Source organism: Mytilus californianus, unplaced genomic scaffold, assembly GCF_021869535.1.
Source record: "Mytilus californianus isolate M0D057914Y unplaced genomic scaffold, xbMytCali1.0.p SCAF_7, whole genome shotgun sequence".
NCBI lineage: Eukaryota > Metazoa > Mollusca > Bivalvia > Mytilida > Mytilidae > Mytilus > Mytilus californianus.
In genome coordinates, this window is record NW_026262723.1 from 24,853,348 (window position 1) to 24,925,436 (window position 72,089).

The 72,089-nt window shown below is 32.0% G+C and overlaps 1 long non-coding RNA gene across 4 annotated transcripts; it reads right to left on the bottom strand.

Moving 5' to 3' along the window:
- Nucleotides 1-5,721: 5,721 nt before the first annotated feature.
- Nucleotides 5,722-21,184, bottom strand: LOC127710187 (uncharacterized). 4 transcript variants are annotated; one of them, XR_007986025.1, is made up of 7 exons: nucleotides 21,057-21,184; nucleotides 19,981-20,035; nucleotides 19,230-19,292; nucleotides 10,582-16,742; nucleotides 9,292-9,355; nucleotides 7,152-7,196; nucleotides 5,722-6,802 (listed from the first exon to the last, which is right to left on the bottom strand). It is a non-coding gene; the product is annotated as an uncharacterized LOC127710187 (long non-coding RNA). The 4 variants fall into 4 exon arrangements; XR_007986028.1 differs by having other exon boundaries at nucleotides 21,037-21,073; XR_007986027.1 differs by lacking the exon at nucleotides 21,057-21,184 and adding an exon at nucleotides 21,000-21,052.
- Nucleotides 21,185-72,089: the final 50,905 nt, after the last annotated feature.

A 72,089-nucleotide genomic window follows, 5' to 3' on the forward strand; every position in this document is an offset into this window, starting at 1 on the left:
ATATGACATTTCTTGAGTTGGAACTCACTTTTTTCCTATGCCAGTAAATACAGCAACTGGACGTCATAGGTCAAATGTTAACGTCATTTGATTTATGACGTTACGCCAGGTATGCAATACGGATTTAGCTATGCGATACGGGTTTAGCTATGCGATACGGGGTATGCGATACAGGGTAGGTGATACAGACTAGAAAAAAGAACCTTTATTAGATATACAAAATTGCTGTATTTTGTACTAAATATATGATAAATATATATATCGGATTTATTTACCGTCTGTGTCATATCTACATATTGTTTTTATCTTACTAGATGCACTTCAAAAATAAACAGTGCTAAATATCCATGTTTCAGTATTGCTTTGGTTTAATTAGACGCATTTCCGCTTAACTTTATGTTTATTTATTTTATCATTTTTCTTTAAGAACGCAATATATCTGCTTCAATTTTGTCTAAACATTTTTTGTTATTGTCAAGTTATAAACTTAAAAACTTTCAAAGCCGTTTGCAGTTAAAGAAAAATAATTCCCCTGGGGATAATCATATTTAGATTATTGAAAATAGAAATCGTGCCTCTTGTTTTAATAAAACTCACCATTTTTCACGTTTTTTTGGGGGTTTCTGGTATATACTTCGGTGTGAACTGCCCTTTGATAAATGTAGTTTATTGATCGACATCCCGGAACAAAACTTATGTACAATGTATTACTTAATAGATGTTGAATATTGGGGGCCTCAGGGAAGATTAGTTATATAGCTAACTGTGTAACCCTCTTAAAATAAAGTATTGTTGTTGTTGTTGTTGTTGTTGTTAGACACTTTCACTTGTTTTGATATCTATCAATTATATGTCAAATGTGATAAATAGATTTTTCCCCGTGAAACAAAACTAGAGTGTATAACCAACTGTTTATTATTGTTAAAACTTTCTTTTGTTTTCGATACCCCATCATGAAAAGATTTACATTAAGATACGCATAACAGAGATTTAAATTACATAGCCATGTTTGTAAACATAATGATATTTTTATTTAAAATTGTAACGGTTTACTTTAAAAGGCCAATTTTTTCTACAACAGGCTAACACGTAAGTAAGGAATTGTCGCTAACTAAGAGTAGACAATCATATGTTTGTATATATTTTGTTTATACCCTATAGTTTCTATTTACCCCTCCCTCCCTTTCCCCCACCTCCTTTTTATATTAATTTGATTACTAAATAAATCACACGCTTAGTATTTTTTTAGATCCTGAATTCACCGTTCATAAAAGTCAATCGAAAAAATCCCATTGATTTAAAAATACTTTAATTTGTCAGCTTATGCCGTTTATTGTGTCACGATAATTTATTTTTTGTTTCAAATTTATAGGAATAAACTATTTCCGACTTTAATAAAATACATAAATAAATCTTTATACTCCTGACCAATTGATTGAAACAGATTTATCTGTTGTTACGTATAAGTTTATTTCACAATGATAACAATACAATTTTGAAAGCCTCCTTCGTTAAACTATATACATTGACTAACGGATGAAAGATTTCATTAAATGTACTAGTTTGTACTTTAAGCTTCTTCTTCATAACAACAATTGAAGTTTTAACTGTAATGCATAAAACTGATAGCAGATAGCAGGAATCGCTAAGAACAGCAGACCAGAATCAACTGTCAGCACCCGATTCTTCCAATGAAAAGGGACTCAAAACAAGAACATACAATAATGAACAATATATTGCCAAGATAACCTAGATTAATACATGCACAAACTGTTTTGGGTCAAACAAGTTCCATGCGCACATACAACCTCGTTTTCTACTAAGACGAAATGTTTTGAAAACGAAACACACATTAAAAGACACTCAGACCACAGAAAATAACTAATGGGTAATCATGTCGGATTATTCTTATAAACATGGCTTGTTTAGCATTTGATATATTTAAACTAATTTTTGTAACGTGAATTGTTTTATGAATTAGAAAAAAACAAATGGTTGTTTCATTTACATCTTTTGCTTACCTAAACGGAGTGGTCAATGATTATTTGACTATCACATGTGGCATGTTAGTATGCATGTCTTAAAGCACACTCATAGGCTTTTACCAGTTATTATGAATTTATATTGTGTTACAATATATCTTGGTAGGTTAACAACGTACCATAAAGTTAAAATGACTTGACCAATAATGCATGATTCAGTTGCTTCAACATAGCTTTCGAACTCTCTAAAGTTATACGGCTGAATCCAGTTCTCACATACTTAAATAACCTATCAAATGTACCAGGCTGATAATTTGGGACGCCACATGCACGTATTGTGTTCATTAAACGCACTAGTGAGGATCAAAACAAAACAAAATTATGAAGCCTGGATCAAATTCTGATTTCGAGAGTATTGGATAGAACAATAATCCAAAAATATTGTTCCAGATACAGCTAATTCAATATATTATGGATGTTCATTTTCAAGTCACCGAGAGGAGACTGACACCTTCCTGTTTAGAGTGCTTATTCTAACATATTTTTTATCATTCTAAGTCAGACCAGCTGTATATGAAAGTGATTACACTTAGCGTCTATGCATCATTGCAACTTAGTTCATTGAAATATGCCTTATATTTTATGTTTCAATAACATATATTTATTTTTCTAATTCAATATAAAAATAAGAAGATGTGGTATGATTGCCAATGAGACAACTCTCCACTAGAGACCAACTGACACAGAAATTATCAACTATAGGTCATCGTACGGCCTTCAACAATGAGTAAACCCATACCGCATGGTCAGCAATAAGGGCCCCAAAATGACAAATGTTAAACAATTCAAACGAGAAAACTGACGGTATGATTGATGTACAAAATAGTGAACGTAAAACAAATATGATATACAGCAACAAACGATAACCACTGAATCACAGGCTCCTGAATTAGGACAGGCACATACAGAATGTGGCGGTGTTAATGTAGTTTTAAGGCGCCAACCCTCCCCCTATACTGGGACAGTGATGTAACAGTACAACATAAGAACAAACAATAAGATTCAATTGAAAAGGGCTTAACTCGTCAGATGGATACAAACCAGAAATACATCTAACAAAAACACAGAGTCGACGTGACTGGGTATTTATACATCTCCACTACAAATATAAACTTAGTACACATCTGAAAGTACTCGTAGTTACTGACAGCTAGTTCAAAGCCAATAACATCTAATAAAACAATCATGCATATAAGACTAAAGTTCTTTTTCAGAAAAAAATCGTTGTATGGATACATTTATGAGAATTCAACAACCTCTTCGAAAAAATATGCAAGCCAATTAGTTTACTGACACATCCAAAAACTAAATCAAGTTTTGTGTTGTACAGTAGCCAATGCATAGAATGAAATTAATTTCGATTTTAGTAAATAAATAGGTTAATTCAAACCCCATTGCATTACCGTGAACTATATAATAATTTGATCTTTCAAGACAAAACAAAGATCAAGTACAATTTATTTAGTAATATTAAGTAATATCGAATCCTGTAAAAAACAAAAACCAGCGAAAGCTAAATCCATGTACATGCATAACCTGGAAACTAGTTTATGGTTTTGAAACTGAAATCAATAATATAAAAGTCAAGTATAACCTTTTCAAATAAGACAAATATTAAATATTATCTATAAATCGGTAATTGACCTGTATAAAAGAACTAAACATAAAATTAAAAAAAAAAATAATAATATGGTTTGAAATTAAACTTTAGCTCTTGTGGTCTTCTTGTTCTGAATCATGCGGAGTTAATAATGCCAAACACTACAATGATAACACGGAAGAAATATTTTGCATTCATGACAACAAATACGTAACACTTTGACCAAACTAAAAAAGGAACAGTCTTTCATTTTTGTTCTTCAATTCATGCGAGCTATGCACGTAAGTATATAGTTATTGGTTGACAACAGTATTTAAAGAAAAATTGAGATTGAATGTCAGAAACACCATCAAAAATTAGTTTTAAGAAATTAGTATTATCATGGGAGATGCTATGAGTAATGCTGCCGGGCAAGATGAAGTGCATTTCTGAGAATATGGCAAAGAGCATTTAGAATCTTGCTAAGCGTATCGGTCTAATAGAAAAAAATATCTTAAACTCATATTACATCAATATACTAACATGTTCTTCCCGAAAGTGCAACCAATTTGCTTTTTAAGATCACCCCGGTCTTTGGTTTGGTTCGTGTTGCTTCGTCTTTTAGTTTTATGTGTTGCGTTTTGTAGACTGTTGTCTGTCTTTTAGTCGTTTTTCGTTTTTGCCATGGCATTGTCAATATAAAGATAAGAAGATGTGGTATGATTGCCAATGATACAACTCTCCACAAGAGACCAAATGACACAGAAAATAACAATTATAGGTCACCGTACGGCCTTCAACAATGACCAAAACCCATATCGCATATTCAGCTATAAAAGGCCCCAAAATGACAAATGTGAAACAATTCAAACGAGAAAACTAACAGTTTGTTTTCGACTTATGAGTTTGACTTTCCCTGTGGTATTTTCCGCCTCTCTTGCCATCCGTATTTTTATTCACAAAGATAACAATAATAATTTTTGTACATTGTCAGTTACAAGCATTATCATCGAACCTGAAATGTCTGAAGCAAATACCCGTAAAACACATTTTTCTACTTTTTCGGTCAAAATAACTTTGTCATTAAATCATACAATTGCACGATGTCTTTAAGGTTTTGTTCTGGTGGCGGCTATATCATTAAAATGTACCCTTCGGCTTCTTAGTTAAGATATATCAAACTCATTTCGTTTGGGCACACCAGGTGTTTTTGAAAAAAAAAATCGTCATAGGGCACGCTCAAGACGAAATGGTTATTCGACATGGTTTGAAAAAGGTAATGCAGATATAAAGAATACAAACCCGTACGCGTCCACACACATATACTTATTTACAGATATGTTAAAAGAATAATGATTAATAAAGGCAACTGAAGTATACCGCTGTTCAATTGTCATAAATCGATTTAACTGAAACAAATCTGGGTCACAAACTAAAACTGAGGGAAACACATCAACTATAATAGGAAACAAAACGGAACAACAGAAACACTGAACTGCTACAAAAACAGACGCCAACATACATAGAAACGGACTATGTGATAACAACTGCCATATTCCTGACTTGGTACAGGACATTTTAAAAAAAATGATGGGTTGAACCTGGTTTTATGGCTAGTCAAACCTCCCGCTAATATGGCAATGATAAAAATACCGCTAAAATGACAACATTACGTGACAGGAATACAGAACAATTAAACGCAAGAACATTCAAACAGGGAGAATACATAATATAATGGTACATTTCAACATGTAGACCACAGAATAACAACGAACACCTAAAATTAATTTACGACAGAACACAAATACAGCACAATAGAATAATGAACTATGCGTCACACGAATGTATCAGCGCCACAAAAAGTGACGTCACAGGTAAATTTCTAAAAATAGAATATAAAATATGGATTTAGTTTGTAATGATGCTATTTGGTGTATGTTCTAACCATTACAAGCATATTAATATAGAATTGTGTTAGCAATGGTGTAATTATTTGTATTTTATAACCATGTCGGTTTGTCTTCTAAATCAAACTGTGTAAAAACAAATAAATTCTGTGCATATAGTTGCTTTAAACTAAAAATCATATAAATGAACTACTAGGTGATTAATATCTTTACTTGTACATACATACAGAAAATTAAAAAAAAATTAAAACCACAAACGATAAGACACAAAACAACATCCAACCAGAATTACAAGTGAAAATCGGTACTAAATACATGAATGTTGGATGTACATATACGGAGACACGTCTAATAGCAATGCGAATTTACACTCAGCAAATAAAACAGTCATATTCGGGAATAGGTCACAATCGGTACTTAGAAGACCAGATGACGTAGATGGTAAACCACAATCTAAGTCGTGGTAAAATGTTGTTAGTTAGTTTACACATAGACACATCTTAAAGATCAACCAATTCGTGATGGTGTCCATAAAATTTTAATCTTTCCTCCTCATAATTCTGTTGTAGAAGTTTCTGCGTAAGGAACACACTCCTGTATACGAAGTCCGTATAGTGTGAACATACAAGAGCATAACGTATCAACTTAAATATGTAAACACCATATGATAGGGTAGAGGGTATGTTACTGCTGAGAAATGGGAAATTGATAATTGGGAAGTTGAAATCGTCCCGTTTGTCATAGATTTCAGTGTAAAGTCGTCTATCTGTGTCAATATTGAGGAAAAGATCAAGGTATAAAGCAAGTCTTCTAGATTCAGTATTATCCTTAATTTCAATTTCACTGGGATATATGAGATGTCAGTACTAGCTGAAATATGGGTTATTCAGTGATAGGACATCATCAATATATCTGAAAGTAAAATGAAAGAATTTCGCAAGGTGCTTTTTCTTTTTTTTTCTTTTAAAATAGTAACATAACAATGATAAAGAAACGATTGGTAATATACAGAAATTTTTTGAGATAAAGTATATACTGAAATAAAAACATAATATTTTTTTCTAACTAGTTGTGGAATATATAAACACTATGAATCCATCAAAAAAAACTTGGGATCGTTGGTCTAATACCGTCTATCTACTTCCAAACCGTTTTTGTCATTTCTATGGAAGGTATCATCAATGTCATTTGAGTGAAAATGATACTTGCACAAACGCAAACAACAATCTGTTGTAGACTAGGGATTAATATTGCCCCTGCATTGCCACCAGAACCTGCAAAATAAACATCAACTTAGTTTAATCAGTCTGAATACACGCTTAACACACAATTCCAAAATTCACAAAATAGTGAAGCTTTTCAAAATATGTAATATTATGCCTTGCTTTTTCGTTAAGCATATATATTGTCATGGGAATTTGGCATTCCTAATATTACCCGCGAACAACCTATATGCATATACTCTTAATTAGAAAAAAAAGTTTATTACCTAAGTCGGACATCAACATTGTATATGATGACATGCACACTGAGAAATATGTGCTCGAATTACAGAATAACATTCTCAATATTGAGATACAACTATTTATATAGATGAATAAAGAAATTTAATAAGATATTTACCTGACGCCGTTGTTGCAACAGCTTGCGCTGCTGTTGGTGTTGTGGCTGTTGGTAAAAAATAAATTTAAACATTCTTGTGAAAGATGCAATACATTATTTTAGACTGTAAGGCAAAATCAACACCAGTAAACCAATTTTGATCATCGCCCATCTTAACTCGAACAGGTCATGAAAGACTGAGATATGCAGTGTTTGTGGTCATTTCAGTCTTTCAATTAATTTTCAGACTTATCCACTGCAGCGAGAACTTCAGAACTGTTCAGACAATTCACTTGCTATCAAATAAGATATGTTCAGACTATGATCAGACTGTTCAGTAACTCCTATTTACCTGTACGAAACAACAACATACTGAATATTCTGAAAAGGTACTGTATAGTACTGAATTTACCGCAAGAAAATAACATATAAATTTCTTAAACTCTCAACATTTAGTTTCAGACTTTTCAGATGATGTATATATCAAAATGAACAACTAAAATTCATCTTATAGTGAGTTTTGCTATTATGATTTTAACTCTTGCTTTAAACTATACCACCTCTGTAGTATCGTGGTACCAGTGCGGGTTGCCAGTGATTGGAGCACCGACCGGGTCATATAACAGATTTTAAATTTGTATTTTGCTGCATCTCCGCTAAGCACGCGATATTAAGGATAAAGAGGAAAGAATGATCGGCTAGGAGTCAGAATGTGTCCGGATAGCGTAAAAAAAAATTATCGTGTTGATCAGTACAAAACAGGCTACAAATTCATATCGGATTAAGACGTTCTCGCCCTGAATATGCATTTTATTTTCCACTGGACTTTAAACACCCATCCATCATTATCATCAAGCATTATATTATCAAAATAAAATACTGACGAGAACTGTCTGTGTCAACAGATTTTTATTTGGTTTTGTGTTGCTTTATTCCACTTTCAAAATCTTTGTCATATTTATTTTTTGTTAATCTGATTAGAAAATTTAGAATGAAAACGGGGAATGTGTCAAAGAGACAATCAGACCAAAGAGAAAAAAACAACCCAAGGCCACCAATGGGTTTTCAACACAGCGAGAAAATCCTGCACCCGGAGGCGGCCTTCAGCTTGCCCCTAAACAAAAATGTGTACTAGTTCAGCGAAAATAGACGTCACACTAAACTCCGAAACATATAAATAAACTCTTCTTTATCTGAAATGCGATAACATTTTGCATTTAAGTTTTTTGGTCATATCCTAAAATTAGGAAAATTTACATGTATCAATGTGTTTGGGTGAGTGAGACGATTTTGTAATGATTTTTTTAAATGATTTAGCCTCACCGACACATATGATTCATTACTAAATTGAAACATTAACAATAGTAGTACGACTCGCATATTACTAGATTTGTGTAATTGTGTTTCCCGACGTATGATTTGTCTTTTTTTCAATGAAGTGCCGCAACTTTCTTTCGAGGTTTTTGTTATTCCATCTTTATTGCAATGGATAGTTTTATCTATTGCCATTGGGTGATTTTACATATATATCTATTGTCCATTGTGTTGTATTTTCTTTTTGACATATTTGTATTACTCTCTTTGTATTTCGTTTTAGATGATCGGGTTAGATTACTCACCCTGGTATATTTGTTCTGCATATGTATTTGTTTTCACTCAAAATACTTATCAATTGAGACCAAAGTGCACTATTAAAAATTAAATAACAGGAAATTTACAACCGTACTTCGTGCCCAGTCAAGCCGTTACCAACTGAATTTCTATAGATTGTTCTTGATTTTGTACTGCTTTTCATTGTTCCAGTTGGTATGAGAAAGGTAGAGCACCCAAATGCTAAATCCCGTCATGTTTGATATGTGCTTGTAGTTCAGTCGTTGTAGTTGATTATTGTCTGATATATTTATTTTACGTTTATTGTTTTGTTATACATTTGGTGTTTGAATTGATTCACATTTTGTCATGTTTGGGTCTAACACAGATGATTATATGATATAGGTTTGCTCATTGTTAAAGGCTAAACAGTGAAATAAAATAATTGCTTAAATCCTCGTAATGTGGACACTTTTGGATAGTTGCCTCATTGGCAACTCAAAGACATCTCCTTTGTTTGGTTGAGTGGAGGAAAACTTATACCATTTACAATGAATTAATTACTACTCACTACAATCAACATATAGAACAAGTACAAGGTAAAAGAAGATGCACACGGCTGTCTTTGAATAAATCTGAAAAAACGATGAATGTTTATTATTCAAAACGTAAACTATTTCACTTTGGTTAAATGTAACAAATATACGACTCCGTCAAGTCATCCGAAAATCCATCACTAGTAATAAGTGTAAGTCTGAAACGTTCATTTGGATGTTAACAGAATCTTAAAAGTCTGAACAAAAACTATCAGTCATGTTAATCGTATCAGTCTATTTTCATACATATCCATTGCGGTAAATTCAGCATTGTTTAGACAGTTTCCTTGAAGTCAATTCAGTAATGTTTAGAAACATTTCAGACAATTCAGTATGATGATGATGTGAACAGGTAAATAACATCTACTTAACATTCTGAACATAGACTGAGCATATCTTAATTGACTGCAAGTAAAGTGTAAGATAGCCCTGAAGTTACCGCAGTGGATAAGTCTGAAAATGGACTGAAAAACTGAAAATGACGAAATAACTAATTGTTCAGTCTATGAAGAGATAGTCAGATCAAAATGATCGTTTTAGATCAAAATTGGTTTACTAGTGCAAAAAAAAAAAGAAACGTAGCCAAGGTGCCAATATATTGACTTTAGTATTAACTAAGCCGCCATTATGACTCTTAATGACCGAATTTATAACAAGACACTGCGGCCTTTTATTGTTTTATTCGAGCATCATTGATGAGTCTTCTGAAGAAGAGAGGCGCGTCTGACATAAATATGAAATACATTATAAGCGAGTTATATTTAATGAATGTCTTTTTCATATTGTAAATATATCTCCTTCAGAAATTTTGAAAGGTTAAACATTTTTTATATATATCGCATCCTGTCATTATCTAGGTAAAATTTGAAGTGTTTCCGTAATATTTATTTTCTTTTAAATTTTTGCTTCTCTGAAACAACGAAAAGGTCAATAACACCAAATTTACAACAACTATAACGTATAAAGCATTCAACAATTTTTTTATCTTTTTGATAGTATTCGATTTTTGTTCTGAAATTGCTAATAGTTCAAGCTTTGCAGAATTTGTTAGGTTCTATAAAGTTAATCTTACCATTTTCTTGAAATGTTTGGAAAATTGTATTTTCACACCATGCGTACTGTCCTAATATAAGTTTACAACAACTATAACGTATAAATCATGCAACAAATGTTCATCTTTATGATAGTATTCGATTTTTGTTCTGAAATTGCTAACGGTTCAAGCTTTGCAGAATTTGTTAGGTTCTATCAAAAGTTAATCTTACCATTTTCTTGTAATGTTTGGAAAATTGTATTTACACACCATGCGTACTGTCCTATTATAAATTTATAAACAGGTAAAAATTTATATATATCAACAAATTGTTAATTGGTGTCAAAACTATTATCTAATTGCAAATCCTCTATTGAAAACTAATACAAGTACAATACAAGACCCAGCACGAATCAAATATACAGCTAGTTGATACTGAACTCTAAATATAAAGCCAGTCCACGTTCGAAAAAAAAACATATACAGAAAAAAAAATTTCGTCAGCTTTATAGTTACTCTTTTCCTCACTGAAACCGGCATGCTTTTTGTTATGATGGAGGAAATTCATTTTTCCGTTAGTACTTATTTACATGGTATTGGAACTTATCGCTTAAATTGCAGTATTTTCAATGTGTTTTGCAATCTGACTAAAACACAGATCCTATGTGCATGCGTTGCTTACAATGATCTGAAAACGCTCCGTTCTTCTTTTTGTTTTAAAATTTTCGGGATTCTATGCTTTTGTCGAATAAATAAATGTACACACCTTCAAAAATTTGAAGGCTAAAATTTCATTGGCTGATGTTACAAATTTCAGAACAGAAAGTAGAACGGAGCGTGTTTAGATCCTTGTAAGCAAAGCTTGGACACAAGATATGTATTCTAATCAGAATGTGTGTTTTGTTCTTTTTAACAATTTCAATTTAATTAATTGACTTGTGCTAGTAACAGTCTCTTTATATTGCAGTTTTGATGATTTGTTTGAACCAATTACATGAATAAATGTTTTCTGCCAATCTGTTTTTATCACATTTTGTCGTATAGCTTCTCCATTGTGAATACATTCCAGACTTTCAGAGTTGTAGGTTCTGATTGTTTCTGATGATGGTCAATCCATAAAAGCGCTAAGGATGCATCAAATTTATAACGTGTTATTTTCATTTACTTTTTCAGAACAGAGCATTATGATACAGTGACGGGTGCCACATGTGGAGCAGGATCTGCTTACCCTTCCGGAGCACCTGAGATCACCCCCAGTTTTTGGTGGGGTTCGTGCAGCTTAGTCTTTGATTTTCTATGTTGTGTCATCTGTCCTATTATTTGTCTGTTTGTCTTTTTATTTTTGGCCATGGCGTTGTCAGTTTGTTTTCGATCTATGAGTTTGACTGTCCCTCTGGTATCTTTCGTCCCTCTTTGATAACTAGTTTAGTTTCAATATAATTGATGTCAGTTAAGTTAACTTTGTAATTATAAAAAAGATTGTCATTCGATTGTATTTTTAATTCAAACTTAACAGTGTTGATTTATCTCAATTTTAAAGTTCTTTACTGACAGGTTGCACATGGAATGTAAATAAGCTATTAAAAGGTGCATACATACAGATAGCAAAGTCACAGGTCAAAGAGGTAATCAATTTAATTTACATTTGTTTTAATGCTAGCGTGACAAGTCGTAATAGAGTTTTTATAAAATCTCAAAAAAGACCATATGACAGGTGATTAACTGTTGATAATTAATTCATTCGATATATTTTATTCATTGTTATCACCATATGTAGGGATTAAATATTTTCCATATGACAATTATTTCTTACAAAATCTTTTCGGCCTTAAATCATTTGAACATTTACTCAAACATATTGCAAATTGATTGTAAAGGTCTCAATTCAATGATTGTGACAGAAAGTTTGCATGTCCTGGACACGCGACGTCTCAGAAATATTTGAGAACGGCGTCTTTAAAATTAATCGAATAATGATAAGCAGATTATTCACAGATAAAAGAAATTATAAGACTTTTGCGGCTTAAAAACAAGATACTTACACAAGGCCATGCTGTCTTTCTTTTGAGAAAAGGACGCCATTTTATACCATGTACAGTATCTCTGTATAAGGTCACTATCACCATGGTCACGGAATATCAAAGTATTTATACATGTATATTGTGCAAATACATCCATTTCAATTCCTATTGTGATAATTGACATCTCATAAAGTATATAAAACTTGAAATTATATTGTAAAAAACAAATTAAACCAAGTCTATATTTTCCTCTACGTCTTGTTTTTTGTCTTATTATTTGAGTAAATGTGTGCAAACTAGGCAATATGTATATTAAAACAGATAATACATTTAATAGTGAGAATAAAGTTTTATTGATTTTCAAATTCTAAAACAATTTACAATATCATTGGTATACGTTAATATTATAATGGTAAACAGATTTCCAAGTGTCATTATAGACTTACGGACTTACAAAACGCAACAATAGATTATTCTTTTTTATTTTATATTTTCAAATATGAAATTCTTGAGCAATAAATATATCAACATAAAATTCATCCAGTACCTCATTGTCTATTGTCTAAATACAGTTTGTAGTTCGAAAGTTGAATTGATCAGCCACATTTTATGTTTAAACCATGTGGTTTGCACTGAAACCCTGGTTTTCACCTTATAACCAACGCCTAAACGATTGACAGACAAGTCAACCAGTTCTTTTATGCATGTTTTGAGTTCTGTTTTGTCTTTTCGGTTTTGGCCTCTATCATACCCGTTACAACAATTATACGGATAAACACGTAGGTCATAAAATGTTTTTCTGCAGTCGATTCTTTAGTATTTAAGTATATTGAAAAAAAATTGTGTGCATCTGTCTGCCATGACATCCAAAAAAGTGGTTAACAGTTAACATTGTAGTCGTAAACCCTTCTCGCTGATAGCGCTTCGTAATTTCATTTGATTGACATGGCGTTGTTCTGATCATATGTGGTCATTAACAAGTCTCGTCTGTCTGTACCGTTGTTGTATGGACTGTAAGAAGAGATTCCGACTCGAAATTTCTAGCCGCACCACGTTGACGTCTTCCTTCTTGCAATATTCTTATGGCCTGATTCAGATTTTCTTTGCTCAGTCTCGACAATATGGATTTGCAATATTTTTTTTACTGATTTAAGTAGGGTATTGATTCATAGAAATGTTTTACGAAAAAAAATGAAATAAGAAAAACATGGTTTTAAATTTCACTTTTAGAAACTCATGCAACATCAATGATCCGGTATGTTCAATTACCTCAGGTAAGTCAAGTTTTGCACTGTTCTAAACGAAAGAAGTTAGAACATGAAAACAAGAAAAACATTTATGTGAAGATTAATCATGATTTGAAAAACAAATCACCGAACTTTACCTTGCATCTGTATAGTCTATTAGTATATTTCAATTAAAACTCAATAAGGCTGAATTGTATCAACTGCAAAAACTTTTAAACTGACTATGCATTGATTGTGAATAAACCAATTACACATGCATATAAATAGACAGCTGTGTCATAGGTTAAAAGCCTAAATGATATAATTTGCATTTCTTTCAAAGGCTGAATGACAAATCATAATGAACGTCTATAAACACGACCAGATAACGGATGAATAACCAATTATTTGTTATTGGGATCTTTATATTCCATCAATACTTCAAGATCTTGTTTGTATATTAAATTTTACCGAATCACATTTTTGGTGTGTCAATCTAAACACAGATAAGTAATAAAGTAATTACATTTATTTCTCAATGACAGTCATTTCCTTTATAAAATCTTCTAATTAAAAATTGAAAATATATTTGAACATTTACGCACACGTATTGCAAATTTACAAATTATAATTAGTTATCGGTCCAGTGGTGGTGTTTGCAGAGGTTTGATAAACTACTAATGTAGTTCACAATTAGTACGTGATTGGAATGCAGACTCCTTTTTAGACCAAATGCTGATTAAATCATAACTCATTCACAATTAATCAGAAGTTAAGAATTGATTCATCATTAAACTTTGGTGTTTATTCATTTCCCAAATGTATATCTGCACGGCAAGTTTTGTGTAAGGTTTTGGATTTTCAAATAATAAAGAGACATCAATTATTAAGGTCTTCGATACCTGATGTTAAGTTTTCAATTGCTCTAGAGCCTAGAGAATATGTGTACTACATAATAAATAGATTCATTCAAACATTGATATTGTTAAAATGTTTGTATAACCCAAAATACTAAGAAATTAAAGACAATTACGATTAAAGAGGTAAACAAATATTTGCTGCAGACACATACAAATGTATTAAACGAGTAATTCATTGCGAGGATTGATATATGGTAGTGAATGGACACAGAAGGAATATGCACCAACATGTAAAACGAAGCGCTCATTGAATTACGTGAATGTAAACATGATCGGCACACATTGATCATGTATTTCTTGTATTGAGCACTCTTCATTTATTTATATATCATATATTCGTACATTGGTTTATTTGTTTAATTTATTTATCAATTTTTTTCAATTGTTTTCTTATGGGTGAAGTTAACACATACAATATAATGCATTGCAATATTTCCAGAACAAACAAACTCTTGAAAGACGTTAATGAGTACAACTGTTTAATTATTCGAACCACTAAAGTTTTATAACAAGTATATATTGCCACGGAGATACTTGATACAAATGTTTTGAATTTGTGGTTTTGAATGCTCTTCAAGTTAGTTTTTTATTTGTCTTTTCAACTGTTTTGATTCGAGCGCCACTGATGAGACCAAATGGGATGACACGAGCATTTGGTGAACCAAATTATTAGCCTGGTATATTTGGTGATTTTTTGGCGGATGTGGGCCCTGTTCTGGGAATGTTAACGGTTCAAAAAATAGAATGAGAGAAGTCACATGTTCCGATTATATATCTGTTTGACTATTATTTAGGATTCGAAAAGAAACATTCATCATTTCGCTTTAGAATTACACGTTAATAAAATAATAATAATAGAAAAGCGAGAACAACTGACCCTTCATGCTCACCCGAATTAGTCCACAATCATTGAGAAGTGTTACATTCGTTAACAGTACAAAATATACCATAATCCCCCCCCCCCAACAAATCGCAATAACTTACTACGGCAGTCAAATTCCAGGGTAGTAAAAACCTTGATGTTTCTATAGAATAATTTAACACGGTATAAACAGTAAGTATCTAAAAATGACAGGAACATTATGTTTCACGTCAGCACCATCGAAAACATCGATATAAATGAATCGTAACTTTTCGGCGCATTTTATTGATTTACATATATTTGTCGATTGAAACTTTGATGTGCAGCAATAATGAGTTAAACAAGGGTTACATTAAGAACACGTTTGTATATTATCCACTTTTGAAGAATGAATGCATATTTTATGCAGTATTCCTATATATAAACATTTGTTTAGTCTTGGGCGTTGGTATACATAGATATATTAAACAATTCTATAGTCATGCACTTAAACAATTTTGTCAATATAACGGAACTATCAATAACTGTCACATGTGTAACGTTAAACTTGATTGTTGTATAACCAAATTGAACTCAACATATTCGTCGGGAATAATCTCTGTACAATGTCATACATATGATAGTTGTTTTCCAATAGTTGGTTGTTATATAAGAGCGTTTGGTTAACGTTTGGTCACGTTTTAGGAACTTCCGTCTTTTTGAATTTACATTTGGAGGTCGGTAGTTGTGTTTGTACTTTTCTAAACGTGCAAGGAAACAGACAATCGAATGCAATTCCCTCATTCCCTAAATGTTTCTCTTCATGGTATATCAAACATATATTTACGGTTTTGAACATCCGTAAATGAACGTAGCAATTCAAATATTTACTAAGAAAAAATTTAAAAAAGTGTTTGGAATGAACTGGGTTTGAAGAGTATACTGCTGTGGCATTTAATTTACAACGAATTCAACAGGAAACTTCAAATTGCGATTACAGAATATAAATTAATTTGAATTTCTTCTCATAAACGCATTAAACATTTCTAAATTGTAGCCTTTTATTAAAATCCTTTGGTACTCAAATGTATCAATCACTTTTATAATTAATTATATTAAAAGCAAATGCAGAAATGTATGGAATAAAAACATATGAAGCAAAAAAAAAACAAAAAAAAAACATGTAAAGTAAAAAAAAAAAAATTATTATTGACAAAGAAAAAATCTATCCAATAATGATGATCATACGATTTCCCGTCATTTTTGTGAAAACACTCCAGATGGTATGCTATAGGTTCTTTCAGGTGACATTATGCTTGTTAAAACGCATAAAACCATCTGACGAAAACTAGGAAATAATGTTGCGCCTGCACTGTCATCGGAACCTGCAAAAAAATGCATTTGTTTTTATTAAGTAAGAATGCGTCCGCCTTTGCCTATGGTTAAACATCCATTCCACTTCTTTTCACAGTAATAGAGAACACATAATTATCATCGTTAGACCTTGACATAGTCCACTCATTGAATAGATGGTTAACACTATATAGGAGGAATTGCGGATCATACTATCTAATATAAAGACACCACCTATTACTCGTAATTTCCAAATGTACAGCACTAATCTGAAGGAGCAATGTATTTCAAACTTGATTAAAGTTTTCAAAAATAGTTATACAATAGTTCTGATCTCACTTTTTCCCAAACTAGTAAAATACTTTTTTTTGATGAGCCAGTACCATTTCTAATGAGAATATAATTCAATTTAGATTAGTTGGATTTATTTTTTTTGTGATATCATTTTAATTCTTCTTCCCTACAATATCGACATAATATGTTTGTTCCCACGGTGTCTATAAAATCATGTGATGATTTCCCTTTAAAACGATTTTTTTTTCTATCAGATCATCAACAACGTCCACTTCAATGGTATTCTAAGTAACAGTGGAAATTATTGTGTTTGGAGAAAACAAAGAATGGTTTTAAATCGATATACACGCTATGTTGAAATCATAACTGAATGACAGTTAATGTAAAAATAAGAAAATGTGGTATATTTCCAATGAGACATTTCTCCACCAGATACCAAATGACGTAAAACTTAAATAAATCAACTGTAGGTCACCATTCAGCCTTCGACAATGAAGAAAACATATACAGCAAGACTCGATCGACAAATAAGTTACTTTAAGATGAAATATTGATGGATAAGTGCTGATATTTAAATTGATACATGTACTATTACGCATTTTCTTTTCTTTGATGTGGATGGCACGATTTTTTTTCATTCACATTATTTCCTATGTATGATGTGTATGGTGTTGATATCATATCAACAGTCATTAAATGTTATATACGAAGATGATAGCTCTGTTAACTGATGCGTTTACCTGATGATGAACAATATGCCATGTTAGATATTTATTTGTTAAATTGTCAAATTATACAAATTAGAAGTAAGGGCATTATAAACTTAAAACAAAATAACCAACACAAAAGTAAATAACGTGAACGAAACATTGTGAATTTAAAGCATCACTTAATGGGTTACACTCGCTGTGGACTTAAGATGATGATGAATTCGAGACTAGGTAACAATTTACTAGTACCCGAGAAAAATAATATAATTTATCAGAGAGAGAGAAATATTTAGTCAGAATAACACTAAACATGTATGACCCTGCAAGACTACTGCTGTAAATATACATCACATATAGAAAATAGCATGAACAAAAATGTATTGTACTTGTCAATGTGACAGCAGCTCAACAACACGAATAAATTAAAGATGTTTAAAGGAAAACAATAGACAGATATCTATACAATATGTCAAGCTCAAAAGCGTCTTTGGTCTATAAAAGTTAAGAATAAGTTTAACAAAGACAATGAAAAAAAATCTTTCCTCAACACTACCTAAGCAGGCACTGGTTTAACAATACTTTCTTTTCTTGGAGATGTGTTAGAAATACATGAATAATATTTCGAATTCTTAGATTGGTGCATGTAGTACATATGTTTCAATTTACAACATCAATCTTGTCTATATTACCAAATCTTGTGTCAATTGAGTCACATTCTACTGTATATTCAGATTTGTTTTATTATTGCAAGAAAGGCGACGGAATAGATTTCGCAAAAATGAAAAATCGCATTCAAAAATTTTGATATCATTGTGTGTACGCAGCATTATCTGAAAACGAAATATTTAGTTTCTATTAAACCACTTCCGTATAATCATGATGATAAATGCGCGCAAAAGCTTTTGAATTAACAGTATCCCTTTGCTGCATTTGTTGTCATAAGACACTGAAATATAAGCTACATGTACATCGTTAAGAATTTAACCTTAAAACAATAACTGAGTTCGTCTTTTTCCATTTCGGAAATGTAGCACTTGTCTGCTCATCATGAAACAAAGACCAATATGTTTTATTGTTTCGTGTTGTTAAATTGCAATCAATGGTAAACTGTTAACAAATAAATTTAATTCAAACTAATTAATAGAAGATGTTCGCTCCTCTGTTTCAACATAACAAGCTTTTTTAAAATACTGTCATAAATTGAAAGTATATATTAAATAAGTGAACTTAAATAGTACAAAAAATGACAGGTGCACGTCCTTGTTTTTTAAGATATAATCAATTGAAAATTTAGCGGGAAATAATTCACTCTAGATTGTTCATACATTTAACATTGGCACCTTTTTGCAAAGAAGAACTATTACAAAATAACAGGGAATTTATAAGATTTTTAAATACCTATATGAAATAAAATTATGAAAAGAAAAGTGGGGATTAGAAGGCAAAATTGTGATTGGCACTACATGGATAAAACAAGAGTAGCGAATATCCTTAGATAAGAGAAACACTTTATACCTGACAAATCAGTTGTAGCCGGATCTGTAGGTTCAACAGTTGTGTCATTTTCATCTCCAGTTACTGTGAAGAAATGGAATATACAACAAAATTTAAGAAATTTTTTGACCTATTCATCACATAGCAAATACTATGGATTCATTATAATTCGTGGATTACCGATTATTGTGGATTTTGTGGGTATAGGTAAACCATGAATTTAAATATTCAACGAAATTCAAATTGTATATAGGCTTTCATGTAAGAAGAATTTGGCATAACCACGAAATCTAATATCCATGAAGATACACTTTTCTTCTCAATCCATGAAAATTGGTACCCATGAAAATAGATGAAAATTGAGATGATAATTGCCAAAGAACTTATAGTATAAACTAAATTAGTAAATAACAACATGATCAGGCGCATAAAACAATCCGTAGAATTTATAATTAGAACATTACGGCCGTCCAAACAATCTGAGATGATGGAAATAGGTGCTTCAGGGTGAATCCATTTTTGATAACTATTCGTTATTTTTCTTTTGTTGTGTTTTAATTTCTCTTTTGCTCCGTTCACATGGTTCTGAATAGTTTGAAAATTCTGCTACACATTATTTGACGTGAATTTTCTAAATGCGAACAAAAAATATTAATGAAATAATCATAAGCAAATACATCAGTTACAACGTCAATGAAATAAAAATAACAATAACAATGTAAATGAGAGGGGAAAAAATGTGTCAGTATAGAGGCAAAACAGCAAAACTTACCACAATTAATCAGTAGGAAGACAAAGCAAAAACAAATTATTGCTTTAAAGTAATGCTGAAAAAGAATATTATACGTAAATAAACAAATGTGTTTCATCTTATGTCAAATTGCACGAATAAACAGCCGCTTCAACAAATATATCAGAACAACGTACACAAAATGTCAAAATATTGCCTCGCAAATTTTACTAACTCTATCTGCATGAGTTGTTAAAATTTAATAGATATATACATATACAAACCTTATTATTTCGTTGTCGACAAATACATATTCTGTTATATGGTATTTATTACAATTTTTCCATTTCTCTCAAAGAACAAATGACAGTATTTACTTTTATTTATAATGTTTGTCGATTTTCCTTTGAGCTGAGTTCACACAAGATCTCTGTTAAGAATGTTTTTTTTTTATACTTTGAATAGAATTCAGAGTATGACAGCTTCATGTATGTTCTTTAAGTTTTTTTTTGTCTCTCAAAATAATGGATCAAAACTGCAAATAATGTATTATAAATTGACCTGTTCTCAATAGTTTCATAAAAAGCAATAAGAAGTCATGTATTTTCAAAAAACCAACTTTGTCGGATGAAACACAAAGTGTTTTCGTCCAGATATGAATTAAATCATTTTTGATTGACGTGGCTCTCTGATGCATTTAAAAAAATATTAAATTTGAGATATTAAATAAATATTGTTTCCAGCATCAATTGACAGTGTCGAATGACTTGTAGTTTTCAAAATCAGGTTTTTTTTTAAATCTTTTAAATTTGGAGACTGTAAATATAACATAGACTGGAAAAATTTGCTCTGCTACTTTTTTATTTTAATTTGTGTGGATAACTTTTCCCCAGTTGACACTGTATAGCTCTTCCCGTATTCTGTTATTTATGCATACTTAACTTTTCAATATTCGAAATTTAGTGTTCCTGAAGAAGTTAGTTCCAGAAAAGCACTAAGACGAATCAAATTTATGAATTTTTATTTCTTATATTGCAGTGAGGTATCGATATTTGACCTACTTCTAGAAGAAACAATTCATTAGAAGAACATTCATACTTTGATAGAGTACAACTCACCATTTTGTCTGTATGTTTTGCAAATTTTGATTTACATTATCGTCTTGCATTAATGTATTCAACACATTAACACCCAAAACAATACCCGTATCTATAGCAAATTGTTTATTGTTGTCATAACATGTCTTTGTTCTTTTAAAATATAAATGCATATGATAACTTTGATCAATATTTAAATATATGCAACTGCAGTCTTTGTATGTTAATTAGTACAGACGATCGATAACATGTCTTTTTTGCAGTCATCACATTTGTAAAGCCCGATTATTGTCTACAACTGGTTTGTATTGAGCTTTCAAATTTTTAACATCTTAAGCTTTTTTAAACCTAAGTCTCAACTGAAATCAGTTTAGTATCAATTTGATATTATATGATAATAAAATATAAGGAATGGTTGTGAATTCTACAATTATCGAGCCCATAAAACACGCAGATAGAACGATAAAAGTGCCATAGTGTAGATAACCCTTTGTATGATTCAATATATTAAAATATCTGTTACTTGAGTTTGAGACTGCTAAATTCCACCTGCTCAATATATGTCAGATTAATATCATATTTTGATTTGTAATATTATTTGTAACAAATAATATAGTATGTACTGTAAGTTTTATCTTTAAACATGGACACTAGCGGTTATGTAATTTGCATATGTTTGTAAATAATTAATCAAAAATATATAGAAAGTAAATGCACAAATAAATAAATTAATAGATGAATATATTTATAAATCTTATATCAATATATATATACAAATAGGTAAATCATTTTGGAATTTGCAGTGGCACTTTTATTACCAAAGTATGATAAAGTATAACCTCAAAAGTATTCGAAGAAAAATATCTAGAATAAATTATCTTGACTTCGTTATCAGTCGTTTAAAAATTTTAACGAAATTTCATTCAAATCACACTAATTTTCAAAAATTCATAACATGATATTCACAATATATACATACTATAGAATCGACCATAATGATTTGATCCTTATATTTAAATACTTTAATTATTGATTAAAGTGGCTTGAAAGATTTATATAATGGATACCAAAAACTAGAATCCGGTCGAAAAAAAGTTCTATCGGAAACGATACCCGGCTTTTCATAAATTGCATTATTGCGTTAATTTCACATTTTTAACTATGCGCTTCATAACCAATTTAAATCACTGGATTGCTGGATCTGCCCACACAACCGGAAACGGAGCAGCCACCTGCCATCAACCTCATATATGATGGGATTCTGAGTGCTCAGTCTTTAGTTTTTTGAATGTCGAGAATAGATAAATATCCTATTACACGAAATTATGTGGTGGAATATACTTCTCTAACGATTTTTAAACGATATGCAGACAAATTCAATCCTTCTGATTTAATGATCTGCAAAATTAAGCCTTTTGTGAATGTGACGTGAATGGTCGCATTTTTTTGTGACGTCACAATAGAAAATTCAGAGGAAAACAAGAAAATTGGACGTCATAATTGAATGTTGACCAATGAAAAATTGAGATCAAACAAACCACAAATTGATTGAATGAAATTAATCAACAGGTCATGAAAAGGATAAGTCGGTTAATACATGTAATAAGTGTAATACTGTTAAATATGGGTCAAGGACATATGCTGATAATGTATTGAATAAAACAGCACCAAATGAATATCCTAATGGTTATAGAAATGATAATATTCTAGTAGTGCGAATGAGAGTATAAAAATGGGAATCTTAGATACAAATTTCTTGTTTTGGGTTATAATAATTCTTATTTTGTGAAAAACCACTCTGAATCTACCAGAAAATATACTGAAGATGTTATTATCAAAATGCTGGACTTTTTGATCGACAATATATTTGTTGAGATTTGAGGATTGATATTTCAACAGACAGTCGGTATTCCAATGGGTACTAATTGTGCACCCCTACTGGCCGATTTGTTTTTGTACTCGTATGAAGCAGAATTCATTCAGAACCTTCTAAAAGACAAAAAGAAAAAGCACCTTGCGAAATTCTTTAATTTTACTTTCAGATATATTGATGATGTCCTATCATTGAATAACCCATATGTCAGCCAATACTTACATCTCATATATCCCAGTGAACTTGACATTAAGGATACTACTGATACTAGAAGGACTGATTCATACCTTGATCTTTTCCTCAATATTGACACAGATGGACGACTTCACACTAAAATCTATGACAAACGGGACGATTTCAACTTCCCAATTATCAATTTCCCATTTCTCAGCAGTAACATACCCTCTGCCCCTTCGTATGATGTTTACATATCTCAGTTGATACGTTATGCTCGTGCATGTTCACACTATACGGACTTCATATACAGGAGTGTGCTTCTTACGCAGAAACTGCTCCAACAAAGTTATGAGGAGGAAAGATTAAAAATGAGACTCCGTAAATTTTGTGGACACCATCACGAATTGGTTGATCCATACGATGTGTCTTTGTCCATACTAACTAAGGACATTTTTACCACGTCTTAGATTGTGGTTTGCCATTACGTAGTCTGGTCTTTTAAGTACCGAACGTGACCTATTCCCGATTGTGACTGTTTTGCTGAGTGTGAATTCGCATTGCTATAAGACGTGTCACGGTATTTTGCTATCCAAAATTCATGTATTTAGTTTTATTTTATATTTGTTATTGTCAAATGTCTTATCGTTTGTAGTAGTAATTCTTTCTTTTTTTTCTGTTCTATTCGTGTGTGAGGGTAAAGATAATTTATCACCCAGTTCATTTATAAGATTTTAGTTTGGGTCAACTAAACTTACACTATGTATTTAGTTTTCAGTTTGATTTAGAAGAAACACCGACAAAGCTAGATACAACAATTAATTATCTAATTACTAACACAATTTTATATCAATAAGTATTGTAATTTTTATTGTTATTAAATACATGTAATATCAGTATTACAAATCTAATCTTGAACTCTATCGTATTTTTTGGAAATGTTTAGAAATTTACCTGTGACGTCATTTTCGTGCGTCGATCTATTCGGCTGACATACAATGCGTTGTTCGGCTGTGCTGTTTTTATGTGCTGATCTAGGTTGTTTTACGTATTCGTTTTTATTCTGTAGTTAGTCACCACTTCGGTGTTAACATGTATATCAATTATATGGTCATTTTTATATTTTATAAATTTACTGTTTGCAAAAATATGAATTATTCTAAATACTAAATATTTTCTTATCCCAGGCAGATAACCTAGCCGTATTTGGCACAATTTTTTTGAATTTTGGGTCATCAATGCTCTTCATCTTTAGGCCTGACACCTTTAATAACTATTAGCTTGTCGTAATGTTCTATTGTATTGTTTATTTGTGTGTCATTCTGTCCTGTATGTTCTTCCATTTATTTGTATTGTAGTCCTGTCATGTAAGTGTTATATTTAACATTGCCCTTAAAGCGGGAGGTTTGGCTAGCCACAAAACCAGGTTCAACCCACCATTTTTTCTTAAAATGTCCTGTACCAAGTACCAGGAAAATGGCTATTGTTATCTTATAGTTCGTTTCTGTGTGTGTTGCATTTTAGTGTTTCTGTTGTGTCTTTGTTCTCCTCTTATATTTGATGTGTTTCCCTCAGTTTTAGTTTGTAACCCCGATTTATTTTTTCTCAATCGATTTATGAATTTCGAATAGCGGTATACTACTGTTGCAATAATTTATGTGAATTTAATATAGAGAATTTCAATATAGTTTTTAATTGAAATCATTAAACCCAAAAATAGATAATGAGGTTTAGAGTTAGATACTTGCATTGCACTTTCTCTGTCTGTTAAATTGTCTGATTCTTGATAATGATTAAGGCCTGCTTGAATATCTGCTTCGCAGGTGACCACGAGAACCCAATCGGCCCAGTTTTGTAAAAAACAATGGGTAAAACACAATTATAATAGACAGCGACCAACGACAACCACCAAACTCCTGACTTGGGAAAGCATATACAGCTCAACTTTCCTCCTGATCAAGCACAACAAACGAACACTAAAATCTGTGTAAAGCTTAACTCATCCGATCGACACCACGTAAACAATTCAACTAACAAAAAGACGACAAAAGAAACAAAGAACCGATCTACTGGTATTCGCAGTTATAAAAATCAAACTCAATGCCAATAATAACTAATTCAAATATAATGTTTCCTAGACTTAAATATCAATTAGTACACACCAAATGAAGCTAGGATCGTGTAAAATAAGCAGCCTGAGAAAAACATGGCGATGTTCAATGCCAAAATATAAGTATCAATAGGAAATAGGACCGTAAGTGTTTACTGCTGCATAGGAACACATTTTTATTTATCTTTAGCTTTAGCAGCATCAATGTTAGTAGATATCCTATTATGATAAGTTACTTCAAATTATCGACGCTTCCTCGAACAGGGGTTATATAGTGATTCACATGGTTGTCCACTATCAATTGCAATGTTTGCTTTTAAATGAGGTTTAATTATCAATTGACCAAACTATCGAAATTTAAACACAATGTCATCTACAATAAAATGCAAGTCTACCTCCATTTTGACTTTTAAAATATTTCCAAGTTCGCAATTTGTGCTCTTAGTAACCTTAAGATTAAGTAAAAGTATTTTATCGATGTTCAAATCTCATACATCGATAAAGAAAACATATCAAGGCAACAGGCACACTGAGGGAATCGCAGGACATGTAAAAGGAGATCGGGTACATGGACAGGATAAGCGTCTATCATGTCTATGCATCTTCCACCATGCGTATCCACACTTAGTCAAATGTCACAATCAGGAATACATGGAATAGGCCACTATTTACCCTTTACTGTTTAGTCCATTTTTGGTATTACCATTTTGGCTTGGCTCGGTACTTATACATCCCGCCATTGTGTTAGTGGTCTATGGTAATTTTTTGTATTCTTGCCTTTCATTTTTGCTTATGAGCTTTGTCTATATGCTATTTTGTTTTATCTATGTTGACATATTTGTTTGTTTTTATAGTGATTAGGATTATAACACAATCTTGACTGCTGTACCCCTATTTTTGACATTTTTTACCTATTATGTCTGTTTGTTTTGTTCACACATTGTTGTCATGATAATTGAATTTTTTTATGCGACTGTCATATAAGTGAGAGGTTCAGCTAGCTATAAAACCAGATCCACCATTTTCTACATAATGAAATACCTGTACCAAGTCAGGAATATGACAGTTGTTGTCGATTCTTTTGATGTGTTTGAGCTTTTGATTTTGCCATTTGATAATGGACTTTTCGTTTTGAATTTTCATTGGAGTTCTGTATTTCTGCTGTTTGACTTTTTGGCGTCCTATATCCTTTTGGCGTGGCTCGGTATTTATACATCCCGCCTTTGTATTATTGTGCTATGGTCATTTTTTGTATTATTGTCTTTAATTTTGCTTATGTGCTTTGTCAACAGAGTGTCTATTTTGCTTTTCTTTGTTGAAATAGTGATTTGTTTGTATAGTGATTAAGATTATAACACAATATTGACTGCTGTACCCCAATTTATGACATTTTGACATATTATGTCTGTTTGTTTTGCTCACACATTGTTCTCAATATAATGGAATTCTATGCGACTGTCATACAAATGAGAGGTTTACCTAGCTATACAAACAAGTTTAAATCCACCATTTTCTACATAAGGAAATACCTGTACCAAGTCAAGAATATGACAGTTGTTTTCCATTCGTTTGATGTGTTTGAGCTTTTGATTTTGCCATTTGATAAAGGACTTTCCGTTTTGAATCTTCGTTGGATTTCGGTATTTTTGTTATTTCGCTTTTTATAAATTAAAGATTAGACAATAATTAAAGTATCGAAAGATTTAAGACTGTCAATAGTGAGTTTGAGATACAGACTTATGGTGTCAGTGAACCAATTCAGTGAACCAATTCGGGATGGCGATACTAAAAGATGTCAATTTCAGTATTCGTCTCTGTAAATAATAGTGCGTAAAATGTGATCATGTACGTAAACCTTGAGACATGTAAAAGGCATACGATTGGGCAAAGGTCCGATATGTTACTTCTGAGAAATGGGAAGATGACAATTGAAAGGTTGAAATCATCACGTTTGTCATTGATTCTAGTTTGAAGTCTTGCATTTGTGTCATTAAAGAAGAAGTTATCAAGTTATGAAGCACACTTTCTACTTTCAGTACTATCCCGAATATCATGTTCACTGGAATATATCAGATTCAAGCATTCACAGGAATGTCTGTTAATGAAAGACAGAACTTTATCAGTATATCTGAAAGTGAAATTACAGAATTTTGTTAGATATAGTTTTTTTTCTTTTTGTCTTTTTGAATATGTCGCATGAATTCTACATCTTATGAGTACAAAAACAAGTCCACCAGAAGGGTTGCACAGTTAATACCTAATTAAATACCGACTGTCTGTTGAAATATCAATCCATCAAACCGATTGGAAAAATTAAAACAATACAATCAAAGCCGAATATTAGAACGCCAAGGCTGTTTAAGAACAGAAACCGTTGAAGTGGTATACATATATGAGAAAGAAAAGACATTAAAATGATAGCTAAACCGATCTTAGGTCAAAACTGAGATGTATTCGTTGTCAGAATGAAAATTAACGTATCGCTTGACCGGTTCTTTTGAAATTAGAACACAATGTCACCAACCATTTAAAAAAGGACAGTTAAAATTTTGATGGTGTTGACTTTACGGTTCAAAAGGCATTCCTTGAGTTACCTTACAAATTAGAATCTCGTCGGTTTTCGGATAAAATTATAACATGTTTTTAATCTCTTAAAGAAAGAGAACAGAATATCAAGGTGCATAAAATTCAGATCAAGTTCGGTTGAAAAATTAACGGCGATGGGTTAATCAATACTTAGGTTCTTTCGTTATCTTGTACATTTAGATTTCTTTAATTTTCCAATAATTATTAAAGTCCATCTTGACAACATTTTAAAATTATTTACCGCGTTAACTGTAGATTTAGTGCGAAAAATGTTGACGGGATCGATATTCATATAATGTTAATCATTTTAGTCATTAACTATGCTTAACCTACTGTTAATCACTAACTATGCCTAACCTACTGTTAGTCACTTACTATGCTTAACCTACTGATTAGTCCCATTACGTATGATCACATTTTATATAAATAGATAATTGATAATCGGGGAAAAGTCGCAAGGTCAAGCAGTCTTTGATTCAATTAATTTTAATGAAAAGTATTTAATATATTGTTTGTTTTGCATCAGTTTTTTATTCTATATATGCATACTGGTTTGCAATATTTTTTGTCTTTGGAGTGGATTTTTTATTGTCTACAGCACAATCAAACACCGAATGCAATTTACTAAAACACTTAGCTTTTTCTACCCACAGATATAAATTAACTTAGCCAATTTGGAACAACCTTTTCGAATTTTCGGTTTTTAATCTCTTAAACTTCCTATTTCATTAGGCTTTCTTACTGTCTTAATTTGAGCGTTACGGATGAGTCTTTTAAAAACAAAACACGCGTCTAACGTACATCTTTTTAAGCTTGCTATCTTTTTTTGTGCGATGTCATTAGTGAATATTTCCACTTTTCTCTGAAAAGTAATCCTTCATTACTATTGTTTTGTGCCTTCCATTAAAATCAGTGGCCACATTATTTCACTTGGCAACACAAGTCCGTAACAACACTACTTATAAAATTATAAACCATCTTGATGATCATTTGATCTTCTCATCGGTGTGAGAAATATTTGCGTTTTGAACATTCGTGTTCATCTGTTTACCAAAACTTGAAACAATATCGTTTTATCTGTATATCCTATTACTAGGAGTGTATTATCGAAGGATTAGGAATAAATGATCACTCGGGTAGTTCCACTAACAGAAACGTAGCTTTTGATAAGTATGAGATCTCGGAAAACCATAAGCTCTTCATTGCCTTATGAAATATTTCAATGATCAACAAATCTGGGGACTAACTTTATTTGTATTAGATACCCAAACTTCACAAAGTTCCGTACAAACAACGGTAAATTGCCGGTTCATCTGCATGTTCTTACAATGAAATTTCCTATTGATTTACCACAATTTTGTCCGCAGTGTAAGGGATTACAGAAATACTGTGATACTGTTTACTCGCGTATTGGCATTTTCAATATGTGGATTCTTGAGAACTCAAGTGAACTTCGGGAAAATTCTCTGAAAAAAATTCTATTAAAACATTCGATTGTCCTCACTTTACATCACCATACCACCGGAAAAATTGAAAAACAGTCTAGAAGAAATAATACACAATGCTTTCCTCAATAAAAATGGTACCATACGCTACAAATTTATTTTTTTGGGATAAAATTTGGTATATTTGGTTAAAAATGAGCCCGAAAATAAAACATGTTAAACCGAAAAACAAAAGATCAGTATGCTGGAGTTTCTCATTGACAAAATATTTATTAAATTAAGAGGTAGAATTTGACAGAAGGTTGTCAACATTCAAATGGAAACCAACTGTGCTCCTCTTATGGCAGACCTTTTCTTAGTTTCGTATGAGTCAAAATTACTTCAAAAACAAGTTGATCAAAGAAGTTAGATCATTAATTTGACATACAGGTATAATGATGATGTTCTTTTCATTTATAATCAAAACTTTTCTGATTTGGTCCAATTTATATATCATCCTTAAAAGGGATTTAAGAAACAACAAATACAGCCTTATTTCCATACATATTCCTCGAATTTTACTACAGCGGTCTATTCTTTTTTTTCCTCTAATGTTATAACCTATATACCATTTTAATCTTCATGGATAACTCATTTTTGATGCGCTGAGATAATGAATATGCAATTAATTTTGTATCAATATTTAATAATTTGTACTATTTTAGCATATTTACAAAACACAATTCACTAAGAAAACATTTGATCCAAATTATATGTGGGCTATTTTTGCGGCGGATAACACATGTAACAGTTGAATAAGAGAAAACCAAGAACAATGTCGTAAATTTGATCCATATTACGGTCATATACAAATATAACCTTGACTGAAATGGAAATAAAATAAAAATTGGTGATCAGGCGATACAAATGAATCCACAGAAGCGCATGCATGAAGGATACTTAATATATAGATAGGTCATCAAGAATATAAAAAAGGTCTCGGATGCAATTGTTGTATTTTATGCACATTTCTGTACTTCAACATCAAATATGTTTTTTATGAATTTAAATCACAGACGATTTGTAATAAACTGGGGCATAAATGGACCTTTATAGCTGTTAGTGTCTAAGAACTCGTTACATTCATCTTGAGCACCACTTTTATTTTCTTTTTTTTGGCAAAATTTTTTTTGCATACTCTCTTTTAATTTTTAAAAAAAAATTCATATTCTATCTCAAAATATGTAATACTGTCGTACTACCTATCACATTGTATAGTTCTAGCTTGTTAGATAATACTTAACGTTTAAAGCTTAACTATCTAGGCTTTTGTGTATCACCTTTTGAGGTTCAGGGTTACACTAAAGGTTTGTTTTTGGACAACTTGTCATATTAAAAGGGCAATCAAGAGATGATATGATGAGTATAAGTAACATGACATGTGGTATGCATAGTGTTACTAAATGAATTGTAAAAAAATAAATCACCAGTTAATAGAGCTTTCTTACATTTTGACGAAAAGTACGAACGAACGCAAAGGGAGCATGTATTACATTTTCATGATGACACTTAGAGTCTTTGTTTTATCCGATATGACAGCATTCTTTTCTGAATCAAACGTATCTTTTAAAATTTAAGCATATCGCAAAAAAAAAAAAAAAAGCTTTTAATATCGGAAAATAAAGAAAAATAGTTAAATACACTCGTCCGATACGTTATATACTTATGTTAACCACGATTACACACATTTGCGCGTGAATTGTTCAAGCATGCGTTTCACCATTAACATTTGAATGAAATTATTGAAGTATGATACTCCAAATTAAACGACAAGATTCACAATTATTTTTACTTTTAATGAGTATGCTATCATCAACTTGTCAACGTAGATAATCAAGATTTGCAATACAAGTGAAAAAAATCTGACAAAAATATTTTCCGATGAACGGAACAAATATTAAAGCCCCCTTGAAAGTTAATGGTCGTTGCCTTAGTATTCCAAAGATGATTTTCATGGTCTGTTTTTCAAGTTGTAATATCTTCAGTTAATGCTAAAAACGCAACTGATTTCGGATCATTCTTTTACACGTCGTTAATTTGTTTTAATCATCTAATAATTATGGACCAATCAGTGGTCCATTTAGCATTTACAGAAGATGTTAACACGAGGATAAATGTCGTCGAGACAACAGCCAACCAACAAAAAGATGATCATCGACATCAATGCAAATAAAGTTGAATATGAGAGACATCAGCCAACTAACAAAAAGATGATCATCGACATCAATGCAAATAAAGTAGAATATGAACTTTACATAGTTCACACTGTATAGCAAGCATTAAATGGTCAAAAAAGAAAAAAACAAAACAAACAAGTTACATCCAAAGAAAAAAAAATGGAAAACTTGTGTGTTTTGGAAAATTAAACCGTCTCTGTCTCTGACTTAGTTGTATATAATATACCAAGGCGAATATCTGGAATAGCAGGCTAGAAATGTATCTAATGAGTACAGGCACTCGGGTGCGCCCCACTTCTTATCCGCCCTTGAGCTCTAATTATAGATCAACTAATTACAGCTAAATGTATATCAAGAAAATAAATCTACAATCTTGCACTATGTATATGTAAGAGAATGATAATCCCTTTCTTCATGATTGATTACGAGCATTAGCGATTACTTATCATGAAGTAAGAGATTATCATTCTCTTACAAATATAGAATATTTAAGTGCTCAAGGCTCAAATGATCTCTTGATTGGTTGTTTTCAAGAATTAGTTCTATTGTCAGTGCAATGTTTATAATTGATGCATGACTTCCTTTTTCGGCATGTCATTTATGGATTAGTTTTAGTGATGTAAGGGCTTTCTTATCATTTGGGAAATATTTAAAAAAAAAAATGCGTTATAGATATTACGTGACACAACTACAAAGAAAAGGTAGGATTATATATGTTTCCTGATTGTGAGTATGAATGTAAATCATGTAATATTAAGTGAAGAATTATCTTTTTTTTATTTACAGTTTAAATCAATTAATACATTTAATACCTAAATGTATATCAAGAAAATAAATCTACAATCTTGCAGTATGTATATGTAACAGAATGATAATTCCTTTCTTCATGACTGAGTACGAGCATTAGCGAGTACTATCATGAAATAAGAAATAAGAAATTATTATAGACCCATTGGTGGCCTTCGGCTGTTTTCTGCTCTTTGGTCGGGTTGTTATCTCTTTGACACATTCCCTATTTCCATTCTCAATTTTATTTGAATTACAACTAAATTTTATTTCACAGCCAATATTCTGGTCCGGCTTTTTACATCAAATACTATTTCATTATGTCAAGGAAATGTTCAAATAAAATGCCTTTAAAAGTTTTTAATATGTTCAAAACTTAAATTAAATTCCTGTTTTTTTTATTTTATTTTATCGGAAAATAGGAAAGAACTGTTCTTCCCAACCGCTGATCCAGCAGTCAAAGTTTTGGAAAGCTAAAGATTTCGGTTATTTTTTATCTTAAAACTTTTTTTTCTTTTTTGCATTGCTTTGATATTGTTTAATTTTCTTTGATTTGAAGTTATTAATATTTTCATAATAAGATTCACGGTACCAATTCTACTGCACCAGTAAACTTCAACTTATTTTAAATGTTTTGTTTGTTTCACAATTCAACTTTTTGTCAGTTTCAATTACTGTGTGATAAATCCTTTCAATCTGATAAATGTGCTTCGGGGCATTTGTAACTCATTTATATAAACTCTTTGTTTTGAACTGTAAATAGATCCAAACAATAGGATAATCCCCATTGAGAACAAGATTTACATTAATTCTTCACAATTAAGAGGCAACAAATCCTACAATTTCATTGGTCGAGAGCACATTGCTATATTCTAAATATATTCTGGATTTAAAAATGACGATTAAACAGTAAACATGCTTGGACGATTGATGACTATTGGTCGTTTAACGCCCAGTGGCACATCCTTTTTAAGATTTTTTTTCTTTTGACGAACCTATATTTAGGAAATTTTGTAGAGTTATCTCCTTCTCTCAGGTGGTATTATTTTTCTACCTCTCGTACATCCAGAAATTTTTATATTGCACGAAAAATCAAGTGTACCACGTGTCGTTGCATGCAGTGTATTGGTCCTTTATATGCAAACATTAAGGCGAAACGCAATCGAAGTTCCATGACATTCGATTAAGATTACATAACTTTGTCAAAATAAAGAATCCCTAAAACGAGACTTACGTATGATTTGTCAAGCGTACGTACCTTTCGTCAAATTGTAAGAAAGCTCTAATTAGAGAAAAATGACGAAGAAAATAACTTTGATGTATCTGTAAAGGAACAAAAGTTAATTAATCGTCCAGATGTTATCTTTACCGTTAATTTTATAAAATACTAGAAGTGCTGTCACTTGAATAGAATATAATACTGTATTGTTCTTTATTATTTTAATTTTATATCTTTACAATATTTATAGAGTTAAGTTGTTATTACTGACATCGTAATCTTGTGCAGTCATTTTTGCATATACATTTATTTAGTTTTAAAGCCCATGCGTTGTGTTTGATGTCATTTGATTTTTATGCCTTGGGTTGCTGGTTCAAAAACACGATCAATAACCGCTCTTCAAAAAAAAATATTCCTTTTCAATTTAAGTTAAAGTTAAGTCATTTTTTTCTGTATTTTTTGAATTCATGCTAAAGAAAATTTTTCTGAACTGAATAACCCGTAAGAAAAAAATCTTTTTCAAACTGTCGGAAGAAATGCTAAAATGAGTCATGACAAATAAGGAACACTAGTAATTTACCGTTGTTTAAATTTCATAAATTCTTCATGAATATACAAATCAAAGTATAAAACAAACCTTAGGGATTACATTGCATCATCTTTTAAAGAAACGAGACAGGCTGAGTTGACAGGATAATCATCTTTTGCTATATATGCATCACCCACTGTGCGAATCCACACTCAGTCGAGATGTCACACTCGAGATATGACAGTTTTGTTACGTTTCAGGCGATTATTCTATTATCTAAGATTTAAGAATGCGAAAAGATGTCGTTAGTGAGTTGAGACACAAACACATCATATTGGTCAACCAATTCATGAGAAAGAACGATTGATATCGACACTTCATAAGTCACCACATTTTACATATATTCAAATGATCCACAATCGTAATGTATAAATGAAGAAATGATAAGACCATAATAAAAGATGGGACAGAGAGTAGGTTAATGCTGATAAATGACGTTGACAGTGGGAAAGCTGAAATCAACACGTTTGTCAGATTAAAGATTGAATAGTCCATCTGTTTCAATATCAAGGAAGAGATCAAGATGTGAAGCAGATCTTCTAGTGTCGGTAGCAGCCTTAATCACAAGTTAACTGGGAAATATGCGCGTTTTATTTTTGTTTTTTAACATGTTTTGAATTTTTAGGAGCCATGTAATGGTTCTTGTCATAATTCTTCCTTTACCACGAATATCAAGTTCCTGAAGATGTACGCGTTATATGATATGTCTGTTTTGAAAAAAAGACGGACGTACGTAGGGTAAATTTTTTTTCGTCAGCTTGCTGATTAGGTAACAGTGTCTAGACTATAATTAGATCATATCAAAACATACCATTCTGGGTCATTGCTTCTACTCCAAACGCTGATCTCATAAAAGAACATATTTCTATTCAAAGGTCTTTATTTTGACACTAAAGATGACAGGATTTATTTCTTCTAACACTTCTTCTGTCTCCTCAGATATTAACACACATGCTTTACTATTGATAAGTCACTTAATTGATAATGTAGTGTAATTAATTTGGTATCGAGATGTCCAATTAAAAACTATATTCAATACCGATTTCTTTTTACGGCAAACTTTGCTTCAATAATATGAAATAGAAATAACGCTTTATTAAATTTGTGCGTACGAAGCAATTTTTTGGATTAACAGACTACCGAAAAATGAAACCAGATATTTATTTTTTGACAATAAACAATGATATATAATAAACATTACGTGATTACAATGACAAAAGTAAAACAATTCAAACAAGAAAATTTACGGCCTGATTTATGTACAAAACAATTAACAAAAATATAATATGATATACAACATCGAACGATAACCACCGAATAGTAGTTTATTTTTCTAATCATTTCAAAACCACATGTTCAATTGAATTGAAATAAAGTGTGATCCAAATAAATTGAAGAATTGGTTCACTCAACACATCTAACGCAAAATATTGTTTTTGCTGATTCTCTGAATGATTGGATACTCAAATTGTACAAAAGAAGTACTGTTGGATACAAAGAGTTAATTGAATGCAGTACAAGATAGCCGAGTGAACTAACATAGTTATATCTTTCGATGTCTTTAAAGTCACTTTCTTCAACTTCAGGAACGAGGAGGTAGATAGATATAACTACCAATGGTAAGTTTAACATAGTGTATATTATCGTCATGATGAACACAGAACGTAGGAAACGTATATTCCTAGTAGTGTCGACTGAGTTTGAACTATTCTGTCTCCTCCAACGAATCATTTGTAGCATTTTTACGATCAAACACACGTCCATTACACCCATTGAAACATACAAAAATAAAGTCATAACTGGTCGTGCAATAATAACCAGCCACTTTCTAGCAATGGGCATGTGTATCCATATCTTTGGCACACATCCCTGAACAACTTTATTATCGTCTATATACGAATGAACAGATATTAAATCTATCTTTAAATAAAGTACATTTATTGTTAAAACGCTGAAAACCACAGACAATATCAATGCTAGAAAAGGCATCCATACTCGTTTTCGGAGCATCTTCTTTGCTATCAATGGGAATGATACAAGGATGAACCGATGGAACGCTATAAGAGAAAGTGACAGCGACTTAAAGGTAATGACATAATCATGAGCAACTAAAAATGAATGAAGCATCAGACAGGACATATGGTCCAAATATTCATTACTGTCATCTAGAAAAAACAGTTGTATTAAAGTTGGTATTGAAAAAACAGATAAAACTAAATCCAGAACTGAAATAACATACATGAATATGTCTCCAGAATTAACAGTTCGTTCTCCTTTACATCGAATTTTAAAAAAAAGTATGCTTGTCAATAAAGCAAAAATAACTATCGGTAATATGAAGTATTTATACACAGGAAAAAAATCTTTTTCAATAACCTCTGCTAGATGCAAAGGAATCCAATTCATCTGTGACATTTTCATACCCCTGGAGAATCAGGGAAAAACACGTTTATATATGTGTTTATACAGCCTGTTTTATTTCTTTTGATCAATTAATCTAGTAATCAATAACTCATTAATATGACCATAATGACGATATAGCTTCATTGTATTAGAGAAAAGGACGTTATTTTTTTCATTAATCTGTGCTTTCAATATTTTTATTGACGTCGTTACCATGAAATTAATTTCGACCATCGACCCTCGACTAACAGACCACAACGCAATATATAAGCGCAGTGGCAAAAATAACCAAAGACATATAGAAGTCAACATACAGATTTTAATATCTGTACAATACTACCCGTACTTAAGGTTGTGAAAAATAGAACGATTAAAAATCTTCCATTAAAAGAAAGTATATAAACAAAACAATCGAAACGCATTAATGAATGACATTGAATAACAACTAATGACATTTGTTTGACGTTTAACTAATTCAAAACATACTTTTATTTGAAAAATCTTTGAGATGCAGCAAAATTTGACCAATGTCAAATTTTCAATTGATTCAGACCTAGCTGCACAACCGTAGCTCTTATGGTCCTTATTTTATTTTTTGACAATTTGTACAAATGTTATTCAGACCACAAGTATGACATGGCAGGGAAATACCACCTTAGCAGTTGTCATGCACAAATGCTTTGAAAAATAACAAAAAGATAAAGATGCTTGGAAAATTTGATTTTTAAAAAGTATTAACGCGATCTTCAATTTTCCCTGAAGTCTCCCTGTTGGGGCTTCACTTCTCCCAGAAGTCTGCCTGTTTGGCTGCCAGGGAGAAGTCACTTCTCCCTAAAATTAGGAAGTGTGGTGACCTCTGAACTATGGACATGCACATGCATATGTTGCAAGATAAAGTTATGTCTATGATTTAACTGACGTACTTTTTGAACAATAAACAATTATTACAGCATAATAACAAAGACATCTACTTGAAAAAAAGAAAACTGTCAAATTATCAAAATTATATAAAATAATTCACCAAAGGCAAGTAGCTGTATAATTATAGTCTTCACTAGTAATTCTTAATCTTTTAAGGATAGTGGAAGGGGGAGAAGATACCCCAAAAAGCATAATTGAAAAAGGTGATAACTGCAATGGCCCTCTTCCTTTAAACAAAAGACATAAACAGTCCTCACGATACTGCGAAAAGTGAATATGAATTTTGTAGCAGAAACCGACAAAAAATGGAAAGAGGGTCTCGACAACAGATATTATGTAACTGCAAGCTCATGTTGAGTTGAACATTTATACAGATTTGTATGAGGTGATTAAACATTTCATTGGATTCTAACTCTTCCCAACTGTTCAATGTAGATAATCATTTATATTTGCTTGAAATCTGCAAAAATGATCAAATACAAAAAAAAAATTACATGAACATCCTGTTTGTACTTGTCTATTATATTAATATATAATTATAGTCGCTGTTTTCGATTTTAAGGATATTCATTTTTATTGGTGATAACGTCGCATCTGTTCATGCTCATAAGAACAGTTTGTTTATACATTTAATCACAATGAAAAAAAGATTTTTACAACTCATATCACACGACACACTATATTAATGCTGCAAGGTTCATTTAATCATCTGTTTCAAACACGATGTTTTATAATTAAATTGGCGTTTGGAAAATCCCGAAAAGTAAGAAAACATTTATAGTTAATTATCTCCGAAACAATTGAGATAAAACTATCACAAATAACCAATACATGTGTGTATAAAGGAATAGTTTTAATAATCAACCACGTGACAGGATAAAGAAAATTTATTAAAGAAGACAACAATTGATAACTGTTATTTTAACTGCGATAATATTGTTCACTATTTGTTCCACGATTTTGTTTAAAGGAATGATGATTGCAAGAAACATATTGCATTTACAGACTTTTGAGAGGAGATATCATATGTCTAACTCTTCCTTTTTTCTTATTTTTATTCTCTCGTTCAGGTAATCAATTGTTTACTATTTGTCGCTGTTGTCAAAACTCGAAAGCAGTGTTCTTAATTCTGAGGATGCTTCAGCGTCTAAATCTTATATTGGAAAACAGATTGTATGTATTTATTCATGGCAGAATTTTCCTAGTCAAACATTTGACAAAAGGTGTCCGAAACAGAATCAAGCAAAATTATTGTGAAAAGTTCTATCCTTAAAAGTAGCGCGGTAACTAGTAGTTTTTGTTCAATGCTGACATATATTTTTTTTTCAATTTTTCAAGACTGAGCCAAATAAACCCAAACAAAAACCAGGGGTGATTTTTGGTGCAACTGAAAGGTAAGCATATCCTGCTTGATATATGGCACCATGTCATCTATTCTGCGGAACGTGAACTCAACGCATCATGCTACATTTGTAGTTTCTTTTTATTCTTCCAGACAAGCTCCGTTTCCCTCATATGAATAATGGAACAATCGGCAATTAGAGGAACACTATGTTCCCCTAGGAATGATAATAATTATTGTGAATTAATAAACACGTCCTCCATTTGTTATATATGTTGTCAATAAAACAATCAACAATCTTAATTTTTAGTTTGAATCAGAGTGTGTTTTTTTTTAAATTTATATGATTAATGGTTAATCGTTTTACTTGAACAAGATATTTTTATTTACGTTACTTTTGTCATTCTCGTCTTATGAACCACATCGTTGGACTTTTCTTTCAATCTGTTTTTTAAAGATTAGAATTAGGCATACTTAGTCTAGTGTAAACATGGTAAAGGGCAGAGAAACCAAATGGTTTTGTACTATTACAGAGAAAAAAACAACAACACGAGATTGTACGTGCTCTAACACATCCTTTTAAGCATCCAGATCTGATTGACATCTCCTCTTGCGTGAGTAGTTTCACATTAATTTAAAACCCGGCATGAACTGCTGATAGAAATTGTGTTTTTCGTATGAAAAGAGATTTCATAGAGTACTAGACAGACCAAGCAATACAATGTTGAAGGGAAAATTGAAGTATCCAGTGAAGGAAGATACAGCCTTCATCTTTGGTTAAAATTGCAAAGAAACATAGACATACCTATAATTAATCAGGATTTCCTCTTTTGTAAGTGTCGTGGAAGTAAATGTTGAGTTTCAAAGTACATATATATACTACTTCCTTTATCAAACAGTTTATGTTATGTGATTTACAAACAAAAACGATGATGATAGGGGATTTGTCTGCGGAGACAACAACATGTTTGTCATAAACATGATAAAGGTAAAACAGAAGCACCATCAATATAGAAAAGTTTCCCATGCATTGAATCCCGCACGTGGCAGGTACGGGCGAATCCAATCTTAATTGACTAGGATTCTCAGTTTTCCTTCCGACGGTTGGTGGTTCTCTCCGGACACTCAGGCTTCCTCCACCAATAAAAACTAACCGCCACGAAATAGCACAATAGTGCTGAAAGTGGTGTTTATCACAAATCAATCAATCAATCAATCAATCAATCTAAAGAGACGAGGGTATTAATGCTGGTTTTGTACTGGCAAACTGTGTAACGATTGGCTTAAGTCTAGTCTAATTTTTTTCTTATATCACCTTCCAAAACATTGTTTATAATAACATTTTTTCTCAATACATTTTGAACATTCTTTTCATATCTTTTCGATGTGGTTAAACGGAAATTAGTCGTTTCAGAATCTTGTGACTGAAGTGCTGACCACCTGTCTTACTTTTAGTTGAAGAGCGTTCGACCAAAGTTGAAGCAACGATAAACAAATAAAATTAGCACCGATGTTATATATTTGTTGCCTTCGAGTTCAGTAGGTCGTATGTACGTTCATTTGATTATTTAGTCACAACACACACTCCAGTGGTGACATTTACGTCTCTTACTCTAAGCAAGAAGTCAGAAAAGGAAACACTAACTGGGTCATTGTTATTCTAACATGCAAGGTTAGGATATTAAATCTTAATTTGACCTTTAGATGTCACATATGGAAAATCAAAATGGAAATGTCGGTATTGTGTACAAGTTAGGCAAAACTCGAACCATATCGTATCATGCAATGTATTATCTAATATTTCACGGACGCTATATTGCCCTATGTAATAAGGAGATGATTACCGACTATCCGTCAATGATATTGTGGCATATGTCGTTTACAAGCTAAAATAGAGAAGACAGCAAGAAGATCACCAATCATAAGAATAATAAAAACAAAAGAAAAACGAAAAAACAAACAAAAAACAAAAAAACAAACATAAATTGCAAAACGTTACACAGAAAGATATAACAAGATTCAGCAACATAAATCCCATAAAAAACCGTGATAGATCTTAGAGATCTTAGATGCACATGAAAGGTCAGCAATTTCAGCTCTGCATGTGACACTAGTATAGTATGCATAGTACTGAAGAGTATTTTAGTCTTGTATAATGTTCCAAATGTATGTCCAATATATGGTGCCCACTGCAAATGTATTTAAATGGCGATTATATGGAATTCCGGGAACAAAAAGGGACCTTGATTTTAGTGGATTTTTTTAAACTGGTTCGAGATCTCTTGCATACTGCTGTTTGATGTTTTTCAAACTATCTACATTGATAACGAAAGTAAGAGGACATTCATAAAATTTCAGTTTTATTCCAATTATAGTTACTAGTAGTTCATTTCAATGTCATTGTCTACAAATTAACTCGATTTGTCTTGGTCTGATTTGTCTAATGTCCATATTCTCACAGTTTTATGATAATGTATATAATTTTGTCAAGTATAAAAAATAAATTAGGCGTATATTCAAAACCATTTACCTTACATGTCTCAGGTGACCTGTATTATCTAAACATGCATAATGCTTTACTTGATACAAACATAACATTCAACACGACTTATATACATATTAATGTAAACAAACTAAATAGAAAATCTCGGTTATTTTTGTCTCATGCATAGATAATAGGCAACGTAGACCAGAGGAAGTGTTCTTCAGTCCGTTTGTATATAGTTTATCTTTCCATCAGTTACACATTTATTCTTTGAAACCATTTGGCCGAAACTTACAATTTATAGTTGCCATTTGGTTTTAATCATTATGATTTATATTTGCAATTGACTGTTAATACCAACATTAACTGTTGACCTTTTTGGGAGTTATGGGACTATGACCAATGTTGACCTATTGTATCATGATGTCATCTTTTGAATACTTAACAACTATTAACCCGACGTCTCGTATTCTAGATATAATTGTATGTCTTGATGTGTAGTTGATACAACTATACGATATATTGATTTCACAAATTGTCAGGTTTGTTTAGGCTAGTAAAAGTGTGAGTCTCGTGTTGTATAGTGACAAGTTGAAATGTTTACTTTTATGGAACCATATGTCCGACATTAACGCACACTGAATGAGACATTTCGTAAGAGTGTGCATTTGTTAATACAACACCGTAATATCTTACATGTATTAGATACAATACAAAGGTAACAAAGAAACAGGCCGGTAACAAGCGTTGACGGATAGTTTTTCTGCACGAGTAGTCAGGTGAAGGTCCGAAGCGATAGCCGAGGACCTTGACCTGACTACGAGTGCAGAAAAACTATTCGGCAGTTTGTTTCCGGTCTGTTTTTTGTTACCTTTGTTTTGTATCTGACTTGTACGACGTTTCAAGAAAGAAGTAGTACATTTTGCATGCAGAAGAGGTAGCAAAATTTAACAGATTCGAAACTTAAATGGCCATATACCAGTTAATGTAAGTTACAGTAAGACAGTTTAAACAAACTTTTTTTTTCACTTTCCTTCATCCTATAGTTTTTTTCTAAAGAAATTCAAGAATCTAATAATTTCATAAAAAAAGAACCATGTGAAGTAAAAGATGAATGTCGTACACATTTGAGACTTTTAAAAATGCATCTTCGCAAGTAAGTAATGTATGAAAAAGATTTCAGAGGTAAGCAAGTTAACATTTGATTTTTATTTGGGGGAAAACGGAAAGGGGGGCTGGGGGTTAAAATAAATTTAAAATAAACAGGCTTGATTCTTTTTTGTTGAAAACATGCAGGATGTGTCATTCCATTCCGAATTAAAAAATAATAAAAATCGTAAGTTTGCTCCCAAATATACAAATTCAATAACAATATAAAAAGAATGAATTTCCTATTTCATTAGTGAATGAAATGGTACGAAAAAATCGATTTTGTCTTGTTAAAATCACCAATATAGGCATATATTTTGGATTTTTTTTTTTAAATTATGCTTATAGGTTTTTATATATGTCTCTAATAGTGTTGTCAGGATCAAACACTTGTCACAATATGATCCAATCGCAGCTTACCGTCCAAAATTGGTGACATAAGTTGAATGATTTACTTCAAGATTTGCTGCCTATTTGAACATGTATTACACGGACACTTTTTATTTAAAGGATCAATCGTGCATTGGTGAGTTGAAAGGGATTTTATCTTTTGATTAGATTTGATTTTTTAATATATATTTCCTGTCTTTTTTATTGAAATATAAACGTCGGTACCAGCATTTCTTTACTTTCAGCATTGTCCAGAATACTATTCATGTCCATATATTGAAAAAATAAATACATTTACGGACCGACCATTTAGCTACAAAAAGGGGGTATGGTTTTTTTCTGAGTAAGAAAATGATTTAGTTTATCAACGCTATCACCCAAATATTTTTTTTTCGAAATTAGCACTTTTATATACGGTATTCGGAAAATCAGGAATCAGAACATTATTTTGTCATCTGATTGACCACAATATATTTTTTTCTCATAAAATTGGGAATCAGAATATTTTTTTAGGAAAAAACATAACCCCCCTTTTGAAGTTAAATGGTCAATCCCTTAGTGTACTGATATGAATAGTGATATACTGGAATTGTTTGAAAAAAAATATAGTTATTGAAGCCAACGTAAATATTTTGATGAAAAAGACAAGAAATATGTCGGTGAAACAAAAAGTTCAAATCTAATTGAAATATAAAGTGCCCATAAACTCACTGATCATGCACGAGTGATTCTATTCATAAAAAGTGTCCGTGTAACCACTAAAAAGTGTCCGTGTATAATCTAAAAAATGTCCGTGTAACACCCGTTAATGTACTGTTTTTCTATAGCTCTGCTGGGGGCAAAGTCGTACAAGCAATCGTTAATTGTAAAATATATATTCTTGACATACAACAAACAGATTTAAAGGTATCCCTGTAAGAAAAGTACATTTAAATACATTCTCAGCTTTAGATTTGTAAAGGGTCATTTAGTATAAGCAGGTAACGAAATATTACCTTGCCTTCAGTTACAGTTTCTTTGCATTGCTATTGTTAGTTATTGTTGAACTTGCACGTGGGTTTGTTTTTTTATCTGTTTATCGTTTTAATATAATTAAGATATTTACCCAGATTTGTGTTAAACGTTTATTCATGCTATTCCTCAAATCGACATTAAAACAAAACTTGCTAACGGAGACGGCGAAATCTATAAATAAACAATTTAACCAAATAGTTTAACCCCGCCGCATGTGCGTGTGTCATTCAGACACCTCGACAGTATATGTCTTTTCGGATGGTTTTGTCCTTGTTCTCGACTCGTTTAAATACTGTATCTATTATCGGTGTAAATCAGATGTTGATAATGAGAAATTTCAAAAATCTATTAAAGTACATATAATTAAGTTTCTTTTCGCGTTCAATAGCAGAAAACATTGTATTTTTCTAATCTTACATATATATGAGTAGTATTTCTCATTCTAAGCTTAACACAAGTAAGAAAGAACAATTCCAACTGTGTTTAATAGAAATAAAGGGGCCAACGTAGATGGAAAGAACCTAAACATTTTGAGAGGAGAAAATCATATTTAGTAAAAAAAAAAAAAAAAAACAACACTGATTCAAACAAAACATTTTGTGTAACTGATAGCATCCAAATAATAGAAAAGAAAGGATATAGTTTGTCCATTCATGACATGAAATCAATAAATGCACAGCAAAAAAAAAAAAACAGCAAAATAACAGCGCTTGTATTGCTGTTCTTCATCTCAAAGTCACAGTGAGGCATTAAACACGGATCACAAACTCTCACCTCACTGCAAGTTTAAGACGGCACCAAGCATCGGTTTAAGCGGATTTTGTTGCAAACTGACGATCACGCCACAACTGTGATTTGAAGAACAAAGCCATGGAGTAATATCAATAAAATAAATTTTGCAAAGAAAGCGAATATTTTTGCTTGTTTTTTGTTATTAGCAGCATGTTTGTTAAGTTGTAATGACGTTTTATTCATTCCAATGCTGTTCCGATCAACAACGAAACAAGTAACAACTACAAATTCATTGATCAACATGAGAATTCCAACATATGAGCTAAACACCATTGGAAATTATTTTTTAATAAAACCTTTAGTGTAAATATTTACACGACATCTTATCTGGATTTTTTTTTTATTAACATTATATATATTATATGAATTTTATAAACCCCAATTAACTAATTTAAAAATTTATACAACTGTTATCCCTTTTTCATTAATATTTTAATTTTCCATTTTTGAAACGGTATAAATGTGAACTGGGGAGATGTAAGATTGTACAACTTAAATACGGGACATTTTGTAAGAATTGTAGTTGAAACGTTTATATTGATAATACAATAATGAATATAGAAATCTGCATTTAGTTTTTTTAATGTCCATCCATATTGTTTAATAGCAGCGTATGTGTTAAGTTTTAAGGACGAGTTTTCATCTAAATGCTGTTCTGGTCAATGAAAAAGCAAGTGCCAAATAAAAAGCCTTCAAACCCTTAATTCCCAAATACAAGTAATATACTTTTTTGCATTCAACATGCAGATAAAAACAAAATACATCTTCATTACTTTTAGGATAGATATTGCTAATATAACAATAATAAAGGAATACAAATATTTATTTTTTCTTCGTCATAAAACGATACATAAAATCACAAACATATTTATCATACCACGCGTTTTATCGTGAATAACGTGTTCATGAAATTTGAAAACATGTATCTCACATAAACCTGAAAATCTGAAACAAAGTTCTACTGATCACATCTACAAAAGAATATCTGCTTTGCTGATTTTCTGAATGATTGGATACTAAAATTGTACATCAAGATTAATGTTGAATATAAAAGGTTAATTGATTGTTGTAAAAGGAGATCAAGTGACTTAAAATAGTCAAATTTTTTTAACTCATTAATATCAACGCTTGCTCTGTCAATACTCATGAAGTAGATATCAATACATGCCACTGGCAATACTAATATTGTGTATATTATCGTCATGATAAAAACAGAACGTAGGAAGCGTATATTCCTAGTGGTGTCTGCTGTGTGCGAACTATTTTCTCTTCTCCAACGAATCATGCGTAGCATTTTCACGATCAAACATACGTCCATGACCACCATTGCAGAATACATAATTAGATTTAATGCTGGTTTCGCAGCAATGGACAGCGACTCTCTAGAAATAGGTAAGTATAGCCATTCTGTAAGCACACATGTCTGAACTTGTTTACTGTGGTCTGTGTACGAATGGAAATATATGAAATTCATCTTGAAAAAAAGTAAATTCAAAGTCATTGCACCAACGACCACTAGAAGCAATAGAACTATGAAAGGCGTCCATATTCGTTTTCGAAGCAATTTCTTCGCAGCTAATGGAAATGATACAATGATGAATCGTTGAAATGCCATAAGAGTTAGTAAAATTGCCTTAAACGAGAAAACAAAATCGTGAGCCATAAACAAGCTGACCTGCATAACACATGACACATGGTCCAAATATTCAATACCATCATCTACGAAGAACAATTTTATAAAAATCGGTACGGAACAGACCGATACAACTAAATCCAAAACACACAAAGCGTACATGATTGTATCTCCAGTACGAACAGAACGTTCCCCTTTACATCGGATTACGAAGAACACAGTAATCGACATTACAGCTAAAATAGCAATCGGAAATGTGAAGTATCTATAAACCACAAAAAAATCCTTTATTATGAAATATACAAGACGCAAGGAGTTCGTCCCTTCTTGTGGCATTTTGTTTTCCTCTGAAAAAGAAGCAACACGTTTATTTATATATCAAGTGTTCAGTATAAACTATCATTTAATAGTTAAATCGTGTTTTGTAAAAAAGAAAAGGTGTGGTTTCATTTTATTACTCCTGACATACGTTGAGTGTTTTATTAATTCATTAATTATTTCGAACTATGCATTAACATAATTGTCATTGATACCTATGTGAAACATCGACAACAGTTTAATTATCATAGATTATTATAAGAATACAAATGAATGTGTGTACGGTTCATTGAAACAACAAACCAATAACCAAAATAAAAAGAACTACATTTTGATGGCAACATATACTCTACAGTAATAGTTAAGTGTCTATGCAATAATACAAGCTCTGAACGGTCCGAGTGTGTAATAAGTTGAATTAAGCTGAAACTATCTACAAAAATGATCAATCAACACCAAATGTTTCAAATAAAAAAAGCAAAACATTCAGATATGACATAAGACAACCACTGACGTATTCCTGAATTGGTTAAGGCACATAATATTTTGGCGGGGTTAAACAATTTCCTTTAGATTTCAACCGTTATTTGTAAGTATATTCGATACTAGGACAAGGAAAATGGGGTATATAAATGTGTAGAAAGATCAATGATCAATATTGAAATTAAATACATGGATACTGTAAACAGAACTTTTTATCATAAAAACTCAGCAAAGATACCAGGCGCTTAATTTGTGACGTTTGATACGCGTTCCCCTACTTGAAATTTATCAGTTGCGTTATTTTGTAAATGATTTATGTTCGTCTGAATTTATGATTTGTTCTTGCTAAATGATTGGCTACGTTGTAAATCAGATTTAATGTTTAATATTCAAAAAATAGTTGAATAGCTAAACTAAACCAAGTGAACTAACAAAGGATAATTTGTATACATTTGATTCCACCTCTTATACCATTAGGATTGATTAGATAGATAATATACGAATAAAACATAGCTGTGAGGGTGATGGAGCAGATTGTTACCCAGAGAAAACATTGTCAAACGAGGCGAAGCCAAAGTTGACAATGTTTTTCAAGGGGTAACAATTTGCTCCATCACCCTCTCAGTTTTGTGTTTTTTAATTTATTAATCTGAATATTCTATCATTATTGTCTTTAAAATTTTAAATTGAAAGTTCTTTACTATGACGTCATGAACATAACAACGATACAGTTATTGGAAAAACAACAAAAGTGCAGCAAGATGTATTTTTTTTAAGAGTCTATGAAAATGTTCTGAGACCAAAACGTAGAACATGAGCATTCTCTTTAAAATCATTTTCCTATGAATTATCGATTTTTGATTTTTCTGCACGATAGAGTGATATTCAAAAAATTGTCTCCCGCTGAGCAATGGGATAGAGTAAACTATCTCCCTCGTATTTGCTAATCCAAATCTGGCATTTTAATGTGAAGTATAATAAATATATATATTTGCTACCGGCAATTCTTATATTGTGTAAATGATCGTCATAAAATCTATTCCGGCGATCAATCCTTGTAGGAGAAATTGGCTTTAAATAATAGCTTTTGAGTAGAAACGGTAAACAGTTGAATTCGTGAGTAATATTCAATTTACAGCAATGTCCAAATAGTGAGCCCTAGTCTTTTCATTTTGATTTTAGATAAAGACTCGAGGATCTTGGTATGAATTTTAACATATCTATATTAGTTTAAAATAATGTTTTGCAACTCCAAGCATATCAAAATTGTGAACCCTTGAATTGTTTTTTTTTGGATAAAGGTTGAGTTCGGGGAGATTCAGTTTGAGGCGGCGGCTTTTTGATTTTTTGCGTTTATCTTGAAATCTACAAGGTAATGAAAACAGTCTGAATATGCTCTGCAATAAAGGTCCTAATTTGGGCTCTTATGAGTTTTGATAATTTGATAACTTATTTATAGAGAAACCGTTCCTTGCAAATAGGTAGACAAGAACAGATTTACAAATAGATAATTAAAGACAACTGAAATTATAAATCAACTACTCAGGGACTAGTCTTTTTTCATTGGAGAAAACAGTGGAATTTCTCGAATCATTTCAAGTCTCCACTTAAAAGAAGGAAAATTAATTCAAGACACCCTTTCCAAAGACAATGACAAAATTCGAACCCACCTCTCCAACTCACATACATTTCTCAAACCTTTTGTTCGTTATAACAAAAAAAATGCATACAATTTCTCTTTCTATTAAAGATATAAAATATTGCATCAATAGTGGATCTAGAACGTCAAGTGTAGAAATTGTTTGCGACTTCAGGAAACTTTATTTGGATTTGCCGGCTATGGGGTCTCATTGATATTTATCACACTAGCTTCAGATAAAACACTGAAAAATACTCTCCGGGAAGAGTATGTTAAAAAATTGATTAGAGTGGAGCAAGGCGAAAAAATTTGATGTCATGGGGCCAAAACTGTATATTTTTTTGACTGGATGGGGGAGTTTAGGGTGGTGGGTCCCCTGATTACGCATATCCAGGTAATAAAAGAACAATACATCAATTATTTATGTAAAGACATGTTAAAATGCAACTTGACTCCAAGATATTACCTTTAACCATTGATTTACATGCTCAATCATGAGATTTACGATTAATCACATAAGGAAACATGGCCTAACATTAAAAACCTAATACACGGTTAGATTCAGAATATTAAAGAACCCCTAGAATTCAAGACTTTGAATTGAACCCCTTTGAAATTGGTCAAGAAATAAGCAATTCTTACAAAGTTTTGGAAAAGTATTTTTTTTGGCCCCAATTTTGGTCCCTCATTCTAACGGTTATGGTCCCTAATACTTACGGTTATGGCCATAACCCTTGAAATTAATCCCAACTTTTCTTTTTTTGGAAAGGAACCTTGTGGTACAATTTGATAGAGATCCATGCACTTATACTCAAGTTATTATCTGAAAACCAAATGTCTTCGGACGACGACGACGACGACAACCATGACGACGACATCGCCATACCATTAATCGGCCGCACAATTTTGCAGTCGTATGAAAAATTGAATACCCCCTTTTCATTCCAAAAAAAAAAAAATTCAAGCCCCTCCCCCTTAATTTCTTCCTATTTCCCTTTTTTCAGGTTATAAATTACCGGTCCATCACAGAAGTTGTTACCCTCTCCGATCTTGTTTCCATTTTTGCGTCTTCTTTTACTAATATCTTGAGAAAAGTAATATAAAAAGAGACACTTTAACAGCTAAAATGATCAGCAAGACTTTGTTAGTTTTGTAAGTTTTTTTTATTTTGGTTCATTTATATGTCTCGGAGTTTAGTGTGACGTCCATGTTCACTGAACTAGTACACATTTTTGTTTAGGGGCCAGCTGAAGCCCGCCTTCGGGTGGGGTATTTTCTCGCTGTATTGAAGACCCATTGGTGGCTTCAATACAGCGAGAAACATTTGACACATTCTCCATTTCCATTCTCAATTTTAAAATTTACCGAAAATAGAAATTTATGTAACAACTTCTTATAGGAGATACTGCCACTAAAATGAAAGACATTTTCAATGGAAGCCAACTATTTTGTTTGTTTCCCTTCTGAAACAAATAATGTCTTTTTCAAGAAATTTGGAATAAAAAAAATTAAGAAAAACATGCCTCCCCCACCCCCAAAAAACAAAACCGAAATAAATAAAAGATGTATGGTCGGTACCTTAACCTTGTTTACAGTTCGATGCCTTGAGTCTAGTGTATATTTGAGCGGCTTCCCACGAAACATTTTATGATTCGGGTTATTGTCTAGTTGAAGCGGTAAGATAAATACGCAAAAACGTAAATTAAATGGGCGCCAATGTAATGCACCAAGTTAAAGATCATCCCATACTCCTTTCATCCATTACGGGCGGCCTCGTAGGTCGAGTGGTCTAAGTAGTCGAACTATTGTATCAATAGCCTGTTACCACCTAGGTTGTGAGTTCGATTCCTGCTCGTGGCAGGTACGCTCGACTCCAGTCTTAATTGACTAGAATCGTTAGTTTTCTTATTGATGGTCGGTGGTTCTCTTCGGGCAATCCGGCTTCCTCCACTAATAAAAACTTACCAAAACGAAATATCACAATAATGCTAAAAGTGGCGTTAAACACCAATCAATCAATTAATCAATCAATCATTCAATCAATTATTCATACTAGTATAATTATGCCTGAGTGGAACATTTTGTAGCTATTGTTATGAAATACATTTAAAACTGACTGTGATTTGAATGGTATAGGAAATGAATTAAGATAGAGCGGCAATTAAAAAAACCGGTATACCGTGTCAAGGATTGTCTCTTTTAAAATGAAACCGTATACTGTGTCAAGTGTTATCTCTTTTAAATTCAAACCGGAAGCTTTGCGCCGGGTTTAAAGTTATTCCGGAGAAGCAGATGAGGTAGATAGCAATCGTTATAATTGTAATCATGTCTATTGACCATAACAACGATGAAAGCACAGCATATAAGGACGTTTTGACTTCATATAATGAAGTAAACCGAAGGTTATCATATGATGTTACAAGCACATAATATAATGACACCACCACATCATATAAAGATATTTGCACATAATATAAGGAAACATGCACATCATATAAGGATGTTTGCACATCAAATAAGTACATTAAGTTTGCATATCATACAAGTATAATTGTACATCATATATGTATATTTGCACACCATATAAGGATCTTTGCACATCGATATCATATGAGTACATTTGGGCATCATATAAGGATCTTTACACATCATAGAAGGATCTTTTCACACGATACAATTATAAATGCACATCATAAAAGTATATTTGCACATCCTATAAGTATATAAGCACATCAAATAAGGATATTTGCACATCATATAATGTCAACTGAACATAATATAACGGTGTTTGCTCATCATATAACGACAAGTGCATATCATATAAAGGTATATGAACATCATATAACGAAAATGGACATAATAAGACAGTTTTGGCATTCGTGGTGCCTTCGAAAATCGATTTTAATTGACAGGAATTGCCAATTTTCTTCCGAAAGTCGTGGGTTTTTTCTCCTTATACTTCGGGCTTCTCCATTTCCATCAGGCAAAGTTGACCTTAGATGCATTTGGTTATGTTTTTAGGTATTTATACATTTTTGGCTTTCAAGTTTTAGATATCAGCGTGCCTAATGAAACTCAGTACAGAAAAGCTCTTTGGACATGTTGGACGCATGAAATATATAAAGTATTTTACTAACACTAAAAACAAAAAATAAGACGCAATATAACATACATTAAAAGATTAATGTATATCAGCAGTGGCATAATTTAAGTTTGTTTATCAAAACCAAAAACGAAAATAATTACATAAAAAAGGAAAGAAACCCAGAAGGAATAACTATACAGAATTCGAAGTAAAATTGATATCACCATTGCCAACAGAAAAATGAGAATAAACAACAGTCGGCAAAACACTACTAAACAGATTTCCAGATTTAACGCTCTAACCACCAACCCCGCAATCTCAAAAGAAGACCAAAATAAGTTACGAATGTGAAATAGACATCGTTAACTACTTTTCTACAAGCTCGAAGCGAGGCACATTTGACATCGATTTCAATTGACTAGACATACTCCAGGATCCCCCAAAAAACGATTGACCACCATGAATTAGTCAAATGTGTTGAAAGTGGCGTTAAACACAATCAATCAATCAATCAAGAGCCAGTTTTTTGGCACTTACTGCTGTAGAAGAGGGACGAAAGATACCAGAGGGACAGTCAAACTCATAGATCGAAAACAAACTGACAACACCATGGCCAAATTTAAAAAGACAAACAGACAAATAATAGTACAGATGACACAACATAGAAAACTAAAGACTAAGCAACACGAACCCCACCAAAAACTGGGGTAATCTCAGGTGCTCCGGAGGTAAGCAGATCCTGCTCCACATGTAGCACCCGTCGTGTTGCTTATGCTATTACAAATCCGGTAAATAGTCTAATTAGGTAAGTCACATTCGTGAAAAGGGAAGTGTATTATAGTTACGACATAAGGAACATATCCGATATCATCTGTGAAACAGTTATTCCATAACGGTCAACCAACTCGTGATGGCGTCCGTAAAATTTACGAAGGGATGATTTTAACTTCACCATTTGGAACTCTTGGCTTAATAGCTTCCTTGTGAGCAGCAATCCTCTATCAAGGAAATCATGATAGGAAACACAAGCCCGGGAATATCGTATCAATTGGGAGATATATACACCGTATGCAGGCGCTGCTGGAATGTTGCTACATAAAAATGGAAAATTCACAATTGGGAAGCTGAAATCATCTCTTTTGTCGTAAAGTTTTGTTTTCAACCGACCCTCATTGTCAATTTCTAGATGTTAGTCAAGATATGAGGCAGACTTAACTGTATCTGTAGTGTCCTTTATCTCTAGTTCGATGGGATAGATTCGTTCAACATAGTCACCAAATTTTGTATTATTTAGTGAGAGAACATCATCTATATAGCGGAACGTAGAGTTAAAGGATATTGCTAACTTCTTATCTTTCTTCCTTAGAAGTTCCTGTATGAAGTCAGCCTCATAATAATAAAGAAACACGTCGGCAAGAAGAGGGGTACAATTATTTCCCATTGGAATTCCGACAGTCTGTTGAAAAACATGTCCTCCAAACATAACAAATATGTTGTCACTCAAGAAATCAAGCATCTTGATAATGTCAGTTTCAGAGAATTTTTTTTTTGAATCAGAGTGATTCTTTACAAAGTAGGATTTATCCCTCCCCAAGACAAGATATAATCTACGTTCTCCATTTTTTTTTAATGAAACAAAGCAATACCAACTCTTTCAATTTGTTAGAAGGTGAATGCTGTTTTTTTTTTTTATTTTCTAATTTACAAACTACAAAAAAATACATGAACACGGTATTGAAGCTTACTTATTATAAAACGAAACGAACACGTACTATCATCTAGGTTCCTTTCCATCTTTCAATCTTTGAAGGATATTTTTTTTTATTGGTGACGAATCTGCATCTGTTTATGTCTATTATAACTGTGTATACATTAAATCCTAATACCAAAAAATATTTACACAATTTATGTCACATGGTATAGTATTTAAAGAATTCAATTTTCTTGTTTAACGTTCATATATAACACGATTTTGTTGGAATTGGGAAAATTATGCGATAACGAAAGAAAAGTAAACACTGTATGAGCTCCTAATTTGTTGATTAGATACTGCTATCGGCAATTAAAAGATGTGCTTTTCGTGTGTCCGTGTTTTAAAAAATGCAATTAACTAAGTGAATGTAAAAATACAAGACTTAAAACACATCACATGACCAACTTATATCAAGACTTCCATGAACATTAGTTCTATTCGACAAACTTCGCAAACAGTGTCAAATTTAGATGATTACAAACAAATTGATTGCAAATATGCTGTCATGAAGTCATATGCATATAAGTACCACCATCACTTCGGTAACTTTGTTTTTAATCGGCATGAATTACATTGATATGGTCATTATTATAAATTTAATGTTTTATAAAGTTTTAATTTCGAAAGGACTATAGATTTTGTACCCTAGGAAGAGATTACCTTAGCTGTATTTGGCAAAACTACTCTGTCCTCAATTCTTTTCATCTTTGCACTGAATTGAGCCTTCCTAAACTTTTTGATCCAGACTCACAAATAAGTCTTTTGTAGACGAAACGCACAACCAAAATTTTAAACCTGGAATCTATGTTGAGGTTATTTCCAAAATTGTCATATCACCGACTGATTCTTATCACAGTGTACTATTATATTCGAACAATTGGCAACATCCCGGGAGCCACATATGGAGCAGGATATATTTCCCCTTCTCGAACACTTTATATTCCATTGGATATTTTTTGTTCGTGTGGCTCAGTCTATCATGTTTTATGTAGTGTATGTAGACTGTTGTTGTTTAAGCTGGTCATTCGTTGACTTAGATTTGATTCTCCCTCTAGTAATTTTTATCTCTTTTTTAGATACTTCATGAATCATGCTGTTACTTAGAAAATACTGTCAACTGTTTTGCAAACAATGCTGAACGTCAAAAGGATATGTATTGAACGCTTTGACGGTATGGTTATTTGTCCCGATGACGTTCTTTTAGTTGAAACTACTTTTGTTTGTGAAAAAGATATAAAAAAAAGTTTTTAATAAAAAGGCGTTATATATATGTAAACCTCAGATCTGTGTACGGCCTCAAATCTGTGTCCGTTTCTCAAATCTGTGCCCCATCGTGACGTCAATCGCTAAACTATGTCCGTTAAAAAAGATACGGCCTCAAATCTGTGTCCTATTTTCAAATTTGTTTTCAATCGTGACGTCATTCGCAAATCTATGTTCGTTAAAAAAGATACGGCCTCAAATTTGTGTTTTTTTCTTAAATCTTTTTATGCCAGTCTAATAAGTACGGCCTTATAGGATTTTTGTTTTATTAAGTCATCTCCAATAATTCAATGTCAAGTTGGGATGTGTTCTCCATGTGTGTGCCTAAAAATTTTACATGCGTGTGTAATTATTGTATGATTTACATTTTATTGTAAAACTACAACATTTTCAAATTGTTTGCATTTCTTGATCCCGTGTTTAATTGTTCTGTGGTAATAATGGTTATTTCTCTTTACTCATTACTTCTTGTTAACAAATACGAAAATGACATCTGTATATACAAGCAACTAAAGATACATGTACGGCCTTCAACAATGAATTGAACCTATTCTGTATCGTAATCTGTAAACATAAACAGCTATTTACAAACTTTTTGTTCAATGTTTTAATGTATAGGTACCACATAAACATGTTTAGGGTATTTATTGCCGTTTTAACAACGACATTTTGTGCCACTATCTTATCAAAAAAAGGTTTTTTCTGGTGAAACTATTCCGGTTTCGAATCTATGTATTTTTTAAAATCCATTGTGTACCATGTTATCAACATTTAACAACCACAACATAATTCAGTGTACAAATTAATGGCATAACGAGCATACATGTTACTTTATTAATGTGCCTTCAAGAATGAAACTACACATTTTTTTTTTACTTGATTACGTCTTGCTATGTATTACGTCACCGCATTTCGATAAAGGACATAGATTTGAGACAAAAATGGCCATAGATTTCAGTGAATAAAGGACATAGATTTGAGACAATACAGGACATAGATTTGAGACAATAAAAGACATAGATTCGAGACAAGAAAGGACATAAATTTGGAACGTCTATGACGCAATATTAAAAAGGACATAGATTTGCGGAAAGGACATAGATTTGAGGCTGGACATAGATTTGAGGCTTACATATATATATATTATTCTGATTTTTATCAGCTATTGTTAAAGGAGGGGATAAGGCTTCTGCGCAATGATAGGCGGTGTTGTCGTAGAAGTGAAAAGTATTGGTTCCAGTCCCACTTGGGGAGGAAGTAAAGAAACAGCTCTACTCGATTTTCTAGGCACTTTATATATATATATATATATATCGCATGAGTTCGATTCCCGGTATACTACCTTCCTATAACTAATTTAGATTCTGATACTACCAATTCAATGATTTAATAGCAGATACGTGTGTTACTGAATAATTGCTTGTATGTTAAAAGACGATTATACCACTTTATTACAATATGAAAATGATACAAGCATGCGAACGAATGAATGTCAGTGAATGAATACTACTACTTATTTTCCGAGAACGCTAATAAACTAACGTCAGGAGGTTACACAGTGAAAGCGTTGAAGGTAGTGTCATTTTGTATACAAACGTTGTCAATATTTATATAAAAAAAAATAACCAAAAACACCGAATTCTCAAAAATAAATAAACAGACAAACTTATCTATAAATGGACTTGGATCAGGTACCTTTTCTTTTTTCTGTGCTTCTTCTTTCGATCGAAAAAAAAACATACTACGCAATAGTAGATACAAGCAATACTGTAATAGAAATACATATCAAACATAACTGTGAAGGAATTCTACAAATCTAAGCAACTGCAAAATTGATTTACAAAGACACCTGAAGACGATGTTGGTTTTTCTTATTATAAAAGATCACACAGTGATCTAATAAAAAAATACTTGTCTGTCAAGGATAGGATTTGTATTGAATACCACAATACATCTGCTTATTTTAATAATAATGGTCTGTTTATACCTTCAATCCTTATTAAGGTAGAATGAGGGGGAGGTGGGAGTCTACATTAAAATCCATAGAATATTTTGATAATTTGTCAAAATGTAGTTTATATCAATCTTTTCTTCAAAAATATGATAAAAAGTATGGGTCAAAGGGCTTTTTTTTCATCCTACAGATTGTGCAAAATTGTCAGATTGTGATTACATCATGCATGGTAAACTCAATTGTGTGTAATAAAAAGAAAACTAAACCATAGAATTTTAAGTTAGAATATGATAAGATAGCTTTGATAATATGCTTTCAGATAAGAAATAGAAAAAAGGGGGTACTTTATCCGAGTTATCTCCCCTTATATGGCAAAGTTGAAAATAATTTAAATCAAAGAAAAATATACAGTTTTTTTGGGTAAAATATAGCCGTAAAATATGATAATATATAATAAATATTATTAAACTTTGGTGTGTTGCATATGCAATTTGAGATTTAAAAAAAAGAAACTCATAAATGAAATTTCTCACCATTTTCTTCGGAAAATGTCTGTACCAAGTCAGGAATATGACAGTTGTTTTTTCACTCGTTCCGTTGATTCATAAACGTTTGATTTTGTCAGTTGTTATGGGTTTCCCCTTTTTGAATTTACCTTGGAGTTCGGTATTTTTGTTAAATTTGTTTATATTTTTTTGCATCCAAAGCGTTTTTCTGGATCTACCTTCAATATAAAAGCGTAAACTCAAACATTTGACAATTTGACTCGTATAAAGTAAGGAAAATGTCACTCAGAGTTAACTAACAACGCAGGCAGAATAAATAGTTTCAAATACAGAATGAGACCGAAAGGAAATTATTTAATGTTTTTTTAACATTATTGTACATACTGTTAATTAGAACTATAGCCAAAATATACAAGAGAATGAATCTTTAAAGAAATTTCATTATTTTGTTCGTAAATTCTTATTTTGATAAATTAATAGATTAACGCACCTCATCAAAGGAAAGTTATCCTTATTTATTTTCCATAAACATGACAGATACCTCAAAGCTCTAGCGTTACAGAACCGAACGAAATGCGTCCTTTTCTTTATATTGTTAATTGCCTTAAACAGAACCAAACGGTAATAAAACGCATATAGTCACATGTGTGCTTCCTGCTTGCAGGGCAGCTTGGATAAATTGTAAACGGAGATTGTTTGTCTGCATTCTGGGCAACTGCTTACAGGACAAATCGGAAATAAACAAATTTCTAGATAGAACAACAAAATCTAAAATATGTGAACATTCACTTGCGTAACCTAGTGAGATATATAAACTCCATAGGATGGGATATACTAGTATGATGTTTTACTATTGATAAATAGGACGTTGACAATGGCAAGAGCGAAACTGTCACGCTTTTTGTATGTCGAATTTGAAAGCCGTCCATCAATATCAACAAAAACATCCAGATATTAAGCAGATCTTCTGAAGAGGGGCACTAAATTCCCGCGAAAATGAAGGCCAAATGCCGAATTCCCGCAAAAAAAAAGAGGCATAAGATCCTGACGTCCTGAAAAAGGTTCCTCCGCCCTTCTCTTAATAATAATAGTTTTAGTAACTACATTAAGTTCTATTGGGCATACTAAATGCAAGCACTCGTTGAAATTCTAGAAATGACATCATGTTAAGATAATTTTTTCTTTTTGTCTTGGAGAAGGTTGTGTATGATTTTGCATCATATCAATACAAAAGATTCGGCCAATACTGTTGCACATTGATGATTTTTTGGAATACCGATTGTTAATTGAAATACCAGTCCGCTGACTCGACAAATATGGTAATTTATAAACAGTTGTGATATGTTGACTAATACGTTTGTCTTATCTTGTTCTCTCTATTTATTTGATTTCGATTTAGATCCAGGTTTGTACTTACATGAACAACACGACGGGTGACACATGGGGAGTAGGGTCTGTCGTCCCTCCGGAGCACCTGATACCCCCCAATTTTGGGTTTTTTTTGTGGGGGGAGGGGTGGGGGAGGTGGGGGGGGGGGGGGTGGAGGGGGGGGGGCGTTCGTGTTGCTCAGTCTTTAGTTTTCAATATAGTTTTGTTTACTGTTGTTTTTCTGTTTTTTTTTCTTTTTTAGCCATGGCGTTTTCAATTTAATTTCGTCTTATGAGTTTGAATGTCTCTTTCGTATCCTTCGCCTTTCTTTTATTAAAGTTTGCAAAATGAAATAAAATTGAGAATGGAAATGGGGAATATGTAAAAGAGACAACAACCCGACCAAAGAGCACACAACAGCCGAAGGCCACCAATGGGTCTTCAATGCAGCGAGAAAATCCCGCACCCGGAGGTGGTCCTCATCTGGCCCCTAAATAAAATTGTGTGCTAGTTCAGTGAAAATGGACGTCACACTAAACTACAAAACATATAAATGAACTAAAATTAAAAAACATACAAGACTGACAAAGGCCAGAGGCTCCTGACTTGAGACAGGCGCAAAAATGCGGCGGGGTTTAACATGTTTTGTGAGATCTCAACCCTCCCCCTATACCTCTAGTCAATGTAGAAAAAAGAAACACATAGCAATACGCACAGTAAAACTCAGTTTAAAAGAAGTCCGAGTCCGATGTCAGAATAGGTAACAAAGGACACTGATCAAAATGACAATGATACATAAATGAACAAATGACTACTAGCAGTTACTGACATGCCAGCTCCAAACCTCAAAGATTATGTCTTCATCATATGAAAATCAAGTACAATACCTCCCGTTATGGGTTTAGTATCATACCATCATAAAATATACGAGAAGAACATAACCCGTATCATGCCAACAACTGGTTTTAGAATAAAAAAGTGTGTTTATATTTCCGATGCAAAGAACCTATGAGTGAATCAATATTATTACCAAAATATGCAATCCTTAATGACTTGACAACAGTATCGTAACTATATCCTTTCCGAATAAGTCTGTTTAAAGGTTTGGTTAGCTTTTGAGGTGAATGCCGACATTTTTGTGCTTTGTAAAGAATATTACCATAAAATATTGGATGTGAAATACATGAACGTATAAGATGTCTGCATGTTGATTTATATTTAAGAATGATGTCCTTGTACCGATGATAAAAATTAGTAAATGTTTTGACTAGTTTGTGATATCGAAAACCCTGGTGTAATAATTTTTCAGTAAGACAGAGATTTCTTTCGTTGGAATCAAATACGTTGTTACATACACGAGCGAATCAAACAAGTTGAGATATATAAACACCATAAGATGGCGACAAGGGAACGTAACTATCTAAAAATGGATAATTAACAATTGGAAATGAAAAATCATCTCTTTTATCATAAATTTTGGTATTAAGTTTCCCGTTTAAGATAAAGATATCAAGATCCAGGAAAGGGCAGTGTTCATTGTTAGTATTCGCTTTATTTAAAGTCAGTTCGGCAGGGTTAATCTCTTTAGTATACATACTGAAGTCATCATCTAAATATCTAAAAGTGTTATTAATTTTATCAAACAGATGTTGTTTCGATGGGTCTTTGCTGATTTTTAGTCATAAATTGTAACTCATAACAATACAGAAACTGGTCCGCAATAAGTGGTGCACAGTTAGTCCCTATGGGAATTCCGATAACCTAACGGTATACGGAATCTCCATAGCGAACAAAAATGTTATCTAGAAAAAATTCAAGGACAATTATAGTATGAAAGCAGGTCCAATTGACATAGTTCTTTTGTGTGTTGTTACTAAAAAATGACCTAAAAGAGTTTGAACATATATATTCGCATTCCGACTTTTTAAATGCCCATTAAATCAGGTGTGTGAATTTTTTCTGAATACGATTATGAGGCAACGTGGTATATATGGTAGAAAAATCAAAACTTTGAACAGATTCGAAATCACCAATATAAGCATGTTATTTATCAAGTACTTCCAACGAATTTTTGACACTCCAAAAGAAATTAATTCCACTATTTTTAAAGGCCTTATTTGAACAATTTATTACCAGGTTTTTTATTGTACCAAGTGTACTTGTACGTAGAATAGATAGTTTAGTAGTGGATCAATGGCTTGAAAACGAAAAAATCTATATTTGTAAGGAGTTTTATGCAGCTTCAGACGTCAGTACATAGTCGGAACTTTCATTGTATTTGGTTCTGCTTATAAAGAGGTAGCTTAAAAAAAGATTATGTTTGTTACAGATGTCATTTTCCGAAAATGGAGTCTGTTGGAATGTTTGTGAATTCATGATTTCCTTTTGTAGAACATCAATGTAAAATTGACGTCAAACAATAATGATATTGTTAGCAGCCTTATCAGCCGGGACAAAAATATTTTCCTTGGCGAGTTCTATTAGATTATATTTGATACGGGAAATTTGGCTATTATTGTTGTTGTTAGGAGTAAAATGATCTTTAAAATGTTGAATACGTATATCAACTATGTTCATTACCGAATCAAAAAAGAATCTAATGATTTCTTGTCAGCTTTTTCTCGTTTTCTCAATTTAGAGCAGTAAGTACGGAGTGAGTCGTGGATGATGTTACGACACTCATTCTAATTAATAATTGACGGCGGACGATATTTAGGTCTTTTAATGAGGAATGATTTCAACTCTCGGTCACGAACGATGTTAAGGTCTCCTGTTATAACATGGGAACTGGGGTCATAAATGTATTCGGATTTTCTGCAATTTCATGAGGTAGGTGTATTGTCACTGATATTAACATATTTACACACTTCGCTGTAATTAAACACATATTTCCGGGTAGATTTTTTGTAAACATAACAAATAAGAGGGAGTTCAGTATTATCAAAATAGCCAGGAATATGTTCTTTAACAGAATGATCATTAAAAATACCGGCAATATTAACAAAATCAAAACCTTTATTGACATATTTGATTTGAGAAAATGCAAACGTGGGTATCGATAGTTATTAACCTTAAAAGAACATATTATTTCTGTTATTCAATGTTTACTTTTTCGTGTTATATCTCCTCTTACTATTGTTAATCTGTACCACCTTTGATTTTAGTATTTAGTATGACGAAAAATTTATCACTTCTGTACTCGTACTATGAATAACAACTGTATTATGTAAAACATGTTTCTCTCTACCTAACAACATCATTTTTATACTTAAATATACCTGTGTACGTAACTTTATTTAACGCCATTTTGTTCTAGGTTAAAGTTGTCTTTTTGACATTGAAACATTTTGTTTTATTAATTTTGTGTCATAGATCAAATTTACTCGTTCAGTGTATATTTACTTGTTTTTGTGTTTTGTCGTTTTGCTCGAGTTAAGCTATTTCAATTGATATTTAATTGTGTCTTTTTTATGTTGTAATGTTATACCACTGTTTCAGGTTTGGATGTAGGTTGGCGCCTGTTAAAACGTTTAAACCCGCTGCATTTTTATGCACTTGTCCTAAGTCAGGAGCCTGTTGTTCAGTGGTTGTCAGTATTTTGTGTGGTTCATAAGTGTTTCTCGTTTCTTCTTTTTTTATTAAGATTAGACCGGTAGTTTTCCTGTTTGAATTGTTTACACTAGTCTTTTTGGGGCCCTTTATTGCTTGCTGTTCGGTGTAAGCTAAGGCTCCGTCTTAAAGTCCGTACTTTGACATATAATTGTTTACTGCTTACACATTGTGAAATGGATAGATAGTTGTTTCTTTGGCAGTCATACCACATCTTCCTATTTATATATAGAAGATTTCAGTCATGCTCTTATATTTGTATGTCTTCTAGATCTCTTGCTGATCAACTTTGTTTGTTTGCAGTGTTGTGTCCTTTTTACAGTTTCTTTCTATCTATTTCAGTATTCGAAACAATATAAAAAACAACACACATGAATAGAATTTTATGAGCAAACGCACTTATATGCCGTTGAATGACAATGACTGGAGCAGTAGAGGTTACATTCTGACCATTTTAAGTAAAACGAGCCAGATGTTTGGAAGCAGATATGCATGCTATTGCTATTGATATTCAACTAGGTACAAACAATTCACTATCATTGGATGGAGATATCGGGAAAGATGGTAAACAATGTAGTGATCTTACAACTGCGCAAAAAGCAAAGGCCGTAAAATTGCTGAATGAAATTACAGACATATTGAAAAACCATGAACAAATCACCCAGTCTAACTCGAGATGGAGATTTACACAAAGTTAAACCATTGTGGTGACGTCATCATATTCATTTAACGTGGATTTGTTTTTCTAGAATCAACGCTTCCTGAATCTTTCGCTGAAATGGACTCCCCAAATTATATTCCATTGTTCCCATTATGTTTGAATTGGCTAATTTCCTGATTTCTGTTCACTAATGGAAATGATTCAAAAACTTACCTTTAATTTTTGTAATTTGCATATGCCTTCACTTGGAATCGAACTCCTCCTTGAAGCATATTATGTGTGACTGACATCAACACATCGACGAAACTTCTCGGCCACCAATCGGTTGCAATTTAGATGTCTATTTCATATATATATATGAACATATGATACACATCGGTACAAAGTGAAATCACAAAAATACTGAACTCCGAGGAAAATTCAAAAAGGAAAGTCTCTAATCAAATGGCAAAATCAAAAGCTCAAACACATCAAACGAATGGATAACAACTGTCATATTCCTGACTTGATACAGGCATTTTCTTATGTAGAAAACGGACACACAGGGATTGTACCTTTATATATACATAATAGACAACCGTAATGATGGTAATGTTAAAGTTGGTTTATATCAATGTGGTGTAGAGTCAAGTTAGAAATAGAAACTTGTCGGTTTAGGCTTGAATCCATATTTTCTCTTTGTTGTTCCTATTCTTTGTTTTTCCGTTTTTCTTATTTTGTACTTATGTTATTGTGGGTATATTTTGTAGTAATAGCGGGTTTTCCTGTTTATTTTTGGATTATTATTGGCTATTTCACGTATTTGAAAAAACAAGGATTACATTCAATTTGTCCATTTTTGTTTTATAGATATAGTGTTTGATTTCATCTGTTTTGTACTACAAATCTTTAAAGATGTTTTATTCGCAAATCCCTATGCTAGTAAATCGTGATGTGCCTAGAATTAGGTTTCTTGCCAGAAATTTCGGTACCATAAACTTATTATATATACTGTAAGGAACAAGCCCCTGCTCATACATGTATAGGAATTTTGTTGTTCATATTATTGTGTGTATGTTATATGACAAGTACAGTGTTTGACTGGTATATTTTGAATTGTGCATATATATATGATGTTGTTTATTTGAATTTTCACCATATGAATAATGTTGTATTGACAAGCAGCTTTAAGTAATTTTTATATTTAAATTGTTCATTTTACAACACATAACAGAAATAGAACATATTTTATTCAATTTTATTGTTGACTGGAAACTTTCAACAAATATTCTCATTTTTGAAATATTAATCGGATTGCACATCAAGTTTTCACTTTTCACAGTTTGAATCTTTGACACTTTTCATAGCTTAAATAAAGTGGGATGACATACTTCCCCGAACATCTGTAATATATCGCAAACTCTTGTGTAAACATATGCTTCTATGTTTAATTCATTTGAAATTGTTGAAACTTTCGTCCATCTACATCTTGTTCCATAAGGCTAAAGTGTCGTATGCTGCCTCGTTCCAAACATAATTTGCATTTTTAAACATGTGCTGATGTCAGTTCATATAGTGTAACAGTAAGAAATACGCTATTTTTATTCGTGTTGTAAATAAACTGTGTTGTATGAAGAAATGTTATTCCTGATATCAGTTTACTTGATTGAATTGTTGTTATATGAAGTTTTCCATTGTAGACTATGAGATGTAAATTACGAGCACCTGTTCTGAGTGTTGATCTTTATGAATGAATGTGTAAATTCTGCTCATGCGCAGTGGTTATAAGATGTCAAGCTAATCGTTGATGATTATTAGTTCGAATTTAAATATAACGCTTTCACAGTCGTACTTACCGGCATTTCGTATATCCATGAGTTGAATATAAAGTATTCATATAGTTTTTATAAGTTGTCAAGTTGTTTTAGCGGCGAATTCTGTGATTTTTGTCACCGCTAACACACACATGTTTTGTTCTCATAAACTAGCCGCTATTTCTGGTGGCGCAGTCGTAACTTTATCTATTGTTGCCATGGAGAATTGAATTAAATAACATAGTAGAACTTCTAATATAAAAATAAGATGAAAAATATCTTTTATTTAAATATACGAATTATTTTTATAAATAATTATTTTTCTTTAAAACTTCCACGGGAACTTCTTACGTTCCAACATCCAACAATTCAACAGCCCACAAAAATCCCACAAGTGACGTAAAACAACGCTGAAACGTTAGTCTTGCTTCAAACTGTGGCTAGTTAAGGCAGAAATTTTGGCTAACGTAAATTTTTAGGCAAATTACGAAATTTTCATTACTTTAAACTAAATTTTAGTAGTACGAGAAAATACTAGAAAGGTAAAAACAATGTTTTCTTAGTTTTAAAAGTAGAATTTTTTTAAGCGGACTTTTAGGAGCCGGGTTCTTAAGATTTTGATGTTTTGTGCATATCAGTCATGTTAAGTTAAATTTAGGAAACTGTAGCAAAAACTTTCAAACCATAGTCAGTTAATTTTTATAGATTTTGCAGGCAAATGCTTCAGTTGTAATAGTTCTAGTTTTCCCGAAGTTAATCTGTTGGATAGTTATTCAGTTGATGTTTGTATTTTAAACACATATATCTAACTGATATCTAAAATAGGTACTGTTTCAGGAAGGACCTGGCAGTTGCCTTGATAATTTTTGGAATACTGTGTAAGGTATTTCTTTAAACAACATTTTTAACTCTATTAGGAAGGGCCTTACAGTAATAAAAACATATTTTTAACTGATAAGGAATCAGTTTTCTAAACTTAAATTATCTTAATCAGAAAAGGTTTCTGATTACCTTCTAAAGAAATTATTAAAACTTTATATATATACATATAGAAATGTTAGTTTAAATAAGTAAATTATATAGCAAGACTCAAACGTGTAAAAGTTCATATATATATCAGTACTATTCTGTGTATAGAACCACAGAAAGTATTATATGGGACTGAGATCACAACCTCCTATTTTCCATGAATTCTATGACAAATAATAATGTATTTTGTGTACCAATTTTGAAAATGACATATTTTCAAAAGATAGAGTTCCTACATTTTTATTTGGAACTCCGGGACTGGTTTAGAGAGGATAAGAGAGGTGCTAAAAATTTTCGGTATTATGTATTGCTGTAAAAACTGTGAAATACATATTTGATGTACTAGTATGTGAACTACATACATAATAAAAAATAGAAACTTCAAAAACTTGTTTGGTGTTCTTTTCACCAGGATATATACATTAGCTGAATTCATAATCTGATTTTCCGGATTTTTATTAAAGCAGGAGAACAACTTATCATTTATTTAGTAGAATATTCAGTCTTGTCGTCAGTAAGTCTAGAGTTTATACTTTTCCGAGTGGTTGGAATACAGAGATTCAAATTTTGTTTTCTGTTGGGTTAGTCACCCCTGGCTCGCTACAATATTTAGAAATAAGTTCGAATATGCCTTATTTTGTATGGAGATATCCTCCAGGCTCATGGTTTCTGTTTTCAATATATTTTTCTATATTACTTAAGTAATGTCATGCAATATACTCTGTGCTCCTCAGGAGATTGTACGCCGAGAGGTTAAAATAGACAATTGAACTTTGTACTCACAGGAGAATGCTATTGTATTGGTCCCAATAACTAGCGAATCAAAAAGTATCGCACATATTATCATTGACATGTTGATAATACATTATTCTGACAGATATTAGTACATGTATTTGTATTTTTGAATTTGTCTTCAATAACTGTATTGATACTTCATACTACTTGCAGTTATCGATATACTGCAAAATACTGCTAAAATAACATTATTCTGAGATCTTTTCATTAACATCATGATAATTGATTATATTGCACTATACAAGAGGCGTAAAATGCCAGAGGGATTATCAAACTCAAAAGTCGAAGATAAACAGACAAATCCATGAAAAAAAAAAGAAAAAATTATCAAAAGAAAAACACCAGTGCACAAAACACCAAAGAAAACTAAAGACTGAGCAACACAATCCCCACTAAAAACTGGAAGTGATCTAAGATGTTCCTGAAAGGTACGCAGATCCTTCTCCACATGTACCAGTCGTCGCTACTCATGTAAGGCCAAATTCAAAATAAGTCGTATAAGGTGATGTCATATTCTAAGAAAAGAAAACAGGATTGTTGTTATGACGTCTGTGAAACAGGCATTCCAAAACGGTGAACCAACTCGTAATGGAGTCCATAAAATGTTTAAAAAAGGTATTAACAAACATACCAAAATCCAAATTCCAACTGGAGAAAAGTCCATTAAAACAGACAAAATCAAACTGTAGATTTTCTCAACGAATGTATTACTTCAACTTCACCACTTAGAACCCTTGGTTTAAAAGCTAACTTTATAGAAACCCTCTATCATGGAAATTATGATAAGAAAAGCAGCTGTGAAGAACGTGTAGTTAGATGTGTACACGACAGTATGAAAAATCTATACTAACTGTTTTTCATAGAAGTAAATGGCCAAAGTAAATATAAAGAACTTAAATTTTTTAAGAGGATAACATTATTCTTTGTAAAACATATCTGATTCAAAGAAATCATTTATAGAGACTGACATCATCCAGATGATTGTTTTTACAAATGTAAGCTTGGTTGTTCTTGCAAGAAGAAGAAGCAAGTATCAAATCAAAAAGTCATTTATCAAACCCTGAATTCCAACATACGCAGAGTATGCTTCTACGAGATCATCACGGCGATAGAGGATGAATGGACGGTTGTTAATCCGTATCTTTATCATTGCAGTCAACATACAGCATGTAAAGATTGAATAAAAAACATCTTCATCAACTGATTACTTTTGGGATAGATATTGAAAAATTACATATAATAATAATAAAGGGCTACAGATATTTATTTTTCTACATAATAAAACGATTGATAAAACCACAAACATATTTAATATACCACGTGTTTAAGTGTTGAAAGCATTTATATCACCTAAATCTAAAACAAGGTTCTACTGATCGCATCTACAAAAGAATATCTGCTTTGCTGATTCTCTGAATGATTTGATACTAAAATTGTAAATCAAGATTAATGTTGAATATAAAAAGTTAATTAATTGTAGTAAAAGGATATCAAGTGAATTTAAATAGTCAAATCTTTTTATTTCATTGATATCAACGCTCGTTCTGTCAACACTCATGAAGTAGATATCAGCAAATGCCACAGGCAATACTAGCATTGTGTAAGTTAGCGTCATGATAAAAACAGAACGTAGGAAACGTATATTCCTAGTGATGTCTGATGTGTGCGAACTATTTTCTTTTCTCGAAAGAATCATAAGTAGCATTTTCACAATCAAACATACGTCCATGACTACCATTGCAGAATACATAATCAAATTCAATACTGGTTTCACAACAATGAACAGCGAATCTCTAGAAATAGGCAGTTCTAACAATTCGTTAAACACACATGTCTGAACTTGTTCACTGAGGTCTGTAAACGAATGAAAAGATATAAAATCTATCTTAAAAACAAGTAAATTAATTGTCCTTGCACAAACGACCACTAACAGCAACAGCGCTATAAAAGGCATCCATACTCGACTTTGAAACAATTCCTTCGCATCGAATAGAAATGATACGAGGATGAACCGTTGGAATGCGTAAACACTAAGTAAAATTGTATTAAACGACAAAACTAAGTCGTGAACAACTAGAAAAATTTGAAGCATGACACATGAAATGTGGTCCAAGTATTCAATACCGTCATCAATTTAGAACAATGTTATCAAAGTCGGTACTGAACCGACCGATACAGCTAAATCCAGTACGCAAAATGCATACATGAGTGTATCTCCAGTACGGACAAAACTTTTCCCTTCACATCGGATTATAAAAAACAACATAATCGACACTATTGCTAAAATAGCCATCGGAAATATAAAGTATTGATAAACCACAAAAAATCCTCTATTATGAAATATACAAGACGCAAGGAATCTGTTCTTTCTGGTGTCATATTGTTCTCATAAATAAAAGTAGCAAGGCTTTTATATTTATAACATGTTCAGCATAAATTATTATATAATAGTCAAATCATGTTTTGTAGAAAGATAACGCGTGGTTTCATTTTATCAATCATTGCATACGCATTGTGTTTTATAGATTGATGTACAATACTTCAAAGTTTTTATTGCTGTTATTGTCATTGATACCTTTGTCAAACATCGACAATTGGTTAAATGATGATAACGTGAAATGGTAGCATACCATAAGGATGTATGTAGGTGTGTAAACTCATCATTGAAGCATTAACCTAATAACCCAAATGACATGAACAACAAAAACCACATTTAGAGGGCAACAAAGAGTCTACAACAATAGATGGCTGTCTATGCAATATCCTAAGCTCTAATAATTCGTCCCAAGTGTACAAAAAATTTAAAAAAAAATAAACTGAAACCCTTACAGATCTACAAAACAAAATCCAATTCTCTAAATAACAATATGAACAAAGAACATTCAGATATGACAAGAAGACAACCACTGACGAATTACCGACTTAGTTCATTCACATGTTTATTTGGCGGGGTTAAACAATTTTATTTTTAGATCTAAACCCTTATTTGTATGTATATTCGATATACTAGCATATATAAAATAGCGTATATAAATGTGGAAAAAGGTCAAAGGTCAATGTTGAAATCAAATACATGGATACCGTAAAAAGATGTCATAGCAATTTGTTATCGTAAAAACTCAATAAAGACAGTAGGTTTTTAGTTTGTTACGTCAGACTCGCGTATCGTCTACTTACAACTCATCAGTTGCTATCGAGTAAAGGATGTTCGCTCCTCTTGTTTTTGAATTTTTGTCAGATATTCGGTATTCTCTGGTATTATCCATGTAGTTCCATGAAACATTTGGCCGCTAACTTCTATTTTTCTTTTTAGAATTTTATTAGATTTAGTTTGAAAAGCCATATTTGAAAATCTTATAAAATCCTTGTTATTTTTTCATAGTTTTTGAAAGAAGAAAGATGCCAATGTAAATTTATTTTGAAAAATCTAGATGAATCATTTCCCGCCAATTTTTCAATAGCTTATATCTCAAAAAACAAGGACAGGGACCCTTAATTATTTTCTGCTTATTAAGTTCCGTTACTTATATACTATCGATTTAAACGGTCTTTAAAATAGCTTGTTATTTTGAAACAGAGTAGCGAACATCCTTAAAAAAGAATTGAGTGACAAATCAAACACAAACTGGAAAAGCTTTGCAACAAATTTTACAAGGTTGTGTCAATATGTCTAAGGCTATCTATGTCTGATAGTAGAAAAAAAAACCTTAGTGTTCCAATCATTCAAACGTTTTTGGAAAACCAATTTAGAGGAAATGACAGAAATTGCTTTATTCTTGGCCGATTACACGCAGAGGGACGAAACGTGCACTAGTAGTGATATAGCCCCAGTAGTTTCAGTTTTGCTCATTGTTAAAGGCCGTACGGCGACCTATAGTTGCTAATATCTACATTACTTGATGTCTTATGGTCAGTTATCTCATTGGCATTCATACCAAATCTCCTTTTTTTATATTGAGCAACACGAATCAAAACAAAAAAAACGGGATGATCTCGACAATGATAATTTGTAACTTTTGACCAAACTAGAAGTGTGGTTTTATGAATTAATTTCATCGGTTGACCTGAGATCAATCGTCGTGAATGCTGTCATCGAACAATCGGTTCTCACTGTGACGTTGTAACATAAAGATTGTCACATAGAAAATTTACGGGAATACCAACCAATTTGAAGTCGTCTAAAGGCTGCTTCCGTGTGCATTAATACCAATTGTTTTTATGAGGTTGGATATTTTGATAGGCACTCAACTCTTTCTAAATGATCATTACTATTTGCGCAAAATTGACAAAAATGATCAAATAACAAAGGTACACGAAGGCAATGCTGGTCTTTGTTTTTATTTATATAAAAGATCATACGTGATCTGAAAATATTTTTCTACAAAGGATAGGATTTTTATTGGATATCACGACACATCTGCTCATGTTAATAATAATGGTCTGTTTATACTTTTAATACTTATTAAAAACTATATATACAGCATATCTGACACGACACAGACTTTTAAGGTTCTTAGGTTCTTGTTAACATAAGTAGTCTATCTCTTTGAAATTTTATGATTTAATTGAAATGGAAAAAATCATTCAATTTGATGATTAAGAAAAAGTCATCATTATAACACCTCCTGATTCCTTCATAAAATTCTAATATCAGTAATTTTGCGTGGTGTGTGCGTGTGGTAAGAAATCTGTATATCATGTTGAATTCTGTTATAAAAGAAAGACCAGGTAGTTAGCAAAACCGCAATGTTTTCAAATCCATTCCGCAAACTATTTGTAAATGTCAAATTTAGGCGATTTTATACTTCATCACGTGAGTGCAGGAGGTACGGATGAAAGTAACAAAAAATAAAGTAATAACTTCGATAACTTTGGTCTTATTTGAAAAACGACGTTTAAAAATTTGACAAATTAAGTGCGTCTGAAGCGCTTTTCAGTTTTTATTTTAATCGGAAAAGTTAAAACAAAATAATAGAAAACCCGGGATGTAATAATAAAGATAGTTGAGAACAAATATGACCAAATTGGATTGCTTTACCTGATGTTATCTTAATATTAAGCCTTTGACATTCATCTTCATAAAAACTGAGACATATCTCCCCCACTCATGTACACATATTTCGCACTTAATGAAAATATATCCGGGATACGATGCTTTGTTGGAATCTAATGTCAGTTTGTGAATATATGATTGATTGATTGATTGATTGTTGGTATAAAACGTCATTCTCATTAATAATTGCTGTATCAATAGAATAATCTATACAAAATGACATGTCGTCTGAAAGTTTTGTGACCTATGCCTATAGTAATGACATGTAGGTTGGTGTGTTTTGATACAATAAAGGTGTTGTGACCTATGCATATAGCAATGACATGTAGTCTGAAGTGTTTTGATACGGTAAAGGTGTTGTGACCTATGCACATAGCAATGACATGTAGTCTGAAGTGTTTTGATACAATATAGATGTTGTGACATATGCATATAGACATGCTATGTCATCTAAAGTGTTTTGATACAATAAAGGTGTTATGACCTATGCATATAGCAATGAAATGTAGTCTGAAGTGTTTTGATACAATAAAGGTGTTATGACATATGCATATAGCAATGACATGTAGTCTGAAGTGTTTTGAAACAATAACGGTGTTGTGACGTATTTATATAAAA